The sequence below is a fragment of the Benincasa hispida genome, chromosome 9, assembly GCF_027475165.1.
Source record: "Benincasa hispida cultivar pf3 chromosome 9, pf3_genome.v1.1, whole genome shotgun sequence".
Classification (NCBI taxonomy): domain Eukaryota; kingdom Viridiplantae; phylum Streptophyta; class Magnoliopsida; order Cucurbitales; family Cucurbitaceae; genus Benincasa; species Benincasa hispida.
In genome coordinates this window covers 46,868,503-46,940,591 of record NC_143486.1, presented here as the reverse complement: position 1 = coordinate 46,940,591, position 72,089 = coordinate 46,868,503, and the positions used below count along the sequence as shown (strand labels likewise).

Genomic DNA, 72,089 nt, shown 5'->3' with positions numbered 1-72,089 from the left:
TTCTGATGCTGATTTTGTTGGTAGTCTAACTGGTAGAAAAAGTACTAGTGGAACATGTTATTTTCTAGGTAGTTCTTTAGTATCTTGGTATAGTAAAAACCAAAATTCTGTTGCATTATCTACCACTGAGGCTGAATATATTGTTGTGGCGAGTTGTTGTTCTCAAGTTATAACGTTGCGTGATTTTGGTTTAAATTTTGAACGAGTACCAATCTTTTGTGATAATACTAGTTCAATTAATTTAACTAAAAATCCCATTCAACATTCTAGAACAAAGCATATAGATATTAGACATCATTTTCTTCGAGAGTATGTGCAAAATAAGAATATTGTCATTAATTATGTTAATACTGAGAACCAGGTACCAGATATTCTTACAAAGGCATTAAATGAAGAAGCCTTTTGTAAAAATAGACTTGCACTGGGTATTATTAGAATTGCCTAATTATGTTTGATAGGGGGAGCATATTCATATTTCTATGAATTTATGTGTGATAATTTATTGATGGGGAGCATTATTTGTATGATTAAGGGGGAGAAAAATCATTTGTATATCTTTTTGTTGATAACAAAAGGGGGAGAAGTATTTTTGGTATTATGGTGGTTTGTCATCATAAAAAATGGGGAGATTATTAGCTTTAGGGCTTCAATCAAACCAAGTATTTTGTTGATAACAAACTCAGATTTTTTGTACTAAGCATTTCTGCATGTCATCAGTGTCACAAGTTTTCTTGCGCTGGAACCTAGTATAATTCCACCGCAAGTTTCTTAGAGCGATCTGAGGTTGAACATAGGGATTGCGATGATCAATGTGATAATAATGTGATATATGCGATCGAAAACAAAATAATAATGAATTTATTGAAAAGTAAAATGCGGTGACAAAATAAAATGCAGTGACAATTAAATAAATAAACAAATAAATAAATAACTGCGAGGTTGTGCAAATATCTGATGGAATGTGATGGCAAGTCTTGTGAAATGTAGCAGAAAGAGAATGGGTTGGGGGAAAGGACATCGCAAGTTCGTCAATCCTATTGAGGACGCAACTAAGGTTCCGCTTTCCCTTGGCTTACACCTCTCAGTGATCGGCCGCGTTCCCATATCTCTATGGTGAATCAAGGATGAACAATGCGAACACAAGGTTGTTTCCATCTCTGGAAATACTTCTTACTTTATTTAACACATTCTATCAACCTTCTTTTGAGAGGTGGATTAACATCTTCACTTCTGCTCTCACAAGTGAAGATGCCGTTAAGCATGTGTTAGCTAAACTTAGCTGATTTCTTCAACAAGGATTAACTTACTCGTTTAATCTTTCCCCTTTACCCTGGGGATTAGTTACACATGATGAGAGATGAACGATGAATGTATGGTGGAGAATAGAGAAATGATGTTGAATATGATAATGATATTAAAAGATAAAGATAAGCGTTTGTTACAGATAAATGAATGAAGGATTAGAAATGAACGACAATTGATGAATAGAGTGTGAGAACAAATAAGGAAAGCGTGTCAATATCTTAACACAAATTTCGATCGGAGACGATTTGCTTGCTGGCGTGTAGAAGGAGTGTGGTGGAAAACTTCCTTCTTAGGCCGGTTTCCTAGGTAGAAATGATCTATGCACAGAGCTTCTCTTCGGGAATGTGAATGAATTTCTTGGTCCCGAGACTTCCCTTTCAGACTCATCTCGTCTTTCTCCTAGATTTTCTCTAAATGTCTCTTCAGACCAGCTTTCCGTGAATTCTCGATCAATGTCTCTTCAGACCAGCCTCATTTTTTTGGAATTAATGTAGCTATTTATATACCTTGGCACCTCCTTTGTCAGTGGTCCCACTTTGAAAAGCTGCTTTTTTCTGCCATGGCTTGGTGGAAACGTTCGCTCTGCTCCACATTCAATTTGTCAGATCATACAACAGAAAAGTTGTACAATTTCAGAAATCCCCACGAATGCGTCGCTCTTTTCATCTACGATCGATCGCCACATACAGTGCAAATGCATTGATCTTTCTATCCACGATCGATCGTCGCATGCGGTGACCTGTTTCTTGCAAAACATAGACTTGGACATCTTTTTTTGCCATCACAATGGGGTCAGTGGGTGTGCGTCCGACACTTTACAACTTTTGCGTTTCTAAGCCAATTTCTATATGTTTGACGCAACTTTTTCCTTCTTTTTGCCACATATTCTAAATAAGATGGTATAAATAACTTGTATTTCTAAAAGTTATCATACCCTCAAATTTAGATATATGCTTGTCCTTAAGCATATCCTCTACTAAGGCAATTCAGCTCAAGTCCTATCCTAACTTTGTGTTAATTGGCTACTCCGAATGCTCCACCTCTACATAATTTCTCAAAATTACTAATTCTTTCTATCCTATGAACATTTCTTCAGCATGCTCTACTTTATTCTTAGCGAAGACAAACCTTTGCTCAAAGTTCTCTTCTTGTTTTGACAAGAATGTTTTTCCTATTCTTGTAAAAACAACGAAGTGCGCCTTTTATGCGGTGGCCTTGTTTGCGTCTTCCTATAGAGAGCGTTGATCATGGTTACACCCTTCGTTTTGGCTTGCTCCCACGGGTGTCGTGCGAGCATCCAACTTCGGTTGTGTACCAAGCTCAACTTCAACTCTTGATCCTTAGCCAAGTTTTCACTTTAGCTGGTCAGTGGAGTTGTCTCTTTTATTTATCTACTTATTTATTTATTGTATTGCGTCGATCCTGGTAACCTACCTTTGTTTTGGCTTGCTCCCACGGGTGTCATGCGAACATCCAACTACGAGCAGGTTCCTTTCATGACTTAACTCTTATCAGGTTAGGATTTTCCCTTACGCTGATAGTAGAGTTTTTTTTTCATTTTTTTAAGAATGCATTTGCTTGATATGAACCCATCCGCTTGATCGCATCTGCTCAAACCTTTTCCACCCCCAAATTCAGAGAGTTGCAAGGTCCTCATTGCGTTGTTTTGGATAGAAAAGACAAAACACTTAGTCACAAATTGAAAAGAAGGTTTGAGCAGAGTCTTGTAATAGAGAAGGTAAAGTAGAACTATTGCGATGAATTGTCTAAGTGTTAGGTAGAAAATGCAATGTATAAAGAAATTGTGCTAAGGTTACACATAATACTCGTCATGGAAACGCAAATAAACAACGCAAAAGAAAAGACAGAAAATACCGCATTAAATTGGCAAAGGATGATATAAATAAAGAGGCCAAGACATAAGGAAAGAATAATTACTCAATGTATATAAAAATTGTCTAAGTACACAAAGAATTATAATGATCGCAAACACACAAAAAAATTAAGCATGTACAGGAGAATACAAAGGTATAGCTATATGTAAAAAATTTGGAATGACCGCAAAAAGAATTTTAAAATGTGAAGGAGAAGGTGGTACACCCCCAAATTTAACTTTGCGGTAGGGCCTCTCGGTGAGGAAGGCATTGCGGAGGAGCTCCTTGCGGTGCTTCTTAAAAGAACAGAGGCAGCTGCAGATGTTGAGGCACAACGGGACCATGCAAATATGCGGTCAAGAAATTTAAGTATTCGTGGTTGTGTTCGGCCATTTGTATTTGATTCAGGCGAGGGGAAAAAATGTTGCGTTGAATGTTTATCATCGCCTGACGCAGCTCTGCGTTACTCTCTTGCAACTCTATCAATGTGTGGCAGAAGAAAGATAGTTCTTGTGACAAGAAGCCCTGCATGTCTTCGAGGGAAGCAACTATAGATGCGGTGGGGGTGGCATCGTCAATGTCTCACCTGCATCGGTTTGGGGCTGAGCGGAAGAGCCTGCTCCCAAATCGTGTGGGTCATCAACATGCAGCGATGTTTGTGGGGAAACGTGGGATAGAGATGGATGGCTGATGGAAGCTGCTGGTGATGTGGGGTTGGAGTCAGGCACAAGGAGGAGGTTTGTAAAATGTTCGAGAAGAGGGGAAAGGGGCTCAATTGTTAGACTTGGTGGACGGATGACTAAGGGTAAGGGGTCTAAGGGTAAATTGGTTTGCTGATGCGATGCATTTCCTTGGATGATTTCCTTCCTTTGTCATTGTGGTGCCGTTTCTAGGGTCTAGGTGGTTGCGGTACATTCAAGTTGATGAGGGGCCGCTTTGGTGGAGGCTCGGGGCAATGCGGCGAATCCTTGAGAAGGACTTTCAGGATTTTCGTGCTGATGAGGTCGTGGACTTCTGACATGGGTTCTTCTTCAATGACTGCACCTATAGATAGGCATAGGCTAGAGACCATCCATGGAAAGAAGTATTGGCCCCTGATGCGGCCTACATAACCTTGGATTTGCTTCGCAAAAAGCTGGCCCACATCAATTGGAATGTCGCGCACAATGCAGTATGCGGCCATGACTCTATCCTTTGAAATGGTTTTATCATGCAACATCGAGATGAGCTGTCTCTTCACCAAGTAGACCCAAAGGCGTGCTTCAGGCAGCAGATGGTTGGAGGTGGGGGTTTTAATGTCGGTCAAGGACACCGTTCATTTGGTGCCCGGTTGCGTTAGTACTCTTAACGCATCCTCCATATGTTCTTTAGCAGGATCATCAATCAATTTAGTATCCGGTGCTTCTGGGAAATTCTTCAACTGGTAGAGCTGATTGATGTCCTCCACGCTGAATGGCACTACCCTCCCGTCAACGATCACCGCATCTTTAGATGGGGTAAGACCTATAGGTTGTAAATGGGTCAAGGCCATGGATCTCGAGGTAGAGTCAATGTACTTCAACTCAGTATGGGATCTTGTAGATTAGCCTGATGGGGTAAGACCTATAAGTTGTAAATGGATCTACAAGCACAAACGAAGTGCTGATGGCAAGGTACAGACCTTCAAGGCTCAACATGTGGCAAAGTGTTATACCTAGGTAAAGGGAGTCGGCTATGAGGAGACTTTCTCGCCTGTTGCCATGTTAAAGTCGATTCGCATCCTTCTATCCATTGCAACTTATTATAATTATGAGATCGGGCAAATGGACGTCAAGATGGCCTTTTTGAATGGCAATCTTAAGGAGGCCATTTACATGGTGCAACCCGAGGGATTCATAGCCTAAGGTCAAGAGAAAAAGGTTTACAACTGAATCGGTCCATTTATAGGCTAAAACAGGCGTCTCGATCTTGGAACATACGGATTGATACTGCATCAAGTCTTTGGCTTTGACTAAAACGTTGATGAACCTTGTGTCTACAAGAAGATCATCAACGCTTCAGTAGTCTTCTTAGTGTTGTATGTAGATGATATACTACTCATTGGGAATGATGTAGGTCTACTGACTGTAGTTAAGAACTGGCTAGTGACCCAATTCCAAATGAAATATTTGGGAGAGGCTCAATTTGTTTTAGGTATACAGATCTTTCGGGATCGTAAGAACAAAGTGCTAGCATTGTCTCAGACATCGTACATTGACAAGATGTTGCTCAAGTACTCGATGACAGATTCCAAGAGGGGCCTACTGTCGTTCAAGAATGGAGTCACTTTGTCTAAGGACATGTGTCCTAAGACGCCTCAAGAGGTTGAGGAGATGAGACGGGTCCCATATGCATCTGTCGTTGGCAGTTTGATGTACGTAATGCTTTGTACTCGTCCAGACATCTACTACGCTGTGGGCATAGTCAGTAGGTATTAGTCTAACTCAGGCCAAGGTCTCTGGACCGTAATGAAGAACATCCTCAAGTATCTTCGGAGAACGAGGGACTATATACTTGTGTATGGTTATAGAGATTTGATCTTTACTGGATACATGGATTCTGACTTTCAGACTGATAAGGACTCTTGCAAGTCCACATCAGGGTCAATCTTTACTCTTAACGGAGGAATTGTAGTATGGCGAAGCACTAAGCAGCGGTGCATCGCCGACTCCACTATGGAGGCAGAGTATGTAGTGGCTTGTGAAGCTGCTAAGGAGGCCGTCTGGCTCAGGAAGTTCTTGACAGAACTGGAAGTTGTTCCAGATATGTTTAGGGCCATTACCCTATATTGCGATAATAGTGGGACAGTGGCGAACTCCAAGGAGCCGAGGAGTCACAGGCGTGGAAAACACATAGAGCGAAAGTATCATTTGATCCGTGAGATAGTGCATCGAGGGGACGTGATCGTCACAAAGATCGCTTCGGAGCACAATGTTGTTGACCCGTTTATGAAGCCTTTCACGACTACAGTGTTTGAGGGTCACCTACGGAGCATGGGTCTACAGGATCGCCCGTGGTTGGACTAGGGCAAGTGGGAGATTTTTTTGTACTGGGCTTTTATGCCCTAATTTATTGTTTTGTACTAGTTTTATGTACATCCCACTTCGCTTTAGGACAAGTAGGAGATTGTTGGGATTGATGCCCTAAAGTCTCGTGTCTTGTAGTTTGTAAACAGTTTGTACGAACGCTTGTGTTGTATAATATATGATATTTACTTCACATCTTGTTTTTTTTGCTCAATTGCATGTTTTATTTGCTTTACCAGAAACCAATAAACATAAAATCTCTAGTTATCAGTATGTAACTTAAGCATATATGTGGTGACATATAAGTGGATCATGTCTTGAGTGATAACCAAAATGGTCTGTAGTATATAGATATAGGAGGGAAACCTTATCCTGGTAATGCTACGGATGCAACCCGCTTTATAGAATGGTCACAACTGTTGTGACTTGTCACAGATGGTCTGATCTTGATCATTCGTGTAGTGGACATACGAGTGGGGGCTCCTATACAAAGAGTTTGTATAAGAATTGACCACGGAGTGTTAACGTCTCGTTATATAACACCATTCATGACAGAGACTTCACTTCACTAGGATGACCATAGGTAACATGATCTCAATCCTGAGTGAGTTGGGAACTCCTGCCATTGAGGGCGGTCCTTTGATTTATGTGGGTGCGAATGGCCAGGTCGCCGATTCAAACCTACCATTTTAGGGATTCGTTAGATTTGGGAGCTGGGAACTCAGCTACACAAGATGGAATTCACTTCTTCCCCGAGGCAAGGGTAAGTAGATAGATAGCTCCCTCAAGGGCTGATTCCGGGGCTTATGTGGTGCCACACACCTTCTCTTGGGCCGAGAGGTGTTCACACATAATTGGACCTAGTTGTATTGTTCATTAGAGGAATCAGTGGTACTTAAAGAGTGAGATGTAACTACAGGGGCAAAATGGTAATTTGGCCCAGCTGTACTTACGAGCATTTGTGAAGGGTCATCGTACTCATGATTGGTTATATCCGATGGACACAGAAATATATTTGTGGTAAGAAGAGTTCAGCTGTTGGTCTTTAGTGGAATGCCTGACAGTAACGGATGGTAGATCTCGTGGCTAAATAGCTTAGTTAGCTATTCACGAACCGTTGGAGCTTCGAGCCACAGGTCCATTAGGTCCCCTGGGTAGCTTGGATAAAGTCAAAAATCAATGTTTGGGTTAGTTTGAAATGTTTAAATTAACAAGAGGGTGTTCGATTATATATGATATAATTGAACTGATTGATTATATATGATATAATTGACTAAATGTATGAGATACATTATTTTGGAGGAAATTAGATATAAATATGATTTATATCAAGCAGAGGAGAAATTACTATAGCATATATGTGATATCAAACTATAGGGTAAAAATATAATATGATTATATTCATTAGTTATTAAATTGGTTAATTATATGATAATTGACCTAAAACTTCTCTCGGATGTGCGTTAGTGGGAGAATACAAAGTCGGTTATTGTAACCGAAGAATAAAATGAAAATTTGTTTCATTTTGAAAGAAGTTTGAAAAAGATTACAATCGGTGTGAAAACGTTACGATCGCATAACTTGAGAGCCTATACGATAGTCGCTCATTCCTAAACGATCGCACACCAGCGCCTAAACGATCACACAGTCGTCCCTAAATGATCGCTTAACTTTTCTAAACGATCGCAAAGTGTGCCACATTTTCTAAATGATCGTCCACCATTTACTAAATGATCGCTTAGTAAAACCTACACGATCGTGTAGCTTCTTCTAAACGATAAGCACATAGCTCTACGATAGCTCATTTTCTCTCTCATTTGCTTATCGTCTACACGATTTGTTCTTTCTCCAACCTCTACCAAATTCACCAATGACCACACTTTAGATTCTCACTCCGAGAATACCAAGGCCTCATTTTTTGTGGTGTCGTCCCTGCTACTGTTCACTTGTTCGTGACTGTTTGTGTTGCTGCCGTTCGTGTAGACAATCGTGTTGTTGCAACTGACTTGTTTGCTGGGCGATATAGTGCGGGTGGAGGTTTGTCCGCTGCATCTGAGTTCAAAGCTTGAAGAGGGTCTTTAAGTGGTATGAGAACTCTTTCCCTTGTATTGTTAGTATACAAAGCATACTGTTAATTAGTGTAAATTGCATAACTGTCTGTTAGAATGTATGTGTTGTATTTCGGTCACGATGAAATCTGAAAGTTCCAAAAGTGCTCACGGATACTCTTCGTTAAAAGTTCCTTCATACCTTAATCCTGAGTGAGTTGTGAACTCCTGCCTATGACAGCGGTCCTTTGATTTGCATGGGTAAGAGTTGCCAGATCGCCAATAAGCCTACCATTTTGGGGATTCATCTGATTGGGGAGTTAGGAACTCAGCTACATAAGATGGAATTCACTCCTTCCCCGAAGCAGGGGTAAGTAGATAAATTGCTCTCTTAAGGGTTGATTTAAGGGTCTGAACAATGTAGCGCCACACCCTCTTCTCGCCCGAGAAGGGTTTAGTCATAGTAGAACTATGACCTATTGTTCATTAGAGGGATCAGTGGTACTTAAGGAGTTAGATGTAACTACAGGGGCAAAATGGTAATTTGGCCCAATTGTATTTACAACAATTTGTGAAGGGTTATAATACGGTTGATTGGTTATATCTAATGGACACATAAATATATCTATAGTGCGAAGAGTGCAGTTGTCGGTCTTTGGTGGAGTGCCCGACAGTTAACGGATGGTGGATAATGTGATTAAAGAGTTTAGTCAATTATTCACATACCGTGGAGCTTCAAGCTATAGGTCCATAAGGTCCCCTTGATAGCTCAATGGATTCAAGTTCAGAATTAGTTTTCTGGTTAGTTTGAAATGTCAAATCAACAAGATGAAATTTGATTATATGTGATATAATTAAATTAATTCAATTATATATGACATAATTGATATCACTATTTGATACATTATTGTTTGATTGGAGGAACTAGTATTTGAATATGATTCAAATATGATTTCTATAAATGAGATTCATAATTATTAAATTTAATATAAATATGATTTCTATTAAATGCCATAAATTAGAAAAAGAACTATGGTTTATATATTGTATATGGTGCAATATTAAAACTATAGGTTATAAATATCATATGATATGTTAATTATTGTATTTATTTATAATTTATTAATTATTTGATAATTATTTCTCAATAACCTGTTGAGAATGTCCTAGAACTCGCAGTGTGTGTTAAGCATTCTATTTATCAATAAAATATTATTGAGTAACGTATTCAATAAAGTTGTTGATTTTGCATTCTATTATGAAAATCCAATAAACATATCCATAGCTATAGTCTGAATACTTTAACTTTATGTGGTGACATAGATGAAATTGACTAATAAGTATATAGATGAAATTGGGTATCTCATCCTGGTAACACTATTAGATGCTGCCCATTTTGTAGGTAATACAAATGATGTGATCCACATATCATTTATGTAGAGATATGTGAGTGAGGGCATCCTATGCAATGAGTTTGCATATAGACTGGACTACAAAAATAGTCACTTTTCTTTATAACGACCGTTTACTGTTAAAACTGACTATTTCATTATTAAGTAACTTAGGTTAACTCGATCTTAATCCTGAGCTAGCTATGAACTCCTGTTTGTTCAAGATTATCCTTTGATCTACATAGGTGAAAGTAGTCCAACAGTACTGCTCAATAAGCCTTCCATTTTGGGGATAAGATCGGATGAATAGTTGGGCACATAGCCTTGCACGATGGAATTCACTCGTACCCGATTTAGGGTTAGCAGATAGGTTGTTCTCTTAAGTACTGATTCTAGGTCTTGAACAATCGGGTCCCTGCCTTGTCATGATTGAGAAAGGATTTGATTCATAGGTATTATGAATTAAAATTGTTTATTAGAGGGTCAGTAGGAACTTAAAGGACAAGATGTATTCACAGGGGTAAAACGGTGATCTTGACCCAGCTGTGATTACGAACGACCTGTGAAGGATCGACTTACTGATTATAGTTATATCAAGTGGATATAATATATCTACAGTGAGGGGAATTCAACTATGGACCTTAGTGGAGTGACCCATTAATTAACGAATGGGGGTTAATTCAGTATAATGAGTTTAGCTAATTAATCTCAGATCATTGAAACCCATGATCTGTAGGTCCTCAAGGTTCCCCTACTAGCTCGTAAATAGATTAGCTTTAGAGTAGCATGATAAGTTAATTTGAAACGTTCAAATTAGAATTAAACGGAATAGGAGAATTTATATTTAAATATGATTTAAATATAGGAAGGTGGATTTGTGTAAAAATTAATTTAATATTTGATATTAAATTAATTGAATTATTTAAATAATTATTTATTAATTTATGAAATTAATTTTACAAAATTAATGAATTAAGCATAATTACACTAATACTCTCAAGACTTAATGATTATAATTCTCAAGATAAATAAGCTACATTCACAAGTTCTTTAACATAATAGTCCTAAAATTAGTTTTAATTATAAATGTTTTACGAATTTTATAGGATCAAACCATAAAGAATAATAAGGAATAACTAGGATCGCAGTCAAGGTAAGTAATTTATCTCACCCTCTCTTTAAGTGTTTTATGGTAGTGTACCTTTATTATGTTGCATAATTATGTCATTGTTATGTTGCATTACATGTTTAAAACGCGTTTCTCGACAAGGGACCCTATGCATTATGTTTGTTCACGATGATAAAATAAGATTAAAATTTAATTAGATAAAGGTTATTCTTCTAGGGCTAGAAGGGCATGTATGGTTGCACCCCTCTAGACCCAATTCTATATCAAGTTTATGCTAGGGACTAACAGGGTATGTATGGTTGCACCCATCTAGTCCAATCTTACGTTTATCCTAATGGTTGATGTTGGATGCGACTTTGACCCTACTAACTGTATGACCCGCTAATCATCAGATAGGTTAGTTTCCGCTTAAGTCCTCATCTTCCTACCAGGGCGGAGAAATTTACGTTGGAAGCATAACCGACCACCACATGTTATTATATGTTTTCGATCCCAATCATATGTTTTCATGACATGTTGCATGTGATTGTGCATTTGGTCACTACCTTATGTGAGTACTACTTACTGGGTATATTATATACTCATCCTATTTTACAGACTTTGTAGGTAAGGACATAATGTAGGTGGCAAAACTGGACGTCACTCAAAGGGCCAAACATTAAACTCACTATTATGGGCATATATGCATTTTGTATCACTACGCTAATGTTTTATGGATCTTGGTGTTTTGTAAAATAAACTTTTTATACAGTTTTCTATCTAATTAATAAAATTTTAGATATGTTCTTTTGAAATTTTTACCAAAACTCATCTCATGATAGAAAAGTCTAAGTATGCATGTCGTAGCGGTCAAACTATAATATGTAAGGATATGGTTGTTACATGTAACATCGTTGACTAGTTAGGTTCCTATTTCAATGGGATGCCTTAGACAACTTAATCTTAATCTTGAGTATATTATGAACTTTTGTTCACAAGAGATTGTCTTTTAATTTGTATAGGTGAGGGTGGCCAGATTGTCGACCCAATAAGCTTACCATTTTGGGGACAAGACTAAGCAGGGAGCTGGGAACACAATAATACAAGATGGAATTCACTCATTCCTATCTTAAGGGTAAGCAGGAGTGTTCCCTTAAGTGGTGTCTCCGGGACTTGAATAAAGAGCCCTACCCTCTTATTGGCCTAAGAGGAGTTTCTGTTTATTGGTTAGACCATAAACAGGTTGTTTATTAGAGAAACACTGATACTTAAGGAGCTAGAGGTAACCCAAGGGTAAAACGGTAATTTGACCTCGTTGGAGTTATGGACACTCGTGAAGGACTAACTTGCTAGTATTGGTCTATATCTGTGGACACATAAATATATCTGCAGTGAAAAGAGTGCAGCTGTGGGTCTTTAGTGGAGTGTACCCACAATTAACGAATATTGATAACTTGGTTAACGAGTTTAACCAATTAATCTCATATAGTTGGAGCTTCTGATCTATAAGTCCATCGGGTCCACTCGTTAGCTCACTAGAGGATACTTAAAAGGGATCATTTGAATTGTTCAAATTAATTTGAGGAAACTATATATTAATGAGATTAATATATAATTAATTATACATATGAACTATAATTAAATTGGAGAGCAATATTTGAATAAGATTCAAATTAATTAATTCAAGTGAATTAGATTCACAAAGAATTAATTAATAAAGAGGTTTTGTACATATACATGGGATGTATATGATAATCAAATGTATACATTAAACTAAGTTTAATGTATAAGTAGTTATTTGATTATTGTGCAAATTAAAATTAAATAAATGTTATTTCATTGTGCAAATTAAATAAGTGTTATTTAATTGGACTAATTGATTAAATAAGAATTATTTAATTAAATTGACTAATTAATTAATTAATTAATTAAATGTTATTTAATTAATTATAGAAAAGAAAAACATATTGGGAAAGGTAATTGACCCTTCTCTATATAAAAATCTCTCGTTAGCCTTTTGGGAATGCATTGAATACACAATTTTCATTGTAGAGAAACTTTGACAATCACATAACTCCCTAGTGTTATTGTGCATAATTTTCTCTAAGCCTCTCTACTCTCCAAAACCTTATTCTTCTCTCTCCCCCAATAGTTGGATATCATCTATCCCTCTATTGGAATCCCAAAGAATAACGAGGTAACTCTCGTGGTAGTGTTCAAGATCGCTTAAGGAGTTGTTCATGATTAAGATCGTTTGGAGATCCGTTCGTTGGAACCTTGGAGAGGATTGTTCGTGGCACTTGAGAAATCTACAAAGGTAAGAACCATTATAATCCTTTTCCCAATAGCATGCTAGTTTACGTGTTTATTCATTCCGTTTAGTATAATGATTTTGTAAAAATCGAATTGTGGGATGCAAGACATTCTAACATAACCCTTCCACTGCTTGATTTGATCCCTTCACCTGCACCCATGGTTTGTGATTTCTTGTCATTCGCAAATTTTTTCTAGGTATTAGGATTGGCTTGGGAGCCTTATTCCCTTGATCTGACGCTTGTACATTTTTCTTTTGGGGAGCTTGTTCACCGATGTAGTCAAGTAATCTCTCCACTGAGGCCAGAGCGGAAGCAAGATCCTGAAATTTATGCTCGTATAATTTAGTTCTCGTCCATGGCTTTGGTCTTTCGACAAAGTAGAACACTTTATCCTTCTCGGACATGTCCCTAATGTCTAACATGATAGCCGAGAATTGTTTCATGTAGTCCTTGATTGTCCCCGTCTGTTTAAGTTCTCGTAGTTTCCTTCTTGCAATAAACTCCACATTCTCGGGGAAGAACTGAGCCCTTAGTTCTTTCTTAAGATCTTCCCATTTTTCGCTGGTGCACAGACTATTCTGAATATCATTCACTTTGGACCTCCACACAACTTTGCATCATCAACAAAATGCATAGAGGTCAGCGTCACCTTTGTTTCTTCGACGACGGTTCCACATGCTTTGAAATACTACTCCATGTCAAACACGAAATTCTTAAGTTCTTTAGCATCATAGTTCCTATTGAAAGCTTTGAGCTCCGAGATCTTGAACTTGCTTGATACAATGCATGTCTGGTTAAAGGCCTGGTTCCCCATTGCCCGCATTGTCAAATTCACTTGGCGTCTTCATTTCTGTCATCTCAGCTTTGATGACATCTATTGTTGCTCTAAACTTGTCAGTTAGGTCATTGAATAACTTTAGTATGTCCTTTTGCGAACTATCAAGCTCTTTGACACGCTCCTTCATGTGTGCGATAGAGCTCATGGAGCTATCTAGGGGTGGCAAAATTCCTCACAGTCAAGTCCTTGCGAGTCCTTGACCCGATCGGGGCAGAGAATCCCCAGTTTGACCAAGGATGAGGGTCAAACTGGGGATTTAAATCGGGTCCTCGATCGGGGATATATATATGTGTGTATGTATGTATGTATATATATCTAATAATAATAATAATAATATATTACTGAAACAATATGTTTCAGATTTTTTTTCTTTTTTAATTTTAAAAATCTAATATAATAAATTTAATTTTTTTATTAATTTATAATAAAAAAAAAACATGTAATGTTTAATTTAAACGATTATATGTAACAATAATACTAATTTCCTATATAAAATTTACAATTTCAATATAAATATTAAATTTAGTTAATTTTAAATAATAAACATGATAAAATAATAAAATAAAAATCGAAAATTTTTTCCCTTGGGGACCTGAATCCCCCAAACGTGGATTCCCTGACCCTAACCCCGACTCCTCAAAATGGGGAATAGGGTGGGGACGGGGATTAAAAATCCTCAGAGGGACGGGGATGGGGAGTGCATCCCGGCCTCGGCCCGACCCTATTGCTATCCCTAGAGCTATCCCCACATTCAAAACTACTAGGCCATATAGTTTTGTGTTCCAACGAATCAACTCTCAGCGTCAATTCTTTTATTGGTAGCCCATCTACTTGAGCATTAAGTGCCTCAATTCCTTCGTCCTTTTCCTCTAACCCATCAAGGTGGGTTTGGAAGTATTTCACTTCATCTAGCAATTCCCCTCAGATATATAAATTGCTCTTCAATCTCAATAAGTCACTCAGACTGCAACTTCATAAAACTTTTCATTGTGGACATGATTGCGATCTTTACTAGCCAAGGGGCTAACTAAGCTCTGGTACCACGTGTCACAATCGTGATCTTTTGAATACAGTACGAGTGATTGTGTGGCACTTACTCTAATTCAACGAGCAAGTCAGCCGTGTAAAAACTGAAAGTCGCGGACAACGTCGCTATATGATGTAGCCTTTGTTCACATTTTGAGAGAAAAGGATTTTATAAAATGTGAGAAAGAAAAAGCATTAAAAACATCATTAAAGAATGCATTGAAGTCTGACAGTTGCAAGAAAACTTTGATTGCAAAGAGTACATCAATACATTGGTCGGGGAGTTGATTAGTGAGTTTCCCCTATAGTACATTTTACACAATTTCTAATATTCCTAGCTTACATATCAAAAGTGGCAAGTAGTCACTCGCATGTAAAACAACATGAAATAAAAAACAACTTGTTAAGCTAATTTCAAGACTCAAAGATAGGATGGTTGAGGATGGTTTGAATATGCGACATGGGCTAACATTACTCTGGACAAGCATGCCTAAGACACATGGCGCACAACCTAGGCAAGGGTGGCGCGACACATGAAGGATGTGGCGTTGGGCGCACACACATGCTAGGCGGACGCACAGGCATCCCAGGCGTGCGCCAAGAAACCAAGTGGTGGCACACACGCGAGGCAGCACAAACGAAAGGTGCTGACCGACGCTCACCCTGGCGAGCACAAATGGGCATGTGCACTTGGTGCACCCGAGACCATGAAGGTTTGTAAGACTCCTCAAATGTGTAATGACCATGTGTTGGACGTGCAACTACTTGATGGGATAATGGATTCATACATTCTAGGCTAGTGGTGTCCTAAAGATAGTAAGTGGGAGTGTGGGAGCTAAAAAGGGAAAGTAATGGACATGTCCCCTTCCTAAAAGGAAGGAAATGTGAGGACATGTGGAGTGGTCCTAAAATCAAGGGTAGTGGGCGGTTAGACCCACTTGAGTCACTCCCCCACTACCTCCATGTTTTTAGGCTCCCTTTCCACATATAAATAAGCCTTGGAATGCCAAGACTTGAACATAAGCAAAAACGCTTAGTTCATTTTAGCATTTGAGAGCAAGAGTGAATTCTTTCCATTTGTAAATTCTTTAAGAGTTGGTCTTGCGAGTAAATGTTCCTTGTATTGTGGTTTTTATAACCTTGAGTGAATAAAAGTGTTGTTTCCACAAAGTGCTTCTCTTCCTTCCTTTCTTCCAATTGTGAGCTAGCAAACACAACCCATTTTAGAGTGTGTTCGACTTGATAGTAACCTTTTGAGCAAACAGTGGGCCGATTAGTAGGCTGGTCAAGTGAGACTTAGTGCCATAGGGGGAAATTTTGAATTATATGCAACAACCGCGCTTCCAACCCCGTGACACTCGTATGGTACCCGTTTCGTTTTTGGTTTTTAGTTTTTGAAAATAAAGAAGTAACTTTTTAAACTTGTTTTTATTTTTGGCGTTTAACTAAGAACTTAACTATTGTATTTAAGAAAGATATAAATTATTGTAAAAAAAAAATATAAAAAATAAATTTAATTCTCAAAAACTAAAAATAAAAAACGAAATGATTTACTGACAAGAGTTAATTAATTATCCCATGGAGTAGGAGGCTAGAAAATAGGCAAATGGGGCAATCGACCAAAAATCATTAACATGCCTTTTTTTGTTTAATTATTTTTGTGTGAAGGAATGAAGATAAAAGGAAGAGCAGAAAAACGACACGTGGACCACAATATAGCCGTTAGGCCTCTGCATTGCCTTCTTCGTAGTAAGAAAAAAACCAAAGCATTCGCTTCGAATTCTCTCACCGATTTCCAAATTTCGAACAAAATGTTACTCCTTTCTTCTCCGCCTTCATCATCATCATCCTCACTTTCCGCCATTGTTGAATCCAAACACCATCCTCTGTTTCATCTTCACTCCTCTCCTCCTTTTCCTACCGCTCTCTCGCCTCGTTGGATCTTCCACTTCCGCCGATGTGCCATCAATGGAACCACCGCCGTCGATTCCTTCACAGAGAAGTCCGGTTACCTTTTCGATCTAACCGCATACGAGGCCGAGTCCTTGGCTGAATACAGCGTCTCGAAGATTGCCGCCATTTATCGGAGGAAGCCGCTACTTGTTCTTCGGAGACTTCTTCAGGTCGGTTCCACTTTTGGCCGATGGTTCGGTCTACGGCTCATCGATGATTTGAGGGAAAGGTCCGACCTCATGTTCGAGGTGAGACCGTGATTTTCCTTTTTCGCTGGAAGTCATTACTTATTATTAGGTCGTCTGTTATTTCAATCCACGTATCTGTATGAGTTTTGGTTTGTAATTCCGATGACTTCGTTGCAGGTCAGAGCTGCTAAACTTAGGAAAATGTTGGTGGAGCTCGGTCCGGTATATTCGTGTCACTTTCCCTGATTTATACTGCTTAATAGAAATATCATATTCAGAGTACGGTGGAAATTTTAATTTTCGAGATTTCGATACCCTCGAAATTTCGGTAGGGGAATTTCGTTTTCTCCCTCATTTCAAATAAAATTTCTAGAAATCTTGAAATTACACACACAATTGTATAGTTTCACATGTCAACGTCGTTTCAAAGATGAAGTTTTGTCAATGTGCTACTTTTTATAGTTTCCAACTTTTCTCAATTTTCAGCTTTATTTTCAATCCAAAACTTTCGTTTCCAAACAAATTGATTTTGAAAAAAATCACAAAAAAGGACCTATATTTATTTTTAACCTCGTTAAAAAAATTTCAATTAGATTTTCACATCATTTCGTCTCAAAATTGAATTGATGTGAGTTTTGTTTCTTTTACAATCCAAACTTTCATTTTCACATCATTTTACCTTAAAATATTCCTAACTTTATATTATTTTGTTATTATTTTTGTATTTATTTTTTAAATTTATGTTCTTGTATTGATATTTACACAAACATATACAATGTACATCTAAATATTGTTTTACTTTATAGAAATGTTGATTAAAAATGGTTAATTATAGTCTAATTAATCCACAATCAAAGTTGCTTTAACTAATTAGAACAACTTGCATCAACTTCCATAAATTTTCATAAAGTTGTCCGAAATTCCCATCGACATCGATATTTCCATAAAATCGAGACTTCTGTATTTCATTTTCTATTGACATTGATATTTCAAACCTTGGTTATGTAAGCTTGAATTATTTCATATCTACCTTATTGGAATCTTTTCACCATAACTCTTGTCTATTTGTATCGTGGCTTTATTTGATTATGATTGTCTTGCAGGCATACATCAAAATTGCTCAGGCTGTCTCATCTCGAGCTGTAAGTTTGTTAATTTGTTTCTTCAAAGCCGCTTAGAAATTGTATGATGTCATATTTGAGATTTTATTTTACTTTGATAAGAATTGTTCAACCTCTTGTAGTTCTCTACTTGGAAATGCTTTCTGATAATCACTCTAGGGAGGGAGGTACCTTGGACCTTTGATTGAAAGGTGAAATGGGTAGTTGGTATTGAATTTGTATGGTCATCAGTACTTGCTTTGGATATTGGTAGAACCTTTTAATCACTTAAAAGACTGTTTAAGTTGCAAGTTTACGGTATCTATACATAGTTTTCAGATTCAAATTTATTTGACAAGGAAAACTTTTATACCATTATTAGCTTAGTTAGCTTTACCATTGAAAGTTGGTTAGATAGATCGTAACCATATAATGTGGCCATTAAACTATTTTGTTCTTCAAAGTGTCAAATAATCGATCTAAATTTTAATATTGTTATAGGCCTGAGGTTTGATATCAATGAGAGCCAGATATGGAGGGAGAAAACTTAATTTTTATTTTATTTTATTTTTTTAATATCCGTAAGTGTTTGGGCCAACTTATGCACACCTTGATTAATCTCATGGAACAACCTGCTTGACCTACAACATTTGGATATCAAGAAAACTCATAGGATATTAAATCCTAAGGGTAGATGGCCAATATTGATTGACCTTAGCCTTTTATCAAACCCAAGCCTTTTATTTATCACTAGGTCAACATGGTTAAAAATTTAAAGATCTTTTCTTTCTTTCTTTAGGGGGGGGGGGGGGTCTTATCATTGTCCCATTCCGATTCTAGTGAATTTTGATTTTCAAAATTTGGACCCTTTTCTGCTAGTTCAAAGTTTAGATGCAGACATGAGTAATTCGGTTGAAGATTTGAGATTTTGGATTCTCTATGCTGTGGAAGAGTATTTTCAAATATATTCTATTTTAAATTTTTGGAAGCTCTTGTAATCTTTTTTTTTTTTTTTTTTTTTTTTAATTTCTGGAAGACTTAATACTTGTGATCTATTTTCTTTTTCTACAAGAATATTGCATTCTTTCATTCTTGGTATATGTTTATTCCTTCACCTTGATGTTGCAAGAGAATGTATAAGCTCATAAGAAATTTGATATTCTTTGGGTTCATCTTGGAGATGTTGGTTCCGCTATACCTTGGGGTATTTGTGATGTAAAATCTTGTATGAATGAGTTCAGAAATTTTCTATTTAATTGCTTTCAGGATCCTTATCAGTAGATCAAAATTTCAAGTTCTATTTTGATCATTCTTCTCTGGAAAGATTGAAAGAGTTTCTTTTCCACTTGACCATTCTTCTTGTGTTTTTTTATCTCTTTATAAATAAGTTATTCTTTAAGAAAAAAAAAAAGCAGAAAAATGGCACATCAGTGGAGTGAACTGAGTGAATAAACATAATATGTATAGAACTTATTTTCAAATAGCTTCATTTTTCTTCATTGATTTATATCTAAAGTCTGATTGAGATATTTTATGTGGTTTGGTGAGATTTTATTTAATGTACTTTGCAGGATTTGATACCACCTTCTTATTTGGATGAACTCTCACTTTTACAAGACCAAATAGCTCCGTTCTCATCTAAACTTGCTTTTGATATGATAGAACAAGAACTAAATATACCTTTGGATGAGCTTTTCTCTGAGATATCTCCTGAGCCGACTGCTGCAGCATCTCTTGGGCAGGTTTTTATCTTTCATTGTGGGTGTGTTGTTTTTAGGTGTAATACATTAATGATCTAGGAAAGTGATAGTTCAATGTGATCATAAAAATAGTGCACAACATCTGTCAAAGTTTCAATTTCATTTTTTATTCTCTTTGCAAAATTTTCTACAATCAACTAAACAAAATGTTAGCATGATAGTTAACAAGAAAGAAAAAATATGGTTCATCAAATGACTTGCTATTCTCTGTCTCCCTCATGAAAGCCACTAACAAAGAGTCATTAAGGGATTGAGTGTTCTCTGAAGGGAAGATTACTGTACTGATGCCTTTTTAAGTTTCTTGTTGCTGGTTCATCAAAAGCTTCTTTTATCAGGTTTTTAGTTCGTGCAAAGTCGAAGTGTTTTCATTTTGCTCTTTTCTGGGCTTGGTTGGTGGTCATTTTTTGGGTTTCTTTGGTAGTTTTTGTAGTAATATTGTTTTTTCAGTTTTTGAAGGAGGTATGTCTGTCGAAGTTGTTAGAAAACGTATCTCTATTTGCTTGTATTTGTTCTTTTTCTCTTCTTTTGGGAGTTTGTATCTTTTAGACTTTTATTTCTTTTCATTACATCAACGAGAAGTTTCTTGTTAAAAAAAAAAAAATGCAAATATAGACAGCTAAAACAAAGGGACATTGAACAGATTAGTAACTTAAAATTTTTAACTGCGATGTGTTAGTCTTGCAAGTTTAAGTTCAAATATCATAGGTTTGCTTTCAATACATTTTTATTAAAAATGAAAAAGGAAAACTTAACAGAAGGCAAAGAAACACGGAGGACTACAAAGAAGTACCACCTAAAGGCTGAAGATAAAAAATATTGTTACTTTGGCCTCTGCAAAATAATTACTCATAAATTGCTTTGTCTTAATACAAGTACTTTCCCCTTGTCTAGACAAGTTAATTGGGTTTTCTTCTCTAAAATATAGGTTTATCAAGCAAGGCTTCGTCGTAATGGACAAGTAGTTGCTGTCAAAGTCCAAAGGCCGGGAGTTCAGGCTGCTATAGCTCTGGATATCTTGATCTTGCGGTATTTAGCTGCTGTTTTTCGCAAGGTTGCCAAATTAAATACTGATCTCCAGGTATGGTAACCTATAAACATCGGTGTAAAAGAGCACAACAAGTGAACTAACACTTTTGGTTCTTCGACTGCATATGTAAATGACCGACTCCCTCAATTTCGTTGAGGTCTAAGTGAGTTTTTGCAAAGGGTTCAACCCACAATCGCAGCACATATAATTTATCTAACTACTTTTAATATGCAGGCGGTTGTTGATGAATGGGCAACAAGTCTTTTCAAGGTATGTATTCTGTTTCAAATCTTGAACACAAGCTAATTTAAAATTAATTTTAATCATACTTCTTCTAGAGAAATAGGGTTTCTATAATAGTGCCAAGAGATGAGGGATAGGTAACGTGGATAATCAGCTTTATCTTTAAAGATAAGGGAGTTCACTTTATCATTAAAGAAGATGAGTGGCGCAATACCAAAAGACTAATTCTTGAATGAAAATGATTCTCTCTCTAAATGGGAGAGAAGGATCTTATTTATAGAGGAAATTAGTTACAAGATGTTTAACTAACTGACATAACAACTAACAATTATCTAAAATTAGCAATTAACTAACTCCTATCCTTTTTAACTAGTTATTTACAAAAGGGCCCTTTCGGCCTTACACCAATCGACCCCTCCCAAAATCAAACTCGTCCTCGAGTGAGGTAAGAAGCTAAATGAAAGTCTTTCGGAGCATAATATGGCTTCACATCAGCAATATTGAAGACTGGATTAATATGCAGGTCACAAGGCAACTCAATGAGGTAACTTATTCAATAGGGACACTCATTAGAGAAGTGCCCCACTTGACCACACCTCAAACATTTTCCCAATGTAGGCCAGTTATAAGGATTTTGAACTTTCTGCTTGTAAAGAGATCTGATTCCTTCTCATCAACCTCTTCTTGCTTTTCTTTATCCTTTTCCTTGGATGAAATTGGTGGAGTAGATGGTCCAAGGTATTGTTTTCTACTTACAGAAGCATCCCAAGGAGTTTTTCTTGAAGTTTTCTTGGAGCATAAATCATTCAACTCATCTATTGTTTCAGCATAACAAATTGCATCATCCATAACAAATTGCATCATCCAAAAAATGAAAGTGTTGTAACTTTATCTTCTTTTTGATGTCCACACGTAAGTCGCCAATGAATCTTGTAATTAGATGTTGTTCATTCTCCACCAAATTTGTTCTTGCCCCCAATCGGTTGAATTCTTCCACATAATCTGCCAATTGTCGAGGCCCTTGTCTATAGTTTTGGTATTGATTGTAAAGGGTCTGCTCATAATTGGTAGGAAGGAACCTCTGTTTCATCAACTGCTTCATTTTTTCCCCTGTTTGAATTGGCCTCTTGGCTTACTATTGCCGATTGATCTCCAATTGATCCCACCAAGTGGAAGCTTCCCCTTTCAACTTGAAGGCTACCAAATGTACCTTTTTGTGATCTGGTGTATTCATATAATCAAAAAAAATTCTCGGTGTTCTCAATCCAATCAAGGAATGTATCGATGTCACGCTTCCCATTAAAAGTTGGCTAGTCAATCTTCATTTTGTAATCATATGAGTCACCTCTATCTCCATACCTCTCTTCTCGTCGCTGGAGAATATAACTCTTCTTCTTGATCATACTCCCTCGAAGAATCCCAATGTTGGAATTCTTGTTGCCATTCTTGCCTATTCAAAACGGCTTATTGGATCTTCATGGAGCTGCCTGTGCAATCTTGGAGCTCTTTCTCGATAAATTTCTTGCTGAAATTGGAAATTTTTTGGCTGTCCAAGCACCACCTCTTCTTCACCATTCTTGCACGAATGGTTGAGCGTTCTCCCAATTTTGAGGTGCTGCTGCCAGCCTCTCAACCCTACGAGTGAAGGTTTCCATACTTTCTCAAACGCTAGTCACTGTTCCATGAATTCTCTCCAAAGAGTTCTCAACGGACGGCAAGCGTCGTGTTGTAGTTCTTGGAGAGAAGGTGGGGGTTTCTTCCACCTCTTGATCTTGCCACAGGTTGTCTCCTCCTCTTGGGTGGGCAACCCTTCATCCTGCCATTAGCTCGGATTCTTAGAGTGCTCTAATACCAATTTTGGTGCAATACCAAAAGACTAATTTTAGAATGAAAATGATTCTCTTTCTAAATGGGAGAGAAGGATCTTATTTACAGAGGAAATTAGTTACAAGATGTTTAACTAATTATCATAACAACTAAAAATTAGCTAACAATTAGCAATTAACTAACTCCTATCCTTTTTAACTAGTTATTTACAAAAGGGCCCTTTCGGCCTTACACCAATGAGGGACCACAAAATTAGTATAGTACAATTGCAACAGTTCTTATGAAATTAAGAGTTTTCTCTTAAACGAAGTCGTCCTCCCTGCTTTGATGTGAGGGAAGAGATATCCTTTTAGGAGGAACTCCATAGACTTATCCTTCACAAGTAACAAGAAGAAATACTTATAGCTTAGCTTTAAAGATCTCTTCTCTCAACCATGTCACGAGCAAGGATGAAAATATCCATCAACATGTTGATATATCCATACATCAAAAGGTTCATATTGATATTAAATGTCTATAGATATCTCTAACATCTTTTATAAATATTCGAAAACATAAAATATGTCATCTATGTCCAATATGAATAGGAATGGAATACCAATAACAATATCCATAGCTTAGTTTGGGAGTAAAAATAACTTAAATATTAATCTAAATAAATTTTATAAATTTCATGACTTAAAATAATATCTGTTGATATCGATATTTTATCGATATATCTGTAAAATTAAAATCTTGATATCAATATTGACATCGATATTTTAGTCCTTGGTCACGAGGCAGATATAATTCTTTGAAACCTTGTGATTGTATTTTTGGGTGAATACCCACCAACAAAAGGAGATTTGTCCTATTCAAACTAGTTATGCCTTATCCAGTCATCATAAATTGCTAGTTTTTAGATTTTCAGTTTGAAGTTTTTTGGATGACTGTTCTCAAGTTAAGATTGGATACAGGTAAATCGTAAATCACATTGAATGCAGGAGATGGATTACAGGAGAGAAGCAAAAAATGGTCGTAAGTTCAGGTACGAGCAACTTCATTATCACCAGATTTTTGTTTATTTTGGGGAAGAGCAATGTTTTAAAGAACTTTTGGCGACCTTGAGACTTTTTCTCATAGAGAAGAGAGGTGTAGCCTTGAGGTGGTATGAGGCATGAGCTTCATTTCAAATAGAAATAGAAATCATGAGAATGTAAAACCTTGCCACAGCCTAATATTGTAGCATTTAGAATGGTTAAACTACATCAATTATTACTATTATTTTTTGAGCTAAAAACAATACCCAAAAATTAGGGAAATAGAGAAAGAATACAGAAAAAAAATTAAAAACAAAGGGAAAACCTAGGAAAAAACTTGAAAAAAATAATACACAAGAAAATACAGCAAATATTTAAAATCAGAATTGCAAACCAATTGCAAACCATACATAAAATTTGGAAACTTGAAAAATATCTCTTAGTAATATGTGTTGAAAAATTGTAGAACTGTAAAATATTAGAAAAAATTTCAGGTAGCAATGACACCACAGAAAAAATGAAAAAAGAAAAACGAAAGAAGATAACCTGTGTGTGATAATGAACAAATAAAAGAACCAGAAAAAAAGAAGAAAAAAGAGAAGAAAACAAACTGGATGAGTGGAAGAAGAGAAAAAATAAGAAAAAAGAAAAGAGAATAGCAGACTAATAAGTATAGAATAGTAAGGTCTTCGAAATCGAAGCCTATAGTGAATATGAAAGGAAATGAGGGACCAAACTTTCCCCTCCTCTAAAAATCCTACTATTCCACTCACACCCCACAAGAGCTAGATAGACGCCTACAAATTATAAAGACGAGGAAACAGAGTAAAAATGGGTCTCTCTACTGCCCAATGATCATCCCAAAGTACGAATCCCTCCCCTTCCCCACCATACAATGGATAGGTGAACAAAAGAAGGGAGCTCTTTCGAAATAGCCTTCCACAAGTTCTGCTGAGCACCTTTAACCCTTTTGACAACCACTCAAAAGTCAAAAGGATAGGCCCATGTTTAAGGCAGCCTCGACTCAAACCGTACGCACAGATGATTTTGAAAACATTGAGGAAGAGTCTCTACTTGTTGCATCGCTGTTTTACATTTCTGATACCAAATAAAAAATAAAAACAAACTTTAAGATTTTTTTAGTTCCTCAAATTAGGGAAAATAAGTTTTAAAAAAAAAAAACTAATTTTTGTCAAATTTTGATTTCAAAATTGATGAAAACAAATAGTCATTTAAACTTTTTTGTAAAAGTAATTGAAATTGAGTTGAATTGGAATAACAATCTACTAAAATAAGATTAGTAAAATAAATAATTTTTACTTTTAGATTAGTCATATTAAAAAAATACTTAATTTACAAATTAGATTGATTCAAGGCAAATAAAATATGTATGTACGATATTCTATTTAATCTTAGTCATATACAAATTAAATATATTTTCCAATTTTTATGTAGTTATTTTAAAAAATTTACCCAATGTATTTTGTTTTAAATTAGTAATTTCTTTTACATATTTAAGTTAGTCAATTTAAAATAAGAAAAATGTAAGAAACATAATTTTATTTTTGAATATAGTCATGTTTGAACAATATGAGAATATTTTGTTTTAAACTTGACTATATTGAAATTAATTAAATCAAATATTTAGGATGATAAATTTAAACTAATCCAAAAAACTAAACATTGATAAAATACAATGAAATATTTCACAAACCCTAGATTTCTAAATTTACACTCCGTTCCCAGGCTTCCTAAACCTACACTCCATTCACAAGCTTCTTGAACCCAAACTCCTAAACTTTTGCACCCCAAGCCTAATTTTCTTAAACCTAGCTACCTAAAACCCCTACCTTAATCCCCTAGACAATGTCCCCTATGTGTCATCACCAACACTAACAATATTTATCAACATATGCAGCTAATAGGATGACACCATTCTCATATCATTTATAGAAAACAAAATATTAGATAATACCATGAACATTTACAACTAATTTGTCATCGCTAGGAAGAACTATATCATCAACATATAAAACTAATAGAATGACACCACCCTTAGATTGTTTATAAAAAGAAAGATTAATCTGGGGTGGTTTTCCTCGTTCTTTCAATCACGTGATTGAATTTTCCCAACCATCCATGTGGGCGTCAATTTTTATTACATACAAAGATTTGTGAAAATGTACATTATTTTCCATCTCTTGAGCAACAAACCTTGGTGGTTGCTTTATATACGCTTCTTGAAGATCACCCTGAAGAAAGATATTTTAATGTCAAGTTGGTACGAGAGCCAGTGATAGTAACAATTTGTAACCTGGAATTACAAAAAAGGAAAATGAAAAAGGAAAAGAAAAAAAGAACAGAAAAAGAAAAGAAAAGAAAAGACCTTTGACAAAAAGCACCATCAAGTAGAAGAACAAAGTCTTACTATCCCAAAATTCTGTGACATGTAGAAATATAGATAACTTGACGGCATCCTATTGTACCATTCATGGCAACCTACCTACCTATTACAATGTCTTGGAGTGCAAGAAGAGCGGCTCAAGATGTTTTCATAAAGGGCCTAAGATGCAAGATTATGAGCTCATAATTTTTATGGAATGAAAATATCTTTGTATTACAATAATTTATTCTTATATAAGAGAAAAGGTCAATACATCAAAGGAAAGAATCATAATAAATATGAAATAAAAGCATAAAAGATTACACCTAATTAACATATTTATGATCAACACATGCATTTAATTTTGATAATTTAATTTTATTAAATCACCGATTGACCCAAAAGCTTAATTTGATGGGTGAAGACAAATTTAATTATATATATCATCTAACACTCCCCCTCACTTGTAGGCTTTGAAATATGAAGAATACCCAACAAGTCAATTGGGGAGGAAATAACATTGTAGGGGTTTGAACACAAGACCTCTTGTGAACCAACATGCTTTAATGCCATCTTAAATTTGAGTGGAATAAATTATTTTGTATTCCAATGAATAATCATGAGATATAAAGCCTTTAAATATAGGAGAAAGGCTATATACATAAAAGGAAAGTATCCTAATAAGAATAAAATAAAATCTTAGATGATTTTACAACCCATCATCATATTTACAACCAACACTCCCCCTCAAGATGGTTTAAATGATGCCATCTTAAATTTGAGTGGAATAAATTATTTTGTATTCCAATAAATAATCATGAGATATAAAGCTTTAAATATAGGAGAAAGGCTATATACATAAAAGGAAAGTATCCTAATAAGAATAAAATAAAATCTTAGATGATTTTACAACCCATCATCATATTTACAACCAACACTCCCCTCAAGATGGTTTAAATGATGCCATTTTAAATTTTTGTGGAATAAATTATTTTGTATTCCAATAAATAATAATGAGATATAAAGCCTTCAAAAATAGAAGAAAGACTATATACATAAAAGGAAAGTATCCTAATAAGAATAAAATAAAATCTTAAATGATTTTACAACCCATCATCATATTTACAACCTACACTCCCCCTCAAGATGGTTTAAATGTATCTTCCATTGCCAACTTGTCAATCATTTTATCAAATCGTACTTTTGGTACCCCTTTAGTCAACACTTCAGCAATTTGCTTTGTACTTTGATATGCTTTATCCTATCATGTAGAATTGGATTATGGGCTGTAGAGATAGCCATCTTGTCACAATACACTCGTATAGGACGTATTGCTAACTTGTGCTATTTTACATTTGATCGAGCAGACAGTTATACGGAAGTTTGCAAGATGTGGTTGTTCCTCAAATGTTCATGGAGCACACAACTCGTAGGGTCCTTACGATGGAATGGATAAAGGTACCATTGCTTGTCTCATACTTCGGGATATGAAACAAGTCTTGGACATATTACTTGACATATATATAAGATTGCGGCTGGCAAAATGATCCCTGGGCAGGAATTTTTTACTCCAATCTTGTCCAATTTCTTTATTTTTAACTATTATTTGTATTGTGAATTTTGATGTTTGAGGTTGACTATTTGTGATATTCTTGCAATTTGTAAGTTTAAACTTACTAAATTTTGTGAGAGGAAAATAAGAGCTGGGAGGCTATTTGCTTGGGCTAACCACGTTCTCTTTAAACAAGAACTAAAATTTTCATTTATCAGTATAATTAGGATCATTGCTCACTTATCTTTCATATTGTTTATACAGGGCGAGAAGTTGATAGAAACGAAGGATCTTTACTTGGTGGAGGTTATTCTCAAGACTAAATGAAATTCTACAACTAGACTATATGTTTCTCAAGTAATCTTCTTGTGTCTCATTTATTTTTGTAATATCTAAATATGATCTCTTTCCTAGTCCCAAACAGGTTGGGGTATACTGCTCCTTCAATCAACTTCTAGAATATGGATTCTATCATGCAGATCCTCACCCTGGAAATCTTCTTCGCACCCCTGATGGAAAACTAGCTTATTTGGGTATTATCATTAACTATATCATCTTATGCTACTTTTGGTCAGAGCGCTTGATTGTACATCTTAGGTTTTTTCCCCCATTGCTACCTGAAATTTGATATTTCTAGTTTATAAGGTGTTTTTCTAGTTTCATTTTCTTTTAACTTATCGTTGCCCAAACAAATAATATCCATCACTTTTTTTTTTTTTTTTTTTTTTTTAACTTTTTTAATTTTATAACGAGAATCGAAGCTTTTCATTGGAAAAATAGAAAGAGACTAATGCTCAAAGGATTTCAATCTAACTCAAGGGAGAGAAGAAGCTTAAAAAATTACGTTAGAAAAAAAAGATATCCCAATGTGTATATTTTTTTTTGAAGAGGAAAGAATATTTTTCTCACTGATGTAATGAAAAGAGACTAATGCTCCAAAATACAAGACACTCCAATTAAGAAAGGAGACAAACACAACCAATGAAGAGTACAAACCAAATAAGATGGAAAGCCTACAACTAAGAAGCATAGAAAACTTAGAAAGAGATCTCCCATAAGAGAAGCTAAGAGACAAACTGAACCAAATTGAAATAGACCAAAAAAGTGAGACATCAAACCAAAAAAAATGATAAGATTGCATGACGCTAGACCAAAGAACTCTGAAAATGTCCATATGAGAGGAAATGAGACTCCAAGGTAAAATGGAACTTTAGAGCTCTCTGATAGACAAAAATATCACCCTGAACAAACAACAAAAGTGCTAATGACTCTAATCGGACAAGGTGAACACCATTAACAGTAACTCCTAGAGATCTAAAAAGAATTGCTCGCAATTGAAGACCACAAACCTTAACCAAAGAAGCGGATTTGTCAGGAATCAAATGAGAAGACACTAGTGATGTTGCTGTCCTATTCTCGTTACTTGAAAAAATATGAGAGACTCCAAGGTAAATGAGACTCCAAGGTAAAATGGAACTTTAGAGCTCTCTGATAGACAAAAATATCACCCTGAACAAACAACAAAAGTGCTAATGACTCTAATCGAACAAGGTGAACACCATTAACAGTAACTCCTAGAGATCTAAAAAGAATTGGTCGCAATTAAAGACCACAAACCTTAACCAAAGAAGCGGATTTTTCAGGAATCAAAGGAGAAGACACTAGTGATGTTGCTGTAATAAGCTTTGAACTTAGTTCCTATTCTCGTTACTTGAAAAAGTATGATTATAGGCTTCTGCAAATAAATCTTTTGATAGTAACTCCTAGTGCACTAGTTCTTCTATAGGAAAATCTACTTCCTCACTGCTTACACTTACAATTGTTCCTCACATCATTGAAAAGAAGATAAACCTTCTTTAGGAGAAGGGGGTTTGGATAATCCTTTAGTAAACTGAACATTTACCCAGGGAGAGAGATAATAGAATGCTTAAAAACCTTGTCAGGATCCAAAACAGGTTGCTGTTTTGAAATGAAATTCTGTTGCATTATTGAATGTGATGAAGAAATCAAAAGATTAGTATAAGACTTCTAATGCATCAGAATTACTCTATATACAATGAGGGACAAAGAGAACTTTTTTTTGAGAATAATGACAGAGAGAAGGCTTTCGCGTAAACCTTGGCTTCACCCTGTTAGTACTCACTGTAGGCTGCGGAGATGATGAATGCTTGACTTCTTCTAGAGGCTCTTATTGTGTAGAAAAATCATCAATGGGAAGAATAGGTGCAGCTACCATAGGACCACATAGTCATCTGAGTCATTCAAATTAAGGAGCAAATCATGCTCTAAGGGAACGTTTGGACAAACTTCTACTTCATTCATCTTACCATAATTCGACAAAATAAATGCTTCATCTTCTATTACCTTTTTTATCCTCTATAAATAAATGCCAAACCTTTTTATCATGTTCAACTATATATTGTTTTAAATGCTAACAATGATAGACCATGTATCTTGATGAGTTAATATTTATACACCTGCTTTACCGTCAGATTTTGGTATGATGGGTGAATTTAAACAAGAGCTTCGCGATGGATTTATTGAAGCTTGTCTCCATCTTGTAAACCGCGATTTTGATGCATTAGCCAAGGATTTTGTCACTCTTGGGTATCATGGCTTTTCTCTCTACTCATTTCCTGTTAAAGATAATTCTTTTGATACTAGACTTTTTTGGGGTGGCATTTTTCTGTCTTTACAGGCTTCTTCCACCAACGGCAGATAAACAAGCAGTCACACAGGCATTAACAGGTTTTCCGTCTTTCTCTAAAAATTTCATGTTCCAATAAATTGTTTTCTTCTTGGGTTTGATGGTAATTTTCTAAAGGGTTATCATGGGTGTTAATCTCATGTATATTTTGGATGCAGCTGTATTCCAAAATGCTGTTTCCAAAGGAGTAAGAAGTATTAGCTTCGGAGACCTTCTGGGAAACCTAGGGACCACAATGTATGATATTTCTTGAAACTTACCATCCAGATTATTGTCTCAGTTACATTATTCTTTGAAGTTCTAATCAGGGTGCAATATAAAATTTATTCATCCATAGTACAAGTGTAGGTTACAAAGTGAAGATAAGTTAGTGTATAGTGTGGTGTAAATTATTTCCAAAGTTTGGGTAGTTTTGTTTCCTTTTTCTTGGTTATTATTATGAACATGATGGAAAGCTCTCTCTTCTCTCCCCCTCCCTCACCAAACTTCTCATAATCGTCTCTCTGCCATGACCACCACCGTGCCCCCACCACCCCCCCTCCTATCCCACTAGTTCTATCCATATTGACCGAAAGTTTTTCACCCTACAATTCGATGACACTAGCAATGGCAATTTTGTGAGAATAACTGAAAAAGGCTGATCATCGGCACAGTCCCTCAACCTCTCTTGGAAAGCTCTCCATTGGCTTTCCTCCTCTTTTCACTCCCTTCGGCATGATCTCTGCAACTTCAAATTTTTTAAAAAGTTCACTAACGACGGCGCCACCCTCTGGTTAGAGAAATTACACAACAAGAATGGCTATTAATGCCGAGCTTACTCACCTTTACCACATGGGGCGCCGGACGAAGATCATCCCTCCGGAGGACCAAAAACAAGGCTGGTTTCCTTCTACTCTTTGCTATCTAATTATATGGCCGGTCGGCCCTAACCTCCCACCCAAGCTTTCAATACCACGATTGTTATGCAGCCGAGACCTACAAACCCATCAAGCCTCGTGAGATGGCTAAGCCAAACCCCCTCCCTTGAATCCCAGCCCCCTGACTGCTCCACCTTTATGAAGCCCTCCCTTGCCCTCATCTTGATTGGAATTCGATGGTGGTGGTGCAACGCCACCTTCTTCATGACTCTTGGTTGGAAATCATCTCTCTCATCTCGTTGCACGATCAATCCACTACATGATGACAAAGCTTTGCTCCATGTTTATGATCCAAGAATCTTAGGATCTCTCCTGCAACATAATGACTGGGTCTTATTTGGAAAGTTTTGGCTGAAATTCTTGGACGCCACACACTCTTTCACTTCAATGACAGCTCACCACCTCATTCAATGGATGGATTGATATTTTCGATCTCTCACCAATTCTCTGGAATGACAAAGTTTTCAAGTTCATTGGTGATCAATGTGGTGGTTTAATTTGCTCTTCAAACCAAACCGATAGAGGTATAAATCTCCGAGCTGCTCGCTTAAAAATCCGGCCGAATTCTATAGGATTCATTCCCGTGCCGCTGATATTACCTCGAGAGTTTACCGGATCGGAATTTATGGTGAATATTTGTGGGACAGTCGCGGGCCAAAGCACATCCCTTTCAGATTTCTTGTTGCCAACATTGGATGCCCAGGGCATTACTTTGCATAGATTCTCTGCCGGCCATAACCCTCCCTTTTCCGACTCCCCTTTGTCGACGACGACAAATCAGGGTAACATTAATGTGGTTACCAATGTTTTAAAAGGTTAAAGGCAGGCCTCGAGGCGTTTTTTCTTAGAGAGGCAAGGCATAGGCTTCGAAGTGGTATGAGGCATAAGCCTCATTTTAAATTAATAAGACATAATTAAATCATAAAATATATTCTATTATATATTTATAATGTTATAATACTGCTTAAAAATACCTAACATACTCAAAATTCATCATGACAAAGAAAAATATTGAAACACAAGGCAAAACCTATGAAGGAAAAAAATTTAAAACTCTTTAAAAAAAGAATAGAAAACAGTAACTATTAAGGAAAAAACTCTTTTAAGAAAATATAAAATTGAAAAAGTTCTATTAGGAAGATAAAAGAAGAGGAAAAAAAAAATCTAACCTTGGTCTTCAAGTGGTCTTTAAGTGGTTTGATTGAATTGAATTGTGTTTTACTATATTTTTTTGTAGAAGAAAATTGAAGAAAACTCTCCCAATTATGTTTAACCCAAAAAGAAAAAAAAAACTCAATTAATAATAATTTTGGTTTTAAATTAATGGGGTTTGCCGGTTCCACTTCCCAATTTGCAAGTTGGAAGGCACATGCAAAGAATAATATTTATTGTTCTCGGTGGGTGGGCCCGACCCATTTAATTTTCCTTCAAATACCTTGAGGCTTTTTTAGCCTCAAACGCCTCAATGCCATACCAAAAGGCGTACGCCTTCATTGAAAGAGGCGTACACCTCTTTTTTCTTGATGTAATTGCACACCTTGAGGCATGAGGAAGTCGCCTCGCCTCAAGGCGTGTGCTTCAACTGATTTTTGAAACATTGGTGGTTATGGATTTTTTCAACCTTCATTGAAAGAGGCGCAAGCCTCTTTTTTCTTGATGTAATCGCACGCCTTGAGGCATGAGGAAGTTGCCTCACCTCTAAGGCGTGTGCCTCAATCGATTTTTGGAACATTGGTGGTTATGGATTTTCAGCCTCTCCCCCCATTGACAAAGGAAAGTCCCCTATTAATTCCTTGCTGGTCAAGGCTAACTTGCCTAATTTACCGCAGCTGCCAATTCCTACCGACTTTCCTTTTATTGTTGCAAACCAAATCCCCAAGGACCGTTTCCCCCTCCAATGACCTTGTTGACCTACCGCATAATTATCCCCGACCCCACCAAATCTCCTTCCCCCTTTTTTACCCAACCCTCTCTAGTGATGGTTACCTTCAATGAAGGCTCATCTAACCTTCCCCCTCTTTTACCCAACCTTCTCTAGCGATGGATTACCTTCAATGAAGGCTCATCGAACCTTATCGAAGGCACCGAACATTTCACCACCTCGAAAAACCCAACCCACAATATTTCTGACTCGGAGGCCTATCTTACCAGCCCACTATCCCCAAAAGATGATTTTGCCCCTCACCCTTTGAATGATGCCGTGTTTGGCGATATCCCTGACGAATCCAACCATCTGATTAGCATCCTCCCCCTTGTCCCAGACGATTTGACCAGCCTTACCCAAAATCCCTTCCCTCTGATCCCACCTTCACAGCTCGGTGACCACAACAATCCATCACTATCTGCTCATTGTCCCCTTAGTTTGCGTGACTCCTCTATTCGCTCAGAATATGGCTTGTGTTTTATGGCTATTCCCTCCTTCCCTCCTCCCAAGGCTAAGAAATTCAGCACCACCACTGGTAAGTGAAACAAATATCAGCGAGAATTACAAACTTACATTTCTACATTTGTTATGATAAAACAACGGCTTTAGCCATAAGGGAGGGTGATGATGATGACCAATGAAATTCCTATCTTGGAGTGTACGTGGTTTGAATTCTTGGAAGAAACGTGCCCTTGTTAAAAGGTTGATTTAGCAATACAACCAGGCATTGTCCTCCTCTAGGAAACCACATTGCTTGTTATTGACACTCTTATGATTAAATCTATTTGGAGCTCCTCTTTTATTAGATGGACGATGCTTGATGCGATTGGTACCTCAGATGGTATTCTCATTTTATGGCGTGCTCTGGACTTTATTGTTAATGACGTTATCCAGGGACTTTACTGTTTCTATTCAAGTGAGTATGACGGATGGTTTTTCTTTCTGGCTTTCGACTGTTTATGGTCCATCAGATGGCTTGCTTCACCCTGATTTTTGGCAGGAACTTGATGATTTGGCTGGGTTGGGTGGTGATAGTTGGCTTATTGGAGGTGACTTTAACGTAACATGATGGTCATGGGAGAAATCACACGACCATATGATCCCTGTTATAGTTCTATTGTTAGAGTTTTCCATTATTGTAAATATTTTGTTATATTTTTTTTTTCCTTTTCTATGCTTTGTACACTTGTATATATTCATATCTTTGGTGAATGAATAGAATATTCTGATCTCTCTCTCAAACCTAAGTGTTTTACAATCACCAACAATATGAGACTCTTTAATCAGTATCTAATTATAAGTCGAGGGATATTCCTTGGAGTAATGGTAGTTTTACTTGGTCATGCTTCGGACCTGTTCAGTATGCTTCTCTAATGGATCGTTTCTTGATTACTAATTTTTATGTATTGCTAAGTTTGGGACTCTTAAGGTGAATCGTTTAGATCGGGTTACCTCTGATCACTTTCTCTTGGTTCTGACTGCCGACGATATTGCTTGGGGCAGCCCATTTCGTTTTGAGAGCTCTTGGCTTCAGATTCTTTCTTTTCAGCCTCTTGTTGAGTCTTGGTGGGGTAATATTTCGGTTGTTGGGTGGCCTGGTCATGGCTTGATGATGAAATTGAAAGCTCTTAGAGGGCGTTTGGGGCAAAGAGTTGAAATTGAAAGCTCTTAGAGGGCGTTTGGAGTAAAGAGTTGGTTATTATAGTCCTAGGTTATTATAGCTGGGTTATAATAATTTGTGTTTGGGGTATAGATTATTTTGGTTTGGGTTATAATAATATGTGTTTGAGGTGTAAACTCTTTTTATTTGAGAAGGAAATAGTAAAACATTGTAGCAATGAATAAAAAGATGATGAATGTAAAATAGTAAAAACTATAACAAATAGTAAATACTGTAACAAATGAGGGTTTTGAAATAGTGTTGACTGTAGGTAATTGGGGAATACAAAATAATATTTACTATAAGAAGAGGTGGTTTGTAGGAAGAGGTTGTCATTATAATCTTAGGATAATCTTTGCCCCAAACACACCCTTAAATTTTTCCTTTGAAGGTGGTATCAAACTCAACGGCAAGCAACTTCTACTTCGCCATCTCTTCGTACACAACTTTGTATGCTGGACAATTTGGTAGTAAACTTACGGGGGGTCAATTAACTGCTCAGGAGCTGCGCATCCATTGGAGGCAACGTTGTAAACTTAAATAGCTCATTGAGGAGGATGAAAATACTTGTTTTTTCCATCGGATTGTTGCTGCCCGAAAAAGAAAGAGTATGATTACGGAAATTCTCTCTAGAATCGGACAAAGTCTTTTGTCTAGTGATAGTATTTAATCTGAATTTTGTGATTTCTACTCTAAATTTTTCACTAAGAAGCCTAGTGATCGCTTCCTTCCTACTAATGCGGACTGGAGTTCTGTCTTTTTTGTCCAAGCGGCAGACCTTCAATGTTTGTTTTCGGAAGAAGAGGTTTTTACTGTTGTCTCATCTCTAGGTGCGCATAAATCTCCTGGTCTAGATGGTTTTTACTGCTAAATTCTTTAAATATTTTTGGCCGGTTTTGAAGGGTGATATTATGCATATGGTTCAATACTTTTTAACTGCTGTAGTATAATCAATGCCTCTCTTAATGGAACTCACATTTGCCTCATCCCTAATATGCTTTGACTCCAAATTAGTCTTAGATTTCAGCTTATTAACCTCATGAGTACATACAAGATCATTGCCCGTGTTCTCTCTAATCGGTCGAAACAGGTTCTTCCTTCCACTATTGCTTCAAATCAACTTGCCTTTGTGGAAAATCGACAGATATTGGATGCTTCTCTCATGGAAAACGAGTTGATTGATGATTGGTTTCATAATAGGAAAGATGGTGTGGTTATTAAGCTTGACTTGGAAAAGGCTTTTAATACTGTGGATTGGGGTTTTAAGATGTTGTTCTTTAGGTCAAAGGTTTTGGGGTTGTTTGGCATTCGTGGATTCAGGGTTGCATTTCTAGCACCAACTTTTCTATCATTATTAATGGCAGGCCTCGTGGCACGATTAAACCTTATTGTGGTATTAGACAAGGTGAGACCCCCTCTCTCCTTTTCTTTTCATCCTCGTGGTTGACTGCTTAAGTCGTCTCTTGGACCATAGTTTGACTAAGAAACTAATTGCTACACACCCCATTGGTGATTCCTTTTTTCTGAGTCATCTTCAATTTATTGATGATACCTTGCTTTTCTCTACTGCTAATCGATCGACTTCGACTCATCTGTTTGAGGTTATTCATGTCTTTGAACAAGCATCTGGTTTGTCTATTAATTTCTCTAAGAGTGAGTTGTTGGGAGTTAACCTTCCTGAGGATGATTTGGACTGGATGGTGAATTCATTTGGATGCAAAAGAGGCCATTGGCCCGTGACTTATCTTGGTCTTATATTGGGAGACAACTCCAATTCTATGAGGTTTTGGCACTCTGTTGTTGAGAGAATTCAACAGAAGCTCCATAATTGGAAGTATGCTTATATATCTAAGGGCGGAAGGCATACTCTCATCCAGGCCACCCTTTCAAGCTTGCCTACATACTCGTGCCCCTGATGTTATTAATAGATTGGAGAAATTGTTTCGTGACTTTCTTTGGGAGAGTTCCCATGGTGAAGATGGCATGCATAATGTGAATTGGGTGGGCAACCACTCAGTGTCCTAAGCTTCTGGGTGGCCTTGGTATAGGTAACTTTCAATGTCGTAATTCTGCTCTTCCGGCCAAATGGATTTGGCGGTTTTTACATGAACCTAATGCATTGTGGAGGCAACTTATTGTGGCTAAATATTACTCTTCTTCGTGTATATGGCCATCTATTACTCGTACTTCGGCCAAATCCTCGTGGGGGATTAGTTGTCAGATTGTTGATCTGGTTGCTTCTCGCACTCAATGCTCCCTTGGCACGGGTTCTACTATTTCTTTTTGGAAAGGCCATTGGCTTACTAGGTCTCCCGATATTACGGTGGCTGAGGTGTGGCTTGCAGATTCTGAGGGTTGGAACCTGCATCTTCGCCGTAATCTTTGTGATTATGAAATTCATGAATGGGCTTCGTTATCTATCTCTATTACTATCTACAGTCAGATTTCGTGCTGTGCCTGATTCGTGGAGATGGTTAATAAACCCATCTTCTTCGTTTTCCGTGAAATCTTTCATTGATGACTTAATGGTTTTTTCTGAGCCTCCTGTGAGGAGTTTATACTTTGTCATCTAGCGGGATAATTACCCTAAGAAAATGAAAATTCGGATCGGGAAAGATTGCCGTTCTGATTGTGTACATCGATGATATCATTTTATCAGGAGACGATATAACAGAGGTTGTCAGACTAAAGTAGAGAATGGCGGATGAGTTTGAGATATTTTCTTAGTATGGAGGTAGCGAGATCGAAGGACGGAATATTCGTTTCTTAACAGAAATATACTTTGGACTTGTTAAGGGAAACAGCGATGATTGGATGTAAACCCATTGATACTCCTGTTGAAGTAAATACTAAGCTGGGAGATTTTGTTGAAGGAGTTCCAGTAAATAAAGAGTGGTACAGCATCTCGTAGGGAAATTGATTTACCTGTCTCATACTAGACTAGACATATCCTATGTTGTCAGCATGGTCAGTCAGTTTATGTAGGCTGCGTACGAGAAACATATGAAGGTTGTTACTCGGATTCTAAGGTATTTGAAGTCTACTCTTCGAAAGGGCTTAATGTTCAGAAAACATGACGAGATGTATTGAAACTTATACTGACTCAGATTGGGCAGGATCCGTTACAGATAGAAAATCAACTTCAGGATATTGTACCTTGTGTAGGGTAATCTTGTTACTTGGCGAAGTAAGAAACAAGGTGGATTGCTCGAAGTAGTGTTGAGGTAGAATACAGGGTTATGAGTATGGGGATATGCGAAAAGATATGGTTGAAGAAAGTTTTGTCTAATCTTCACCGGGACAATCATGGTCCCATTAAACTCTATTGTGATAATAAGGCAGCTATTAGTATTGCCACAATCCTGTGCAACATGATAGAACCAAACATGTGGACATTGATAGACACTTTATTAAAGAGAGATTGGACAGTGGCAGTATTTGTATTCCCAACCTTCCTTTGAACTAATAGGTTGCTGATGTTCTCACCAAAAGGTTACTAAGACAGAGTTTTAACACTTGTGTTTGCAAGTTGGGTCTTAATATATTTATGCCCCAACTTGAAGAGGAGTGTTGAAATAAGGTGTATTTGCCCTAAGGGCGTAAGTCGTTTTGCCTGTTCCTACTATATTTAGGTTTCTGCCAGATCTATTTATATCTGAGTCTGTAGTGTTTTGTAGTGTGACAAAAATTAATAAAGTTCTCCTATCATGGTTTTTTCTCCTTGACCTAGGGTTTTCCACGTAAACCTGGTGTTCTTTTTCTTTCCCTTATTTTTCAATACATATTACCGGTGGAAGATTCTTTGATTTCTTTCCAGTCAAAGTTCTAATAAGAGTGCTTACTTCTACGTATAATCGAATAATATATTCTTGTTAGAAGTCAGACACGGTTGAGTAGGAAAACTAATTCATGCAATTGAACTTCGAAGGAGAAAAAAGTGGGAAAACTAATTCAGTAATTGAGTTCACTTCTTCAGGACTTATGGTGGTTGGATGCGAGCTTGTTGTCAAAGCAAAGTACTAATTGAAGATTAAATTTATCATTATTCAACATTTGTGCTTCGTAATGATTTAGCATGGTATTAGAGGTATAGGTCTTGTTTTCGAACCCCTTTTATTTCCTCTCTATTTGAAATTGACAACCATGCATTGGCTGTTTTGCAAATTTTCTAGCCCACAACTGTCCTGAAGCGAGAAACCAGCATATAGCTTGGAGAGAGAACACCAAGAGGAGGCTTTATGATGAGTTGATTCAAAATGATCTAGCTATGAAAGATACTTCCGGTGGAAGTTTCTTTGATTTCTTTCCAGTCAAAGTTCTAATAAGAGAGCTTACTTCTACGTAGAATTGAATAATATATTCTTGAAAGAAGTCAGACGTAGTTGAGTGCAGTTTCTTGAGTAAATTTTAAACGGTTAGGAGTCAGACATGGACGTTTACCATAATCTATTAGTTTATTGTTTGGTTGTGGGAGGAAGGTATTGAATTCACTACTCACTCATGAGCTCGATCTAATGAAATTAAAAAAATTAATGTTTATCATGTTGTGAAGTCCCTGGCATAGCAAGTTTTGTTTTAATAATATATCGTTGCTTCAAGCATGGCGAGTTTATTCTCTGCATTTTAACAACTTGTCAAGCTATATATTTTGTGGGGACATACTTGATAAATTATTAATTTCTGGATGCTGGACACATTCTCACCTAAAACTTTTCGGTTATTGTAGGCTTCCCATTGACATTTTTGAAAATTTTCTTGCAGGTATAAATTCAAATTCCGTATACCTTCATATTTTTCTCTCGTCATTAGGAGGTAGTCATACTTATTTTGTGAGATATATATATAATTTTCAACAGTTAAAACTATTAGCATTATGTTATCTAGTTTTTATGTACGATGTCAGTAAATAATCATTTTTCATTCACTTGGTATAACATCTAAAACCATTGGTTTAAACTCCTTCGTTGATGGATGTAGCCTTGCTGTACTGGAGGGAATTGCTGTCAGCTTTAACCCAAATTACAAAGTCTTGGGCAGTACATATCCATGGATTGCTAGAAAAGTACTGACTGACAATTCACCCAAGCTAAAGTCCTCCCTGATGTCCCTGCTTTATAAAGTGAAACATCCTTTGCTTTGTAAATTAAATCTTTACGCATTTGTGCATTAAACTCTGGTCCTTTCAAATATAAGATGAAGCATTCAGTTGGCTCATTTTATCTGTCTTCATGTTAGGATGGAGTTTTCAGGATTAACCGTTTGGAGTCTCTGATTACAGAGGTGAGATTTTCTATTTTATTGTATCTGTCAAATTATAAATTTCAACTATTTTTTATATATCTTATTTCCTTATTCGTATTTAGCTCTTAATCAATAATTATTTCCTTGTATGATATTTTCTTTTCGAGCTTGTTTTCATTGTAATTTCTATTTAGATTAGTCTTGATTGTCTTCCTCATTATTTTTCCTTTCTTGAGATAGGCATTAGAGCCTTGAGAGTTTTTTTTTTTTTTTTTTTTCCTTTCTGGTTGGCTCTTATAGTCGGATTAGGTTTATTCCTTTCTTTTCATTGTGAACATTGCCTTCACACCCATTGAACGTGTGGGTATTTTTGTTTTTTGGGTATTTCTTTTTTCTGTCATTTGTGGGCTAATTGCAGCATTATAGGGATTCGAAAATAGGATCACTTGCTCGGATACCAAGTTGAAATTTGGAAGAAAATATTAATTTATTCTTCTATATTTATGTATCAAATACAAGGCCTTCTTAAATAGAAAGAATGCCAATTACCAATAAGGAAGAAATCTCACATATAATATTACAAAAATATAAAGGAAATCCATCAAATATATTATCAAAGTTCATAGATTTGTGTTTCAGCTGTTGCCTGGTTTAGTGTTGCTGAGGGAGAAGGATCATAACATTGAGTTGCTGTTAAAGAGTATCCCCGATGATAGTTCGATCTTATGAATATCCATAGTTTGAGAAAGATGAAATTAAACGTTTAGTGGAGGAGATGTTAATAGTAGTGGGCATAATTCAGCCAAGCACTAGTGTATTCCCATGTCTACAAGGTCTTCTTAAATAGAAAGAACAATTACCAATAAGGAAGAAATCTCACATATAATATTACAAAAATATAAAGGAAATCCATCAAATATGTTATCAAAGTTCATAGATTTGTGTTTCAGCTGTTGCCTGGTTTAGTGTTGGTGAGGGAGAAGGATCATAACATTGAGTTGCTGTTAAAGAGTAGCCCCGATGATAGTTCGACCTTATGAATATCCATAGTTTGAGAAAGATGAAATTAAACGTTTAGTGGAGGAGATGTTAATAGTAGTGGGCATAATTCAGCCAAGCACTAGTGCATTCCCATGTCTAGTGTTTGTGGTAAAGGAAAAAGATGGCAACAAATGATTGTGTTGGTTATTGGGTACTGAACAAAGACAGTTCCAGATTAATCTCCTAGTCCAATGGTTGATGAACTAGAACTTTATGGGGCTGTAATTTTTTTGAAGATCAGTCTAAAGTCGGGGTATCACAAAATCTGACTAAGGGCAGGTGACTTTTCAAATCTGCTTCCAGAACTCATGAGGGGCATTTCGAATTTTTTGTGGTGATGCTCCTTCAACATTCCAAGCACATGAATGATATGGTTGTGACCTTTACTGCGTAAGTTTGTCTCAGAGGAATCAGATATTAAAAGAGAGCTATATCTTGTTGAAATTGATCAAAGATCACTTGTTGTAAGCAGATGGTGATTGTAGCTTAAGTGGTGAGATGTGACTAAGGTAGGGGATTGGGGATATGTTTGAAGCTTAATCCATATTACTAGGGAACGTTGATTCAACTGATTAATTCTAAGTTAGCTCCACAATTTGTAGGCCCATTTCATGTAATTACCCGGGCAGGACTTACTGATTATTGTTGTCTGAGAGAGAGCACGAGTGCACCCAATCTTGCATATTTCACAGTTGCAGAAAGCCATTGAGCACATGTTTCCTGTTGTGCCACTTACGCTATGGAGATGTTGATTCAAGTCCAACCAGAGGAGCTTCAAGTTGGAGGTGCTGATTTGTGGAAAAGGTGGGGATGTTTCGGATGCCACTTGGGAAGATGCTGCCCATGTTGCCAGTTCCCTGAATTTCACGGAAGACAAGATTGCTCTTTTGGGGGTTGATTAGTGATAGACCTTCTAGTACACATGTTTGTAGTACACATGATAGACTTTGATTAGTGATAGACCTTCTAGTACACATGTTTGTAGTACACATGATAGGCCTTGATTAGTGATAGACCTTCTAGTACACATGTTTGTAAGAGAAGGCACGCGAGATGATAGGCTGTCCACTCTTTGTTAAAAGGGTGGTCCCATGAGAATATAATTAAACATGGGGTGTGAATAGAGGGGAATATATAGTCTGAGAAGGAGAGGTCCAGAGGTATACTTTTTGCTTAGTCGTCAATGTCTGGGAGATGTACTTGGAAGAGAGGGAAGCTCTCTAAACCTTTGTTTGACTCGGTACTTTTATCTGATAGACCTTGATTAGTGATAGATCTAGTACACGTTTGTAAGAGAAGGCACGCGAAATGATAGGCTGTCCACTCTTTGTTAAAAGGGTGGTCCCATGAGAATGTAATTAAACGTGGGGTGTGAATAGAGGGGAATATATAGTCTGAGAAGGAGAGGTCGAGAGGTATACTTTTTGCTTAGTCGTCAGTGTCCGGGAGATTTGTACTTGGAAGAGAGGGAAGCTCTCTAAACCTTTGTTTGACTCGGTACTTTTATCAGATAAGAAAATCCCAATTGTTATCATATTATGTCTTGATAAATAACCAGTTGAGTCGAGGGATTTTGATGGTTGTGAAGTAGATTAGGGATTTGGTGGAGTCTTATATTGACTTGCTTTCATAGCTTTTTCTTATACATGATCATGGCTGCAAGCCTGTGGTACTTCTTAGAATTCTCAATAGGACTCGGAAGCATCTTTAATCAGGCACAAAAGAGCCAAATATATTGTTAATGACAAAGATTCAATAGATTTTTCTTGGTCAACAATCAGTTGATTTGTTTGTTGACCACAAGGGATTTGACGGAGCCGCCATATTGACTTGTTGCTTTGCTCCATTGCTTATCGAATTCATCAATGTCTATAATACTTGTATCATCAATCAGTCAATTCGTTTAATGTCTTGTGCATGTGAAAAATTGGTATATAATAATTTTCACTTGGTTGTATCCTCTTCTCAAGCTTCCATTCTAATGTGTGTGTTTGTGTGCGTGTATATATATATTACAATAATAATGTTCCTGTGGCAGTCACTTCGTGCTAGAATGGAGAAGTCCTCACTGAGAAAAGATGTAGAGATTCAGAGTAATAGGATTGTAGTCAAGGAAGTCCTTTCCTTTGCACTGTCTGAGAAAGTATGATCTAGTTTCTTTTTGTTTTCATTTGAGTAATATCTCCATAGAATTCCTTTATGATGAGCAACTTAATTTTTTTTCTTTTTTCTTTTTTCTTTTTAAAAAATTAAACATGTTATACAGGGGTCCTTCCTAAGAGATTTACTTCTCCAAGAAATAGCTAAGGTAAGTTTCTTTGCATATACATGCTTTCTCCTTACACCTAAGAGATTGTGAGAAAATTATGGCTAGACATAAGATGTAATCATGATTTGAATTCGATAGATAGTCTATGGTAAAAAAGAAAGTCATTTGACCACTCAAATGTTCTCATGTGTCTCCAATCTACTAATATTCTAATCATTTCATCTGAAAAATTCTAAGATTCTTTATATATTCGTCCTTTCGCACAAAAGCTGCTGCCAAATGCCAATAGTCAATCATCACGATATCTTATAGCTCATTTTATGTAACCTTGACAAGTGAAGTGATATTATGGTTAGTACACGTGTTTTCGGGTTTCTTTATTGGAGGTGTTGTAAACTTATCTAAGCAGTCCCATGGTCCAAGTGTATTTTATACTATGATTTAATTATAAATCGGGTATAGTTTTCTCTATGATGAATTCTTAGCCAAATGATGAAGAGAGAGGATTTATTTATACCTGACACATACCATCTTTCCTTTTTTCTCTTCGTGTTCCTTTTTTTTTTTTTTTTTTTTTTCCCTTTTTGCGTGTTTGTGGTGGGTGGATCATTGCCAGGGTTTGGATGCATTGGGATTAGCAACATTGGATTCCATAAATTCTATGGCTGCTACAAGGATACCTTTTGGCTCTTCAATTTCTGTCTCTATGATGAGCAAAGAAGATGTGAACAACTTGAGAACATTGAGTCGCCTTATATACTTGCTGTCAGGATCTCAGGAAAATCTTTCCAACCAGGTTGGTAATTCTTTACTATTATTACTAACATTACTAGAAAAGTAAGAATTAGCAGACAAAACTAAGCCCTTTTATTAAAAAAAATAGAAAGACTGTTTATGCAAAACATAAATTTAATAAAAGGGAAAGACTGTTTATGCAAAACATAAATTAAGTTTACAGGGATATTGTGTGTTTGTTGAGTGAGGAGAGAGAGCCAAACGAGTATCTTAGGTCTCGTTTGATAACCATTTCGTTTTTGTTATTTGGTTTTTGAAAATTAAGCCTATTTCCTGTCATTTCTTATAATGATTTGTATCTTTCTGAAGTACAAAGGTTGAATTCTTAGCCAAATTCCAAAACCAAAAATAAAAGTCTCTTTTTTAAATTTTCAAATTTGGTTCGATTTTTTAAACCATTGGTAAAAGGTAGATAACAAAAGAAGAAATTTGGAGCTAGAAGTAATATTTATAGGTTTAATTTTTTAAAATAAAAAATAAAAAACCAACTTGTTACCAAATGGGACTTTAATTTTTTGTAATGTCTTCTTAATTCCTTTGGTTATCTCAGTGATCCTAAAGTGCAAAAAGGGGTAGACAAAGCCAAAAAGAGCCTCAAACTGAACAAAAGGAGTTTTTAAAATGATATTAAGGTTTTACTTGCAATTTTCCAAATTCATTTTTATCTCTACATTTTCCCTTTTTTTTTCTTTTTTTTTTTTTATTTTTTTTTTTAAATTTAATTTTGTCTTTGGGAGTTTTAAAAAACGTCTCTACTTGTAATTATAGCAATACCAGGTCAGGTTTTTCATCCAAATCAGGAGTACTAAAAAATTTTCCATCCAAATGCAAGCCATTTATGGTTTAAAACAAAACTAGTAAAATACTTCTACGTATCTAAAGTCTTGTTTGGTAACCGTTTTGTTTTTGGTTTCTGGTTTTTGAAAATTAAGCCTATTTACTCTCAATTTCTTACCATAGTTTTCATCTTTCTTAAGTGAAAGAGTTGAATTTTGATATAGCCTAAAGGGGATAAAGGGAGAGAAATCTTCAATAATAAAATCAAAGTCTTTATCATGAATTAAAAGTTTTCAATACAAGAAGACAATCTTCTGTTTATAGAGAATTAAAAAGCAAACTAATAAGAAACTAATCCTAATCAATTAAGGATCTGACCAAGATACATTAATTTATTCTAATCCTACTACATCAAATTCTTGGCCAAACTTCAAAAACAAAAATTAGATACATTACTTTTTGAAAACATTTTTTTTTTTTTTTTTTTAGTTTTCAAATTTTGGTTTGGGTTAAGCAAAAAATTTAGAGGTCTAAATCAAAGTTTATATGCTTAGTTTTCAAAGGCTAAAAATCGAATGGTCACCAAACGAAGCCTAAATTATTTTATTATCTGTTTCTTTATGACCTATAAATTCTGTCATATACTGATTCCAAAAACTCCAGCTACAAATTAGAAATTTTTAACCTATTATACTCAGTGACCTGGCATGTAATCAACCATGCATATGCATGTTCACAGATTTTTATATCAGAGCTGACGCTAACTTGTTGACCCTTTTTACCACGGTAGATAATTTTGCGGGGAGGTAATAACAATCAGCTAATGGGTTTCGATGAAGCATCTGTACGGGAAGTTTTATCTATACTTTCTGTTATTCCTGAGGTATGGATTTTGATAAACGTCCTTCCATTTAAGAAAGACAGTATATTCTGGAAAAATATCTTTTTGGGTTACATTTTTACTCTAAATTTTAACTTTAGGTTTCATTTTGGTCCCTATGTTTTAAATTATACATTTTTATCCTTAAATTTTGAGTTTAATTTCCATTTGGTCTCCAAATTTATATATTCTACATTTTTACCCTCGAGTTACTAATGTTCACTTTTGGTCCTTGGCATTAGCTTCTGGTTAAATAATTTAAAATAATTATGATGTGACTTTTTCAATTAATTTGAATAGAGACAAAAAAATTAATGAAAACTAATTTGAAAACAAATTTAATTTAAATTGCTTTAAATTGGTTAATAGAAAATGAACACAAATGACTAAAAATGTGAAGATATGGTTGTAAACTTTTGAAGCTTCTGGATCAAAAAATCTAAACCCAAAACTCAAAGGTTAAAAATGTAACATTTCATACTCTATTAGACCAAGTGGAAACTAAACTCAAAACTCAAGATAAAAGTGTAATATTTTGAAACTTAGGAGAACCAAATGAAAACCGAAATCAATCAATACTTAAGTACCTTTTCGTTTTTCTTTTTATTTGAATCGTCTATCATTTAATGTTTACCGATCTCTTTTTGATGCATTTCATAATGGTAGCTCCCCCCAGAATCACAGCAACAAATACTTAACCTACCAGTAGAGGTTGCAAGACGTTTGGTTTCCCGTGTTACTGCAAGAACCCTTAGAAGGTTGTGGAGCTGAGTAGCTATTTGAATTGGATGGGATAGAAAATGTAATCTAATATTCAAAACATATAATGTCCAAAATGTCTTCATTCATACTAAACTGGAAAATTTACCCCTTTATTTAGTTTTGGCTCATGACTTTATATATGACATGGAATTCCAGGATTAATGATACCTAAGTGCCTAGTTTATTTACTTTTACCTTTCATCACAAGTTGCTGTGATGAAATATTGATTTGGCAAGTATTTGAAATATCACATCGTGTTGGTTGGTTAATGGAGAGTATGGTTTGTGTTTATGTCGGACTGATATGGGGAAGATTTAGGAATTGAAAATCATTTTGACTGCGTTTCTCTTCACGTTTCGTCTTTGTACAAATTCAATTTCTGTTATTTTTGCTAATCTTTTTGGGAAAGTTAATAATTTTCTACAGCCTTTCTCTACTTGTCATGGTTTTAAATATCGTTTGGCGTTTTCATATATTCATGAGTTCAATTTCAACATAAGAAAGAGCGGTTTATATTTATGATGTTTGCGATGTGGAAAAATATACATTTTGAATGTATTATAATCTCTTTACGTTTCACGTTTCATCTTTGTACAAATTGAATGTGGTTGTGTTATTTTAGCGAAGGAAACTTCGTGTGAAGGTAAAGGCTTCATAACTACAGTTGCTCTCCAGGGACACTAAGGTCATCTGTAGCCAAGTCAATTCTTGTGTAACGTAAGATTTGACAATGTAGTAAAAAGAGCTTTTTGTTTTAGCATAGAATTATGTTTCTTTCTTTCTAATAGAATTGTGCATACTTCAAATCATTTTTTTTTTCCGAAAATTCAAATCATTCAAGTTTGACATGATCAATCTTGCGATCTTTCTTGTTCGAGATACGTGCACATGAAGGTAATTCGATTCTTACTTTCTTTGAGTTGGTTGATTTCAAACTGGTTTTGGAATTTTCGTGAGTTTTAGTTCTTGTTAGCTTTGTTTATTGGAGAGGTTTTTAGATACAACCCTCAATGGTTTCTTAACAATATTGGAGTTTTACACTTAAATCGGAATTATGTTTCCTTTTTTTAATCTTTAAATGAAGTGTTTCTCTTCAATTGGTTTTTGAATCTGTTGTTCATCAGTCAAGTTTCGTATTGTACCAAACAAAAGTGGTACACTTATGCACACTAGTTACTTAAAATTTTCTTTTTTTCTTTTTTTAAATATTCATAAGTGTTCATGCCAGTTTAAATGTACCTCGACTAATCTCATAAGATAATCTGTCTAACCTTATAACATTTGGATGTCAAGGAAATTTGTAAGATATGGTGGCATTTGAAAATACATGCAACAATATTATGATAGTACTTTTTTTCGTTTGGTAATGAATATGGTGGCATGTTTACACTAGTTTTAATCAATCAAAATTTAGTGCATATTTGGGAGACTTTAAAATAGTTCAAATTATTTTTGATTCAAAATTCAACATTCTCTTCTAATAATTTAAGGATGAAAATTTTGAAATTCATTTTTCATACAATTAAAATTGATTTTAAATGGTTAAATATTTTGAGAGTCATCTTAATCATTTTAAAACGGTTGACAAACATAAATTTTAGTGCCTATAATACAAAAAGTATATAAATCATTATTTCATGATGATTGATCATGTAATCTAATGATCAAGAAAAATCATTTCAACATCATGGTGATTAATTTCTTCAGTTCATGGTAATTCTAATCATCAATTTCTTCAGTTTATATTAATTCCTACTTAACACTAGTATTAATCGTAAATAAGTTTAATTTTGCACATCTGTTTACATTATTTGTTGGCAGCCAATTCTTTAGATCTATTTTTTAGGTAAATCTAGAGGTTATTTTCAAATAAAGAAAAATGAGTTAATTTACTTATAAAGATAGTAAAATGTCATTATCTATTAGTGACAGATCACGATAGACATTTATTAATGTCAGTGATAGATCTCTATCATGATCTATCAGTGATAGACAGTGATATTTTCATATACTTGAAAATATTTTTAACAATTAGAGCGAGCTAAAAGTGAAATGATGTATTTTCATATCATTATTAAAAATCACGGTTAACTATTTTTCTAATTTAGTACAAAATGCACTTTTGATCCCTTACTTTTCGAGTTATGTCTATTTGGTCCCAAAAGTTTTAAAAAATACATTTTAGTTCCTCCTCAAGTTTGCAAAATAATTCTAAATGAATCTCAACTTAACTTTAAACTAACGAAATGTTGATTAGATCATTAAGTGGTGACAGACGCTAATTGTATTTGATGATGTGTTAATTACTTTTGAATACTTTGGAAAATCATTTAAAAAAATTATTGAATTATTCATCCCTAAAACTCTCCGGTTTCTTCTACCGTCGACAAAAGAGTTTCTTCTCGTCTTATCGTCGCAGCTGGTTGTGCATTGTCGTCGTAGTGATATCTTCCGGCCTTTGCAACCAGCCATTATTGAAGTCTACTGCAACCTACCAACATTGTAGCTAAAACTGGATGCACCACCTAAACTGTAACTTTGGTGTGCGCCCAAAATTCTTTCAACTTTTTCTCATAATCCTTTTGTAGAGCTCCAACTCAATGTTGAATTCAAGCTACTGCATCAATTTACAACAAACATTTTGATTAAATCTAAAATGTCTATGGCCCTGTTCAACGGGTTTTTTGTATGGATGGCTTTTTTTGGGGGATTTAAGGAAAAATTGGTATCTTTTTTAAATTGAATGAAAAGTGGTCTTTTGCTTATGTCAACATCTTGTGAATTTACTCATTCGACCCTAAAACTCATCCACACACTGTAATTTATAAGTTTTCTTGATACTTGATACTTAATACTCGATACTTGATCCTCGATCTTCGATACTTGATCCTCAATACTTGATGCTCAATGCTTGATGCTTTACGTTATATGCTTTATGTTATATAATCTATGCTATATACTAACTACATGTTATTCAATCCTCGATATTTGATGCTTCATACTTTATGCATTACACTTTATGCTCTATCTTATACTAGCTACATGCTACTCGATCCTCGATATTCTAGGCTCTATGTTGTATGCTCTATGCTCGATTCAAAAGTTTACTTGAAAAAAGAAAAAAAAAAGATGCAAAATGAAGAAAATAGAAGAATAATGCATTAGGGTTAAAGTGGTAATTTTACACAATGATGACATAAACAGAAGGCCAAATTTAATTGCTTTTCAAAATGGTATCCATTTTTCATTTATGCCTTTTAGTTTGGGCCATCTATCCCATTTAATTCTGTTCAACCCATTCAAACATGAATTGCTCTAAATTTATTAGAAGTTAACAGCAATACCAATGGAAAAGAAGGGAAAAGTTACATTTCCTTTTCCTTGCAGTTTTTTCAAGTTCACAAAAGGAAAAACTAAACCTAGTGTATTGAATCCTGGATGAAAACGCTATCCAAGATTATGTAGTTCCAAATGAAATTATAGTTTCTCGATTTACATTTAGCAGAAAATTAAGACTTTGTTTCATTTACATTTCTTATCATGATTTGCATCCTTCTAAGTATAATGATTGAATTTTTAACAAATTTTCAAAAACAAAAATAACTTTTTGAAAGCTACTTTTTCTAGTTTTCAAATTTTGGTTTGGTTTTTTAAACTATTAGTGAAAAGTAGATAATAAAGAATAGAAATAATGTCCATAGGTTTAACTTTCAAAAACAAAAAAAAAAAAAAAAAAAAAAAAATGGTTACCAAACGAAACTTAAATAAAGATGTTTCAAAAAGAACTTAAAAGCACTCGAAAAAACCAGGTAAAAAGTGGCATTTTTCACATGTAATGTTCAAGAAGGCCTTTTTTTTTTTTTGGGGCAAGAAACACACATAAAGATGACAGATTTTCAGAGTTAGAACACTCAGTGGGCATTGATGGTTAGAAACTATTTGTTGACGACAGAAGAAATTGAGGAGTTTAGGGCTGAATGATTTAATATTTCTTTTAATTCATTGTTTTAAATGATTTACCAAGTAATTCATTAATAAAAAATTAATTATTAACAAGTCATAAATACAATTAGTATCCATGTCAACACTTAACGGTCCAATCAACATTCCATTAGTTTAAAAGTCAAGTCAGAGACCATTCCAAATCAACATTTCATTAGTTTAAAAGTGAAGTCAAAAGACCATTTCGAATCATTTTATAAATCTGAGAGACTAAAATATATCTTTTAAAACATCAGGACAAACAGACATCAACTTCAAATCTAGAGGACCAAAAATGTATTTTGCTCTTTAATTTATTATTTCTATCCATAAAAAAATAAAAACGGATCTAATAACTCCTAGCTTTATTAGGATCAAGCCAGTGCATACTAATACATCAATCTTACTGTCAATATCATTCACCAAATGTTTTATTTTTTAAACATAAAATGAACAAAACTGACAAATTATGAAAACATTTTATCCCCAATCGAAGTAGAGGAAAAGAAAATAATAATAAAAATAATAAAGCAACAAAAATGGCTACCAATGAATAAAAACTCAAAACCCAAGAATCGTTGTTAATAGTAACTTGCATTATAAACTTGTACCACCACTTAAAAAAATATACTCTTTACATCCAAAAATTACTCAAAGATATTAATATTCACATTTTACAATTTAATTTTTATCTTTTTAAAATTTTTGTCAACTTTTTTCATTTTTTTTTCATTTTCTTTTTTACAAAGTTGAAAATTGGTCATTTCCAGATTCATAAGGATATGCATCTTTGCCACAGTCTAACAGCTCCTAAAAATACCCATAAGATGGCAAATAATGCTCCTACAACAGAGAAGAGAAAGAGCCTACCCTTTCTGGTCCTGCCAGTTCTCCTACTCATAAGAGATGAAGAATCAATTGCAGAAACCGTCGTGCTTTTCATACTTATTCTCCACTTACTCAAGCTCGATATTCGATCAAATGATGGGTTAACCAGACCATTTTCTGCAGCTGATGCAGGGGTAGTAGGTATAGATTCAACAAAGGCCCAGAGAGCAGAAGAGACACGACTAGCAGAGCTGTCCTCCCCTACTTCATTTTGATTTGTTTCGGCCACAAAATTTGAAGAGTCACACAACACACCTATATATATCCATAAACTACTATATTAGCAACTATTTCATGCCATTAGATTTATAGAATTGCTTCCCAACACTGGAAAATGTATCGTTTTCCATGAGAGAAAATTCCACTATATACCTGAAGTTCGTTGCAATTCTGATAAAGCTAAGCCATTTAAGGCTGAATCAGGCTTAGGCATTTGATTGTAGATCTGGCTGGCGTTTGCACCATTGGGATTGGATTGAAACTGACCATCCATGGGGTTTGCCAGATTATTCGCATTTTCATTCTCATATAAATCTGAATAGTTTCCAAACTCAAAAGAACCCAAATCATTAAGGAACATGGCTGCATCATGGAATTGATCAAGGTCGTAGAGACCGTTTAACTCTTCAGACTGCAAGTTCCCAGATCCAGATGGTTTTTCAGTATTTGATAGATTAAATTCAGGACCACCAAGATCATCTAATTCCAGAAAATCGTCCTCAAATAGAAAACTAGTTAGTTGAGAAACTTTCGGAGCAGATTTGGCCTCATGATTCTGGAATGGATGCAGTTCAGAGATATCTGAGTTGATGAAGTCACTTTCAGGCGCAATACTTGGCTGCTGCTTGGAATTAGACACTTCAACTGATCTAGGAAGGATATGCTCTTGTGAATGTAGATCAATGGTACTCACAGGATCTTCTTGACAACCACCCTATCAAGAAATAAAAAAGAAACTAGAAGTTAATATCTCATTATATATTCCACTGGGGTGTATTACATAAAAGATGGTGGTTAAATTACAAGTTTAGTCCCTAAAATTTCAAAGTTGTGTCTAAAAACTCCGTTGAAGTGCTTATGTGGCACACAACCGAACAATGTAAAGATTATAATTGCTGCATTGGATAAAATGGATCAACAATTGGGGTGGGTTTTAGGTTAATTGTTTGCCAAACATGTTAAGAAAATCCAGTCTAGGGCAATTTTCAGAACATGCGAAGAAGGTTGAAGTAATGATTCAAATCTCAGAACGATTGAAATCCCAGAATGGTTTTATGGAAAATTGGGAGTGATGAGAAGTCAAAATTTTGGATTTCAATCGCCTATATTTTTATGAATCCCAGAATGATTGAAATTCCAGAACTGTTTTGCCTCCATTTTCCTTGAAGGGGAAAAGTGTTCCGAGGAGTGGTATCAACATCTATGAGAAAGGAAAGAAGAAGGCATTGGAAAGGAAGAAGATAAAGAAAAAAAAAACTCAATCACTCCATCTTTTTGTCTATGTGCGAACATTCTTTTTAAAGGTCTTTCTGAAATTGGTGTATATCAAGCCTAGTTTTAGAAATATTTAATAGAAACTCAGAATAATTACAAATCGCTGTTCGTGATTGTGTTCGTGCTTCTCTACTTCCTTCCTTTCTGCTTCAATTCCCTTTGTTTCCACTTTCACTTTGATTTTCCCATTTATGTTTCAGTTAATTTTGGTTCTCTAATGGTTGTCATTAAATCTCACTTTTGCTTCTCCTCAGCAGTTTAATTGATTCGCGACAAAACAAAATAGGTACTTACGTTCTCCTTCATGTTCTGAAATTTTACCCCAATCCATCCCCAATTGCCTTAACCTGTTTGGCAGAAAAGAATGCCATAAAGGCCACACTAAACCTGCCCCAGTTTTAAACCACGGCAATTATAGACTCATATAAGCTTATCCCATGTGGCAATCGTCATTCGACAAAATCTTACATGTAGTGTGTCCAATATACGCCCTTAATTAATGTAGTTTGATGGCATTAATGGTAGGGACCAATTGGACAAATAATTGAAAGTTCAAAGACCTATTAGACACTTTTTAATGTTTGGAAACCTATTAGACACAACCCTAAAAGTTAAGGGACTAAACTTATAATTTAAAACAAAACATTCTTCTTAAGAATTATTAAACATATATTAACAATTGCACTACTGTATTTTCAACAGCATATAAAAGGTAGCATTTAAAACAACTAACCAGGGATAAGGAGTTGTCACAAGGACCAGCTTTTGGAAACTCGAATAGGGCCTCATCAGAAATTTGTTTCATCCACATATCAAGATTATCCAATGAAAAATGTGTAGCTTGGCAAGTCTCTCTCTCAATGACAGTGGCATCCATATCAGGTTTCTCAGCAGGTATCTCTTGATCATCAGAGTTATTAAAATCACAGAATTCGCCATCAACCCAGTCTTCTTCTTTAAATGGTGCTCCGTATTGCTCACCATTTTTCGGACCAGGTCCACTTTTTTTGTAGACCTTATAAACAGCATAATAACTCTGAAACAAAGAATAGAAGAATTTAGCAATCAATAGATATACAAGGAAAGACTAATGGCACCGACCGAAGAGGAAAAAACTATGAATGTGAGAACATGCTAACCTGTACATTTGTACATCTGCTCAGCTCCTCCTCGTCCATAGTGTATTCATGCATCACCCAGTCGGTACGCTCACCCTTAGGGGCGCGACCTCTATAGAAAACCAATGTCTTCTTGACTCCAACATTGCGAGAATTACATGCCACAGTACGATCCTTGCCAGTAACTTTCCAATACCCATGTCTGGTTGCCCTATTTGATTTTGCCCCATTTAGGTACTTCCCATCTCTTGGACTGAAAAAAAACCATTGTCTATCACCAGTTTTCAGCTTAGAAAGCCCTGCATTGCATTCAATAGTTAGAACCTATGCGGAAAAATAAGGATTTAACTTTGCCTGAAAACGCTGAAATAAACAATAAAAAAATGACATAGCAGTATAACACATAGTTTCCACCTTCATTATAATAACCACCATATTAAAAATAAGCTCAAACTATAAACATAATCCAACAAATTATCAATTGTATCTAACTGAAACCAGTTGCAGGAATGAGAAACCAGATATAATTACCATCCCAACAAAGACTTTCATACAACATTAACAAAATTCGAAAATAGTGAACAACTCAGGCAAGAGGTCGGTTCCATTTAATCAAATCAAGAAATCACATAAAAAGATTTAAACAAACACGAACACCATATCACTTCCAGCTCCAAGATAAACAGGAAAAATCCAAACTAAAAATCAGAGATTAAAGCATCATGTCCAAACGTATCAAAGGACAAGAATCTGCGTCTGCACATAACCATAGACCAACCAATCGAATAAATTTCACAAGGAAGCACTAGAAATGCAAGATACAAATTACCCAAATGAACAAATTCCAAATTAAAGTCGATCACTCAACCAAATGGAAAAACAATCCGTCGGAAACACAACGTCAATTTAAAAACGGAATCGGAAAAGAAAAGAGGTGGATACCAGGCAATTCCTCGGGGTCCCATTTGTAGACGTCGATATCGCCGACGACGTCGAGCTTGATTTTTCGGCCACAGATCTTCCTCTTCAAATAGTAAAGTACAAGCTCCTCATCAGTGGGGTGGAAGCGGAAGCCCGGCGGCCAGGGCTTGTCGTCGTCGGCAGAGCTCCGCCGCAAGACCTCCATTGGTGATCGGAGAGGGGATTGAAGGGGATTAAAGGGTCGAAGAATCTGAGATTGGGGTTGGGAGAAGAGGGGTTTATGGGAGTGGGATTTGGTCAAGAAAGGAGAAGAGTGTAGGGGACGCAAGCAGGGTTTAGGGATGTGTGTATCTAAAAAAACCTTCTCGCTTCATTAAACTCATTTGCATTTCCACTGAATTTACACCTAATTTCCTCTCCACGAGAGTTTTCTACATTTTTACATATTACTTTTTTCTTTTTCTAATTAACTCGGAATTTTTAGGGGTCTTTTTAAATATAAAAAAATATTTAAAAATATTTACACTTTATACCAAAAATTTTTAAAAGTATAAAATAGGTGTTCATAGGTTGGGTTGGGTTGAAAGACTTTGTACCCAATTATTTGGGTTGTAAATTTTTTCAACCAAAACAACCCTTATTAAAAAATGAACTCAACCCAACCCAACCATGAAATATTTGGATTGGGTTGGTTTGATTAATCGGGTCATTTATTCAAAAAAAAAAAATTCTAAAAAGAAGAACAACGTAAATTTGTAAAAATCTTATTTAATAATTTTCATATATTGAATTAAAATTAACAATTCAATTTCAATTTATATAGTTAATATTTTCTTTCTAAAGTGCAAAGAAACTGTTGTTGAATAATAAATTATTAAAAAAATATTTGAATTAAATAAAATTAAAATCAATACATGTATAAATAATGTATTATATGTAATAAAAAAATATATTTTAAAGTTAATAATAAACTCGGGTTGATTTGAGTTATATTAAGTGAACCTATGAACCAACCCAACCCATAAAATTTTCATTTATTTGAACCCAAGTTGGGTTGGGTTGATCAGTTTTTTCGGGTCATCGAGTTTTTTGAATACCCCTAGTACAAAGCATTTTTAGAACTTTTTGCTATAAAGTGTAAATATTTTTAGGATTTTTCTAGTTAGAAGAATTTTTCATTTTTGTAAGTACTATAAAAGTACGAAAAAATTTCATATACTACAATAGTATGAAGTTTTTTATATTACCTCAATATATGGTGGGACACGTTAATGGACTTTAAAAATAGAGTGAGACTGATTGACGCGGATTTAAAAAATTTTATAAGGTGAACAAATAAACAGTACCATATTATTTCTACTTATTATGTGCCACATCAACACACTTTTAAAAATAAAATGGGACCCACTAACATTAATGTGGAGTCCACAAAATATTAATGAAGACATATTTATAGTTTGAACAAGAGAACTATGATGGGTACTACTCAAGTACTAGAAAAGTTTTCCATTTCTAGTCCAATTGTTTTATTAGGTTGTCCTAATGTCATTTATTCTCAAATGAAATCAAAATTGATATCGAGTCCAAAACAAAATATCTTTAGTCCATCAAAATTCCAAATTGTTACATTTTCATCTCCATGTTCATGAAATCTTCATCTTGGTTGGAATCAATTGAAATTTCTTCTTCTCTAAATTTGCTAATCTCCAAACAATCCTCTAAATTTGGAGGATTATCAGAGAACAAATCTTCATTTTTCACTAATTCTTGCTAGAAAATGTTTCAGGAAAAAAATCTCAATTTTATGGTTTTTTTTTTGTTATACGTTACATACATTTCAACTACATACATACTTTTTCAAATATTCTTAACACTTATCACTTGTTTCATATGTGAATTCAATTAAATAAAAATAAATTTTACAAATTTTTGCGTATTAATAATGTACTTAATGTAGACAAAATACTATTAGTATATAATCAACAATCATATAACATACTTTAACAGTCACTAGTCTTACAGTAGTTGGAAGTGGTTGTCGAAGTTGATTATCAAAGATGATTTTCATTGGAGTCTATAGTCAGAGGTGGTTGTCGGAGCTTGAAGTTGGTCGCATGAAGGTGGTATTGGAGCTGGTCGTCGGAGGTGGTTTTTGAAGCCTAGAGTTGGTCTCGCGAAGTGGTCGTCGAAGTTAATTATCGAAGATAATTTTCGCCAAAATGTGTGTTAGAGGTGGTTGTTGGAGCTTTGGTCGCATGAAGGTGGTATTGGAGTTGGTTGCTGGAGTTTATCGTTGGAGGTGGTTGTCAAAGCCTGGAGTTGGTCATTAAAGTTGCTTGCTTGAAGGTGGTCATTGAAGGTGATTTTCATCAAAGTTTGTATTCGGATGAGCCTATGAAGGTGATTGTCGAAGTTTATAGCTGGAGGTGATTGTTAGTGATGGGAATGTCCTAAAACTCGCAGTTCGTATTTACTAAACCATTCTCTTTTCGCAATAAAATTTTTATTGAGACTTCATTCAATAAAAGTGTTATTGAAATTGCATTCTATTATAAAATCCAATAAACAAAACTGATGGCTATAGTATGAATACTTGAACTTTATGTAGAGACATAAAACATGATCAAGTTTTAGTGTATAGCCAAAAAGGTTTATAAGTATATGGATGAGATTTAGTACCTCATCTTGGGGACACAATGGATGCAATCCACTTTGTATATTAATACAAACGATGTGATTCTGAAATCATTCATGTGGAGACATGCAAGTGGAGGCATCCTATATAAAAGACGTTTTGCATAAGACCGAAACACGAAATAGTCACTTTTCTTTATAACAACTGTTTACTGTTAAAACTGACTATTTCAAATCGATGGCCTAACGTAACTCGATCTTAATCTTGAGCTAACTATGAACTCCTATTTATTTGGGATTATCCTTTGATCTGCATAGGTGAGAGTGGTTCAACTTCACCGCTCAATAAGCCTCCCATTTCAGAGATAAAATCGGATAGATAGCTGGGGACATAGTCCTACAAGAAGGAATTCACTCCTACCCGTTTTAGGGTTAATAGATAGGTTGTTCTCTTAAGTACTGATTCCTGGTCTTGAACAAAGAGGTCACACCCTCTCATGACAGAGAGGGATATGGTTTATTAGTTGGACTATAAACCAATTATTCAATAGAGGATCAGTGGAGACTTAAGGAGCAAGATGTATTTACAGGGGTAAGACGGTAATTTTAACATAACTGTAAAAACGAATGAACTGTGAAGGATCGACTTACTGATTATGGTTAAATCAAGTGGACAAAAATATATTTACAGTGAGGAGAGTGCAACTATTGAGCTATAGTGGTATGTCTCGGTAGTTAATGAACATTGATTAATTCGATTTAAAGAGTTTAGCCAATTAATCTCAAATTATTGGAGCTCATGATCTATAAGTCCCTAAGATCAGCTCTACTAGCTCATAAAAGATTAAACCTTGAATTAGTATATTGAGTGAATTTGAAATGTTAAAATTAGTTTAGAGTTTGGATAATTATATTTGATATAATTAACGTTTAAACGTTACATGGATATATTTATTAAATTTTTATTACATTTAATTTAATTATATTTAAGAATTGAATTAAATTAAAATTGAAAATTTGGTTTTAGTGAATTTACCCCAAATCCATTTCTATAGTAGATTTTCCCATAATCTAACACCTAAGGCCACCAATTTAGTGCTATTTGAAATGACAAATAACTGTTTAATTAGTTTTACATGTTAAGGTTGATTAAATACTTGAAAATCAATAAGATTTGAGCATGCAATTGAAATTTTGGAAAATCTTCTGCTAAAAAAAAAAAAAAAAGTTTTCCTGTCAAGCCCTCCAAATTAATCTAAATCTCCTGTTAATTGGTGTTCCACCACTCAATCCAAGGTTGAGATTAGTAGAGAAGATACTCTTGATGGTATGAAGAAGTTGAAAATCAATTTCGTGGAAATTGCAAGAATCAAGTGGAAATCATCAAAGGTATCCAAAATAAAACCCTATTCTTTGAAAAACTTATTTTTAGCATGTTTGTCACTCAATTAATGTAATTATAATGTTTAATGGTTATGTTAGCTTTCGTTTTTTGCTTGATTACTCTAATAGTCAGAGTCTACAAAAGTGGTTGTCGAAGTTGGTCATCAGAGTTTGTTGTCGGAAGTGGTTACAGAGCTTGAAATTAGTCGTCGCAGTTGGTTGCGTGAAGGTGGTTGCTAGAGTTGGATCACCGGAATTGTCATCGGAGGTGGTTGTCAAATCTCAAAATTGGTCATTGGAGTTGGTTGTGCGAAGGTGGTCGGTAGAGTTGTCATCGGAGGTGGTTTTCGGAGCCTGAAGTTGTCAGCAAAGGAGGTAGTTTTTGAAACCCGAAGTTGGTTCCTAGAGTGTGACAGCTATACTCGCCAACAATGGCCGATAGATGAAACCATTGAAAATATTAGAAGAATGGAGAGTTGGGGTGAATTGGTATACCAACTCAACTCTACCAATATTTAAAGTTGATAAGTCAAACATTGATCGGTATATTATACCAACTCAACTCATATTGGTGAGTCAAACACCCCCTTATTAGTTTGAAAATCAGGTTTAATTTTAGAAATTAATTTTAAGATTTAGTTAGAAGGAAAAGTTAGGGTTTGTGTTATTGTTTTCTTGAGAAAAATTTCAATGTACTTGTAAATTTTCATAGATTATGAGAATGCTTACACCATGTTACATTCAGAAAGATAATCAAATACTAAGGAAAATGATGGAACAAGTGGTGGTATATCTTGCCCTAATGAGTAGGGGAAGGAAAGTATTTCACACGTTTACTGTCATGAACAACATGTAGTATGTTTATATCAACAGAGTCTATTGGGCGACATCTTCGCCCGTCAAGAAAAAGCATATTTTTTCTTGATTTCTTATTGCAAACGAAGAGACATTCGCTCTAACGTTGTATGCACATCTTATTATTAGTTCAAACTCATTATATTTTATTCTACTTAGTTTATATATTTGACGTAAAAAGTCCTCATAGGTAATTCTAACGTCGACAACCAACCTTTGCAACTAGCAGCCTCCTCCATAATCTTTCTCAATCTTCTTTCACTCACCATCAACACAAACAAATGCGTGGGACTTATTGCTATGGAAAAAACAAAAACAATAAAATCAACAATGCAAACTAAAACATAAAAAGTGAGAACGTTAAGGAGAAGGGAATCCAAGCATAAGGTATCTAAATAATTTGTGTGGACATAGAGGATTTTGTAGAACCATTTTTCATATAAACTTGTGCAAACCAAATTCTTTGTGGATATTTTTGGTGTAAATTATAAAATAGATCATGAATAAGGGAAGAAAATTAAAAGAAATAATTGTTAAGGTTATTTCAAATATAGTAAAATAAACCAAAATATTTACAAATATAGTAAAGTGTCATTATCTATTAATAGACTCTTATAGACTACTATCAATCGATCACCTATTACTAATAGACACTAATAGATGTTTATCAATGTTTATCACTGAGAGACAGTAACATTTTGTTATATTTAAAAATATTTTCAGCAGTTTTTTCATTTAAAATAATTTCTCTAAATGTTAAGGAAAATAAATCAAACGTGACATAAAAAAAAGTGTAATGTTTTACTTTAGTTCTTGGTGTTGATCCCACCTGAGAAGTACCTAGGACGTGGAATTAAACAAATGGACGAAAAAGGTGAAAAACCTTTTGTGCTATTTCCAACAATTACCAAACTTTACCCCTCTTTGGAACCTATAGATTTGTGAGAAGTTCAATTCTTTTGTCAAATAAATAAACATTTTTTTGTTGGGATTTGTACCCTAAAGATTCATAATTAATAAGTTATTTAATTATTTCATTTGTAATAAGAAAAAGAGACAGTTGCAAATAGAACAACCATATTCAAAATATTAGCATATATAGTAAGAGTTTTTTAAAAAATTACAAATATAGCAAAATCTATCAACGTTAGACTTTTAGCGTTGATAGATTCTCATAGTGATAGACCATATCATTGGTGGTCTATCACTGATAAACCTTACAAGTCTATCACTGATAAACTTTGCTATATTTGCAATTTTTTTTGAAAAAATATTGCTATACACTTGGTTATTATCCCTAAAATTACTACACATTATAGTTATCTTTAAAAAAAAACCTATTACAATAAAAATCAATGATATTAAGTGTAATATTGAACAGTATGTGGTTGACATATGGTGGATCATGTTCAAGAAATAACCTAAAAAGTTTATAATATATAGATTAGGTTGGATGCCCTATATTGATGACACTATGGATATGGCCCATTTTGTAATTGTTACAAATGACTTGTCTAAATCGATGGAAACATGTGAGTGAGGGTATCTTATATGATGAGTTTATATAAGACTAGACTGCTAAATACTTAATCTCTCTTTGAAAATTTGTTATCAAGAAGATAAACATTTCACAAGATGATCATAAGCGATTCGATCTCAATCTTGAGCGAGTTATGAACTCTAATCAGTGAGGGCTCGTCTTTTGATTTGCATCGATTCAAATGACTGATAGTCGATTCAATAAACTTATTATTTTTAGGACTTGACCAACAAGGAGCTGGGGACTTAATTTCACAAGTTAGGATTCACTTCTTCCCATATATTGTAAGTATAAGTATATGAGTAGTTCTAATGGGGCCATATCTTTTTACTAGCCTGAGAGAAACTTGATTTATCATTGGATCATAAACAAATTTGTTTATTAGAGGATCAATAATACTTAAGGTATAAGAGGTAATTATATGGTTAAAATGGATATTTGTAGGATTAAAATGGACCTTTGACCTAACTATAATTACAAACAACTAGTATAGGGCCAACTTGCTTGTAATGATTATATAATTCATGGAAACAACTTGTCCTATAGTGCATAAGAATGCAATATTAAGTCTATAGTGGAGTGATCTATAGTTAATAAATGAAAAGTAATTGATTAAAGAGTAAGTTAATTAATTTTGGATCATTAGAGCTTATATTCTCTAGATTCATGAGATCCCCTTAGCTCATACGAATAATTAAGGATAAACTTTGATGAAAGAAAAATACGAAATGTTAAAATTAATATTTAATATATTTGATATATTAAGGGGACATTTGGGACAAAGAGTTGGTTATTATAGTTGGGTTATAATAATTTGTGTTTGGGTATAGATTATTTTAATTTGGGTTATAATAGTTTGTGTTTGAGGTGTAAATTATTTTTGTTTGAGAAGGAAATAGTAAACACTATAGCATTGAATAAAAAATGATGAATGTAAAATAATAAAAACTGTAGCAAATAGTAAATATTATCGCGAATGAGGGTTTTGAAATAGTGTTGACTATAGCTAATTGGAGAATACAAAATAGTATTTATTGTAGCAAGAGGTGGTTATTATAATCTTAAAATAATTTTTGCCTCAAACACACCCTAACATACTTATTGTATTTGATTCATTAAATATATAATAGAATTTTTAATGTATTAAGATACAATAAATTAAATGATATATATCTTAAAGGAAATTAAACAAGCTCGTATCGATAATGTCAATTTTAAATAAGGAGACATTAAAAAAAAGTGTTATCAATAGCAATAATGTTACCGTTAGAGTTATTGTTATTGATACCACACCTTAAAAACCTCTAAAGACGTTGATGGCAAGCAAATAATCATTTTGATTCGTTTAGAGAAGTACGACATCGAAAAGACTAAACTGTTGGGGTTTGTGCCCTAAAGTCTCGTGTCTAGTAGTTTGTAAACAACTTTGTATAAACACTTGTGATGTATAATATAAATGATATTTACTTCACTACTTGACTTTGCACATTTAGATTTTACCACAAACCAATAAACATAAAATCCCTAGTTATCTATATGTGACTCAAGCATGTATGTGGTGACATACAAATGGATCATGTCTTGAGTGGTAACCAATATGGTCTGTATTATATGGATATAGGAGGGAAACCTTATCCTGGTAACGCTATGGATGCGACCCGCTTTGTGGAATTGTCACAAGTGTTGTGACTTGTCACAGATGGTCTGATCCTGATCATTCGTGTAGAGGACATGCGAGCGGAGGCATCCTATACAAAGAGTTTGTATAAGACCTGACCATGAAATGTTAACGTCTCGTTATATAAAAACATTCATAATTGAGACTTTACTTCACTAGGATGACCATAGGTAACATGATCTCAATCCTGAGTGAGTTGAGAACTCCTGCCATTGAGAACAGTCCTTTGATTTGCATGGGTGTGAGTGGCCAGAACACCGACTCAAACCTACCATTTTGAGGATTCGTTTAATTTGGGAGCTGGGAACTTAGCTACACAAGATGGAATTCACTCATTCCCTGAGGTAGGGCCAAGTAGATAGATAGCTCTCTTAAGGGCTAATTCCAGGGCTTGAACGATGTGGCGTCATGCACCTTCTCATAGCCCGAAAGGTGTTCACACATAGTAGGACTATGTTGTATTGTTCATTAGAGGGATCAGTGGTACTTAAGGAGGAAGATGTAATTACATGGGCAAAACGGTAAATTGGCCTGCTGATGATTGGTTATATCCAATGGACATAGAAATACATCTATGGCAAGAAGAGTTCAACTGCCGGTCTTTAGTAGAATGCCTAGCAGTTAACAGATGGTGGATATCGTGACTAAAGAGTTTAGTCAGCTATTCACGTACCATTGGAGCTTCGAGCCATAGGTCCATAAGGTCCCCTTGGTAGCTTGGATACAATTTGAGAGTCAGTTTTTGGCAAGTGGGAGTTTGATTATATATGATATAATTAAACGAGTTAATTAAATATGATATAATTAACTTTATGTATGAGATACATTAATTTGGAGGAAATTGGATATAAATGTGATTTATATCTAGTAGAGGAAAAAAGATTGTAGTTAATATTTGATATTAATTTACAAGTTATGAATGTGATAAGATGACGATTATAAAGGAAATGGGAAGGTACCTCTTCGTTTAAAATAATGGATGAGTGCATTATAAATAGCAGACGTTATATTGATCTTGGTGTGCGTGGATATTGTGAATAAGATAATGTCATCGTTTAGAAAATCAGTGCCTATACGATAGAACTGCACAATCGCTTACATATATGATATTCTAATCGATCGCATACCGATTACACCGTCGCACGCTCTTATCTAAACGATCGTTTATCTTTTTCCTAAGCAATCGTTTAGCTTTCGGTATTTACTAAACGATCGTATAGACGATCGCTTAGTTTTTCCTCACGATCGTTTTAGACAATCATTCTCCCTTCTTTCTACACGATCGTATAGACAATTGCTTACTTTTGCTACACGATCGTATACTTTACCTAAACGATCAAGCATATTGTCTATGCAATAGACGACTGCATCTCCCATTTGCTTGATCGTTGTGTACGGTCTCTCTTCCTCCTTCCCTTTACCAAATCCAAACAAAGCCCACACTTTGGGTTCTCACTCCAAGAATACTGAGGGCTCTAAGTGGTGTTGTCTTCTTCGATTCCTTTTGTCTGAGTGGTGACGGTTGGGCTTCAGATTCACTGTGAAGAAGAAATCTTCATTTGGTATGATTTCTTGATCCCTTTGCATCATGAAAGTATGTTTGAATGTATATGCGATAATTCTGTCACAATAAATTGGAAAGATCTGCTTCCGCTCGTAGGTACTCTTGAATAAGAGTTCCTTCATAAACGTCAATTATCCTAATAATGGAACTTACGAATACATTTTTGCATTTATTTAGTACATCGATAACGATAACGATAGCAAGAGCTATATCGATAACCTTATGTGTTAGCTGTTGGAAGGCCAAACTATTAGTATATGATTATCATTATCGATTTCGTTATTTTTAATTTTCAAATTGATCAACAACTGCATGCAATTGTTACCCTTTGCTTAGGGAAGTGCAATGGTTTTTAAAATCTGAATCATATGTTTAATGCCACTAGTTGTGCTCCCTCGTCTCCCTTAGACCATACTCTTCACCAAATATAAATAGAACCACCATGTTTATCGTTACTTCTAAAACACTTTCATTGTTAGAGGAAAAAAGTGGTTAAACACAACCATTGATTCTAAGGATGAGCGGTTCTTTGAATACCCAACGACTCCTTTTGCACAATAGCTCAGAACCGTCCACTCGTTCCACACCTTCTACCGACCTAAATCCTCCATTGAAGAAAAGGGTTCATCATTGAGATAGTTTAGAGCTAATTTGGATGGCCAAGTAGAATGCAAACAATCAGTAAAATAAATCAAAGCAATAAAGAATGAACACCAAGATATATAGTGGTTCGACCAGTTTGGTCTACATCCACTTTGAGAATCAGCTTGAATCAATTTTATTACGAGCAATGAGAAACTTACAATTACAGATAATTAACAATAATCACCAATCTATAATTTGATACCCACTGATATCGAGATATTTGCACACAACATCGACTCTGAAACCGAGAACAACCCACTAAAAAACAGCCCAAATCAAGAGCACTACCCGCCTCTGACCGGCGAACCACCACGCACAGACCCACAGCGAACTCACGCATAGACCGACTCGTGCTTCATCAATTGCTGATGACCAGCGAACCCAAGCCGAAACCACCGCTTATTGACCGACGAACCCACGCCGAAACCACCGCCTCACTGGACAACCGCCTCTTCTATCGCCGACTCGCTGGACATCTGTCTGCCATAGAGCTGACTTACCCACTGGTCTGCGTGCGTCTCTCTTCTTCTTCAAAACGACTGCTACTATATTGCTCTTGAAAAACCGATTGCCACACCCTTTTTTTTCTTGGAGTCTCACGATATTTTCAGCCCTAAAGAAGAATATGGGTTTAATTACAAAAATTCCATTTTCCCATAATTACCATAATGCCACTGGACCTTTAATTTCACCAAAAACCCAATAAAGCTCACTTAAATTCCTTGTTATTTTCTACAAATCTCCTTCATAACAAGAATATTTAAGTGCCAAGTTGATTCTTCAATCTCCCTATCATCCAGATTTAATATTCAACCCATCTAATAGGTATTTAAACCTATGGGCTGGAAGAATCTTGGTCAACATATCTGACAAATTCTCAACTGTATGAACCTTGACAAGTTCAACATCTTTCTGGGCCACAACTTCTCGAATAAAATGAAATTTGACATTGATATGCTTAGATCGTTCGTGATGAGATAGATTCTTCGCAAGATGAATAGCACTCTGCATTATCACAACGGACGATAGGAATGAACTCCTACGACAACAACTCACCAACTATCCTTTTCAACCATACTACCTCTTTCATAGCTTCACCCACAGAAATATACTCTAACTTAGTAGTAGACAAAGCAATAACTGACTGTAGAGCAACCTTCCAACTGACCACATTACCAAACAAACGAAAAATGTGACCTGATAGTGACCTTCTTTTGTAAAGGTTTGCAATGTAAATTGCATCCGTGAAGCCTTCTAACAAATGCTGATTTATCATAATCGCTAAAACACAATGATACACTGGCATTACCTTTCAAATATCGAAGCACTCATTTAACTGCATTTCAACGCTCCTTCCCAGGATTTGACATAAACCTTCTTATCATACTCATAGCATATCCCAAGTCAGGCCTAGTACAAATCATCAAATACATAATACTTCCAACAACATTACAATAGGGAGTATTAGACATCTCTAACTTTTCTTATTCAGTAACAAGACACTGAGATGAAGAAAGCCTAAAATGAGATGCTAAGGGTGTCAAAACTGCCTTACAACCAGACATATTATACTTCTCAAGCAATTTTTGTACATAACTCTCCTGCGAAATGGTTAACAAAACTTTTTCCCTATCTTCTTTCACATCCATGCCTAGATTCCTTTTCAGTTCACCTAAATCTTTCATCTCAAATTCACTACTCAACCGTTTCTTGAGATCACAGATTTCAGAATAATCCTTAGATACCAGGATCATGCCATCTACATACAAAAGTAGATAAATATATGTACCTTTCTGAGATAGTTTCCAATATACGCAGGCATCATATGAGCTCCTGTGAAACCCCTGCTTCAGAATAAAGGTGTCAAACCTGATATACCACTGTCTCGATAATTGCTTCAGTCCATAAATGGACTTGCGAAGACGACAAACCATGTCTACCTTTCTTTTCACCTCATAGCCCTTAGGTTGAGCCATGTAGATCACTTCTTTCAATTCTCCATGAAGAAAAGCTATGATGACGTCCATCTGTTCAACAAACATATCAAAGTGAACAACAATAGATAAAATTAATCGAATGGACGAATGCCTCACCACCAGAGAGAAAATCTCATGAAAGTCAACTCCCTTATTTTCAGTGTAGCCCTTGGCTACCAATCTAGCCTTATACCTGGCTTGATTTTATAAATCCATTTTGATTGAATGAGTTTCTGATTAGGAGGCCTTGGAACCAATGACCATGTCTGATTCTTTTGCAACGAGAACAACTCTGCTTCCATAACATCCTTCCATTGTTCCTTCGAATCAGATACAATTGCCTCCTCAAAAGTAAGAGGCACTACTTCAATACTGTCAACTGCACAAGTAAGAGCATAAGCAACTAAATCAGCATAACCATACATCGTAGAAGCCTGCCTCACCTGTTAAGGTCTGTCACGTGTAACCTGATAGTTCTGTAGGTCATTGTTACTTGAACTTTCTTCACCAAAAGCTCCTTCATCAATTAAAGTCCTCTGCAATTGAGGCTGTCTACATCAGAATTTTATGACTGATCACTGGATTTGCCTGAACTAACTGATGGTCGTGCTTTAGAGTCAATTCTAACTCTACCTCAACCTGATCAACTGTCTGTTACTCTTTGACACAAAATGGCATCTCTGCTTCATTAAAGGTCACATCTATGTTGATAATACATTTATTTCTGCCCTCTTCCAAGCACCAAAGTTTATATTCTTTAACACCCTGAGGATAGCCAATAACATACATTTCAGTGCCCTCTTATTCAGCTTCCCTTCCTTAACATGAGCATAATCTGAACATCCAAACACTCTAAGATGATCCAAACTTGGAGCTTTTCTTGTCCATATCTCCTGAGGCATTTTTAGGCCTAAAGCGGAAGACGGACTCCTATTAATGAGATAACAGTCTGTTTGGGCAGCTTCCCCCCAAAACTTTAAGAGTAATGAAGCATTTGTCAAGAGACATCTTGTATGCTCCATAATTGTTTTGTTAAACCCTTTCAGCTAAATCATTCTACTGTGGAGTGTACGCAACAGTGAAATGCCTCGTAATTCCCTCAGATTTGCAAAATTTATCAAATTTATGATTAAAAAATTCTAAACTATTGTCTGTCCTCAGATACTTTACCTTCCTGTCTGTTTGGTTCTAAACCTGCGTTTTCCATTCAAGAAATTTCTCAAAAGCTTCATTCTTCTTTTTCAGTGGATACATCCACACCTTCCTTGAAAAATCATCGATGATCGACATGAAGTATCTTGAACCTCCCATAGAAGGTACCTTTATAGAACCCCACAAATCTGAATGAACATAATCCAAAATTCCTTTGGTAAAATGCTTCCCTTTCCCAAACTTCACTTTGGTAGACTTTCCCATTATGTAATGTTCACAAAATGGGAGTTCAATATCTTTACCTCCTCCAAGCAAACCTTGTTGTGAAAGAGCATGAAGACCTCTTTTACTCACATGAGCTAGTCTGTTATGCCATAACATAGACTTATCTGTTTCTTTCCTAGATGCAACAGCAGCACTACCTGAAACTGCAGTACCCTTCAATACATAAAGATCATTCCTCAAGGTCCCCTTCAGCTTAACAAAAGAACCCTTGATAACCTTCAGAATTCCATTCTCAAATTTATAGGAATAACCTACTCTATCTAATTCGCCTAGAGAAATTAGATTTCGTTTGAATTCGGGGACATACCTTACATTAGTAAGAATTATGATCATTCCATCATGTGTTGCAATTTGACCTAACTCAATTCCTTTTACATCACAAATATCATTACCACCAAGCAAAACTGATCCCTCATCATTTTCTTGAAAGTCAATCAAGAAATCCCGATTAGGAGTCATGTGAAACGTGCACCTTGAATCCATAATCCAAGCATCCTGAATATCCCTACTGGACACCATCAAGACCTGTTGCTGAATCATACCCATCAGTGACATTTGCTGCACTAGATTCCCCTGCATGCTTGCTACTTGATGCTTCCTTGCTCTTATTCAAAGAGAAATTTTTCTTAAAGTGCCTTTCTTTATGACATAGGAAACAGTTTCAGACTTTCCCCTTTGATTTTGACCTAGATTTGGACTATTTTCCTTTTCCATTCTTTTTCTCACTTCTATCTCTGGCCATGAGTAACTCTCCATCCTTGCATTCCTTTTCAATCTCGAGGTTTCTCGTTCTCAAGGCATCCAACACTATATCCATGGACAATGAATCCCATCCATATTTAATAGTTACCTTAACTTCTCGATACGATTCAGGCAATGAATTCAGAAGAATAATTGCTTGATTTTCATCCGACATCTTCTTACCGATGTTATTGAGATCAATTATAATCTTTTGGAATTCATCCAAATTCTCTTCTAAGCCTTTACTAGAGTCCATCTTATATCCAAAAAATTTCTCTTTTAGATATAATTTATTTGGCAAGGACTTAGTCAAATAAAGACTTTCTAATTTCTTCCATAACTCTGTTGTAGTAGTGGCCTCATCTACTAGCCTAATCACTCCATCTGATAGATACAGAATTATTGTCGAATAGGCCATCTCATCCATATCCCTTTTCTCAGCTTCTGTAATTATTGGCAGAAGGTCATTTTCGTCTAAGATTTTGGTTACCTTTTGTTGTACCAAAATAGCTCTAATCTTTTTCCTCCATAACCCGAAATCACCTTTCCAATCAAATTTAACAACTTCGAACCGTGTAGACACCGAAGCCATCTGTCAAAATTAATCTAAGAAAATTATCCTGAACAAAGAATATGCCAGCACACTACCACACACCCTCCTTAGATCGAATGGAGCTCTGATACCACTTGAGAGAGTTTAGAACCTAACTTAGATAGCCAAACAGAATGCAAACAATCAACAAATTATTTGAAAGCAATAAAAAACGAACACCAAGATATATAGTGGTTCGACCAGTTTGGTCTACATCCACTTTGAGGACCAGCTTGAATCAATTTTATTATGAGCAATGAGGAATTTACAATTACATATAATTAACAATAATCACCAATCTGTAATTTGATACCCACTGATATTGAGAGATCCACACACAATGTCGCCTTTGAAACCGAGAATAACCCGCTGAAAAACAACCCAAATCAAGTACACTACCTGCCTCTGACTAGCGAACCATCACGCATAAACCCGTAGCGAACTCACACATAGACCAACCCGCGCTTCGTCAATAGCTGATGACTGGTGAACCCATGCCGAAACCACCGTTTATTGACTAGCGAACCCATGCCGAAACCACTACCTCGTCGGATGACCGCCTCTTCTGTCGTCGACTCACCGGACGTCTGTCTGCCACGAAGCCGACTAACCCACTAGTCTGCGTGCATCTCTCTTCTTCTTCAAAACGGCTGCTACTATATTGCTCTTGAAAAACCGGCTGCCTCACCCCTTTTTTCTTAGAGTTTCACAATTTTTTCACCGCTAAAGAAGATGGGTTTAATTACAAAAATGCCATTTTTCCATAATTACCATAATGCCACTGGGTCTTTAATTTCACCAAAAACCCAATAAAGCCCACTTAAATTCCTTGTTATTTTCTACAATCATCAAAGATGGCAACCGAGGAGGGCTTCAATTCTCCTTTGGTTTAGTGCAAGTATACACTATCAATAAGTAATAAACTTAGGAATATTTCAAGTATCATTTTCCGCGAGACTAGATATAATTCAATTTCTTTTCTAACAATGCAAACGATGAAAATCGATAGTAACAAGTGTAACCAAAGATGAGTTTAAGTGATATGCAGAGTGAGAAAATGAAAATAGGGATTTATAGTCAAGCTTTAATAATGATTGAATATGGACAAAAAACTTCTTCTAATTGGTATTGTTCTCAAGTTCCTTTTGGAGCCTAAGTAGCCCAATCTATAACTCTATGGTTAGCTAAATCTTATATAATTTTCATGCAATTTCTAAATCCTATAGTGTACCTTTCTCTAAGGATACATAACAATCCTATCTCTAGGCTTTTCGTTTCATATAACTTTGTGAAATCAATTTTTATCTTAACCTTTTCAACATTAAGACTCCATTAGCATGTTAAATTAAGTGGTCAATTCAACTTAACAAGATTACATTAAACTCAACAAAGGAAATATAAAGATCACAACAACATTGTAATGACCCAACTTTCTAACAAACACTAATAGGACCCGTTACTACATGCATGTATGAGCTTGAAAACAGACCTTTTGCAACTTAACCAAAAAAAAAAAAAACCAATTTTTTTTATTAAATATAGAGTTTCGACAAAATAAACCATACAACCTCCACTCAGGGTACCCATAATCCATGTTAAAATAAATTAAATAAATTACTAAATATAAACAATCAAAGAATTCAAATGTTTATTTGCTAAACTAAAAC

At 35.4% G+C, this 72,089-nt stretch overlaps 2 protein-coding genes across 2 annotated transcripts; one reads left to right on the top strand and one right to left on the bottom strand.

Annotated features, from left to right (window-relative positions):
- The first annotated feature begins 16,549 nt into the window (after positions 1-16,549).
- On the top strand, positions 16,550-47,162 carry LOC120086902 (Protein kinase superfamily protein). The gene is made up of 21 exons (XM_039043714.2): positions 16,550-17,150; positions 17,268-17,312; positions 18,194-18,232; positions 19,762-19,932; positions 20,876-21,028; positions 21,212-21,247; positions 24,031-24,074; positions 27,817-27,907; positions 28,266-28,307; positions 28,426-28,534; positions 30,494-30,608; positions 30,700-30,749; positions 30,867-30,945; positions 39,971-40,021; positions 40,187-40,328; positions 40,445-40,489; positions 43,530-43,634; positions 43,758-43,799; positions 44,377-44,556; positions 46,123-46,215; positions 46,879-47,162. Exons 1-21 carry the CDS (start codon positions 16,620-16,622, stop codon positions 46,981-46,983), a joined length of 2,268 nt encoding a protein of 755 aa, XP_038899642.2. The 5' UTR covers positions 16,550-16,619; the 3' UTR covers positions 46,984-47,162.
- A 4,369-nt stretch (positions 47,163-51,531) lies between these two features.
- Positions 51,532-55,762, bottom strand: LOC120084413 (NAC domain-containing protein 17-like). The gene is made up of 5 exons (XM_039040187.2): positions 55,399-55,762; positions 54,478-54,755; positions 54,072-54,374; positions 52,217-52,778; positions 51,532-52,099 (listed from the first exon to the last, which is right to left on the bottom strand). The coding sequence occupies exons 1-5, from the start codon at positions 55,580-55,582 to the stop codon at positions 51,729-51,731; spliced, it is 1,698 nt and encodes a 565-aa protein (XP_038896115.1). The 5' UTR covers positions 55,583-55,762; the 3' UTR covers positions 51,532-51,728.
- Between the last annotated feature and the right edge of the window lie 16,327 nt (positions 55,763-72,089).

Coding starts and splice junctions, on each gene's coding strand:
- LOC120084413 (XM_039040187.2), bottom strand. CDS start 55,582: ATGGAGGTCTTGCGGCGGAGCTCTGCCGACGACGACAAGCCCTGGCCG. Junction 54,375..54,477: donor GCAGATGTACAAATGTACAG/GTTAGCATGTTC, acceptor TCTTTGTTTCAG/AGTTATTATGCTGTTTATAA. Junction 52,779..54,071: donor GTGACAACTCCTTATCCCTG/GTTAGTTGTTTT, acceptor ATTTCTTGATAG/GGTGGTTGTCAAGAAGATCC.
- LOC120086902 (XM_039043714.2), top strand. CDS start 16,620: ATGAAGATAAAAGGAAGAGCAGAAAAACGACACGTGGACCACAATATA. Junction 28,535..30,493: donor TGGAAAACTAGCTTATTTGG/GTATTATCATTA, acceptor CTTTACCGTCAG/ATTTTGGTATGATGGGTGAA. Junction 40,329..40,444: donor TGATGTCCCTGCTTTATAAA/GTGAAACATCCT, acceptor TCTTCATGTTAG/GATGGAGTTTTCAGGATTAA.